We start from the raw sequence: 72,089 nt of genomic DNA, 5'->3' as shown, positions 1-72,089 counted from the left end.
GCCCGTGAGAGGTTTGTGGTCTTTCAGGGTGAGGTGCAGGCTGTTAATGACGAGGCTGCGAGCGCCCTGCGAGCTCCCTGCAGAGCCTGTGCTCTGAGTCAGGTCACCTGCCATGCTGCCCTGCTTGGGTCTGGCTTCCTATACAATGAACTGAGAGAGGTAAATGCCTCCTCTAGACTCTCTAACCTTAAAAATCATGCCCTTTTTCTTCATTGCTTGACTTTGAAAGTTCAGCTCATTCATATTTTAAGGTACAACAGTAGGTGCTTTAATAAACTGGAGTTGCCACCATCCTTGCTGCTCCTAAATCAAGCCATCTGTTGTTCTCCAAAATATCTTCTAGAACAAGCACAATTTAGCGGCTTAGCTAGGGGCTGATGAAATTCTGCAGGCCATGCTGTCCTGCAGACCAAGGTGGGGAACTCTAAGCATCCCTGTCCCAAACCTATGTGCTCAGCAGTACAGCTCCGTGCTGCACAGGCACCTCTGAACTACTGAAGGGAAAGCAAAGAAAGAGTGCAGTGTGTGACCTGAGGAACGGTACATAGCACCGTTCCTCAGATGATGGAAAATATACCTCATGGTCTATTTTACAGATTGTTTGCTAGGAAGATAAATCACATCCAGTAAATCTTCTCTTTACTCTTTCAGATAGATGATCCAGAAAATGACCTTCAGGAGATGGTGCATGAAGCTGATGTTGCTGGCTCTGTGGCTAACCTTGGTGCAAATCAAGCCCTGACCTCGGACTATGTGGCCTCTGGTTATGAGAGAGGGCAGCTGAATCCCAGCTTGCTAAATGAGAAAGATTTCCAGATGGCCACTTACACACTCACAAATGCTGTCCCTCTGAGCCCATCTCTCAGCAAAAGCTGGAACAGAGACGTCAGGAGGGTAGTGGAGCAGGCTCTGGTCCCTCATTGCTCCAAGAAGGATCATCTCTATCTCCTTGCAGGTGCAATTCCTTCCAACGTCCTAGTTAATGGCAAGGTGTCAGTGCCAGAGACCCTCTGGCTGGCAGCGTGTTGTGATGCTCCAGAAGGATGGTCTTTAGCACTGGTGAAGAAAGTGAAAGATGAAAACAGTTTGGCAGACCTAGCAGTGGGAGAGCTGGAGCAGCAGCTTCCAGCAGGAGTTCAGTTGTTTAAGGGCAACTGCGGGGAAGATAACCAAAAGCAGGACAAAATGGAAGCAATACTGCAAGCAGTTGCCCTGATCTGCTCTAGAGAGCAAGAAGGAACAAGTGACAACCAGGACAATGGCTTTGTGAGAAAAGTGGCTGGCATCATTGCCACCCCTTTCATCAAACTCCTGGAACTCCTCATCTACGTGTTCGTGGAGCTGGTGAAATTTGTGTTTCGCTGTCTGTGGTTTGTGGTCAAGTGGGTTGTCAGTACTCTTCTGAATGGAGCCTACAACCTGTGGAATGGGGTGGTTTTCTACCTCAAGGAGATCAGCATGGTGCTCATCAGCATCCCCTGTGATGTGGGGAAGGTCATCATCAACATCCTGCAGGGTTTGCTGGAAATCATTCAAGACATTGCATTTTTCACATACAAGATCCTGAGCATCCCGTGGGATTTGTCCTTCACCTTGCTGCTTTCCCCTATTACACCATCTGTGCCATCCCCTCCCTCCTCAAAGACATAGCCACTGGGATTGGCGGCACCTTCTCACTGGTTATTGATGCCGTGGGCACCCTTGTGCATGGCTTTTGCTACCTTGTTGCTCACATAGTCAAAAGATTTGTCCCTAAGTGCTCCTCTGATGACTGATAAAGATAAAAATCAAAGATGCAAAGACAAAAAGTGGAAGAGGAGTGGGTGATGCTTTAAGATACATGGCCAAATGCTGTCAATTCTGTTCTGATATTTATTGTAGTGACATTAATAATAATGAACAAATTGGGGAGTAACAGGGAGGGCCGAGGTAACTTCACTAGGGATGCCACCATTGTAATTTAAGTTCTGCCTACTGTAAAGTGTTTGAGCTTTATGAGTGTGGGTCACAGAGCTTCTGTGATTTGCAAATGTCAAGTTGCTTCCTCTGGGAGATACCCTCTTAATGTGGTACAAAGTTATTTCTTTCCAACTAAGGTTACACTGGGACCTATGCACTGGCATGAACTCTACAGAACCACATTCCTGTTGGGGAGGAGGTGGTAGTAAGGGGAAGGTTTTAGTTGCAAAGGTTATTTTAATCATGGAGAAAGGAAAAGGATGTTAAGGGTGAAAGAACTAGAGGGCTGGTAAATGATGGGGAATGGTAGGCAGCAGGGAGGGGACATAGGGCTAAATTCTGCTTTGTTGCGCTGCTCATTTCATTTGGGTTCCACTGGTGGAGCCCAAGGAAGAGTTAGGCCAGGGATATTTGATCTGATAGTTCTCAAGCCTTGGCCTTTCAAGGCAGCTGAAGTCACATGGATCTTGTTTTGAGGAAATACCAGCTGCCAATTCTTTCATGTAGTGGGAAAATATGTTCTCTTAGCCATACTAAGCTCACTTTCTCCAAACCATTCCTTGTTCTTTGGTGACCACTAAAGGTCTGAATCCCGAAGCCCTTGTTCTATTGGCCTGCTCCAAAGTCCGGAGAAGAGATGTGAGTCATGCTTTTGGCTTTAATTCAAGGGCCCATGTTTCATTTACTGACCTGTCTTGCCTCCTTTTAGAGCTGACACTTCAAATACACAACAGTGTTTCTGTGCCTGAGGTCTCTGCAAGATGATACCCAGGCTGGAAAGCAGCAGCATCACAGTCATCCGTCTTAGGCATGCCCTGAAAGTGCTCCCATGGGGAAAATGATCCTGCATTTTCCTCCAGGACAGAGGAAAAGTGGCTCTGCCTTTCTCACTTGTCTGGATTGGCAGCACTACTAGAAGACCTTGTGAACAGGGACACAAGGAACATGGGAGAGGAGACGTGTGGGGAATTCTGCTGCTTTCACATTCAGGGCTGACATGTTTTCCTAAACCCCACCAGGAAAGCAGGCAGCCTGCACCACGAGGCAGGACTCCATGCTAGGAAGAGCAGGTGGTTCCCATTAGAGCTGTGCTACTTCCCAGCAAACTGAGTTATCTAAAGACTCAGACCAGTGTCATGCCCAGAACTTTGAGGAAGTTAATCCTGGCATCGGGAGGGAAACGGCAAAAGGAATAGGAGGCTTATGGCAAGTTAATTACCCTTCGAAGTCCTGTGGCACTAATGTGGCAGGCAGAGGTCTTCTGCCATCCAAGACAAGGAGAAAGGTCCGCATGGCCCTCACAGTACCCAGCTCAACCAGCATCCTAGCAGCCCAGCCGCTCGTAGATCTGGGCATCTTCGTTATTTGTTTTCTGGAAATGGAGAAAGGAAAAAGTGATCGTGCTGCCCCTTTCTCATGTGAGGATCATTGCCTGTGAAGAGAAAGGAGAGGTGAGAGGGACATGTAGAGGACAGCACTTCTTCGCATACCAACCTCCTTAGTTAGCCCATAGCTCTTTCCACAAGCACTTATTCGTGCCAGGAGGGGACACAACCCTGCTTCTTCACTGCTTCACCAGAAGTAGCAGTCCTCTCCGATGGCAGCCGGGCCTCCTGGGCACTCCCCACATCTGGGACACCAGAGCTGGGGTGTGTGTGGGGACTCTGCAGGGAACAGCCCCCCCCATTACCTAGCGCCAGCCCCACAGTCACACACAGCTGATGGGAGGAGAAACTGTCGGCGGGAGAGCAGGGCACAGCGGCACTGCCATTCCCCAGGGCTTCACGCAGCTCTGCTCCCTCTTTCCTGTGCTGCGGACACCACTGCACTGTGTTGCTCGTGACAAACCCCAAGGTACAGAAACCCATTCCTCAACAAGGCAACTTGGCTTCTCTCCCTCATATTGAATAAAGAAGGGGCACAGCAGAGGAGACCAGGTTCAGGGGGCAGGGAAGAGCTGGCTGGTTCTTATCTGCCCTTTCCTCGAGGGCAAGGCTGTTTGCTCGCCTCAGGGGAGCGCGCGTGCGCGTCGCAGGCTGGCGCGGCGCGACGAGGCGTCCACACCAGCCGACAGCCCTCGGCAGCGCCGCCGGGAGCAGCTCTGCAGCGGGGAGGCGCTGGGATGGCGGGGGAGAGGGCAGCTCATTGTCTCAGCCCAAGGTCAGGGGCAGGGCTGTGACAGGTAAGTCGTGGAGAAGAGGTCTCGGCAGCAGTGTTGGGCTCGTTTGAAAGGAAGGGCAACTTTTGTGTGTCAGGAGGGGTCTAATCAGCCACGTTCAACAGTGTTTTACACATTAGTCCTTTGCCCTGAGGGTCCCAATTGGTACATGGATTTTGGATGCAAGAGGCAAGTTCCAAGTCGCTGCTCCCAGCAGGCAGAAAACAGCCCCCAGCTGCCTAGGAAAACTCTTCCAACCCAAATGTTGCATCACTGCATACTTGAATGTGCCTTCCCTGCCACAGAGCCAGCTGTGGAGTCTGCTCTTGACAGACCTGGATTTCCACTCCTTTTTGGGAGAGAGGGGGCATCAGCAGAGGAGTGAGATCCTGCAGGCTGGGCTCTGTTCTCAGGGTGCATGACAGCAGTCCCAGCAAGGAGAGCAACAAGCCCAGGCGCGAGGAGCCATGACCCGAGCAGTGGCCCAGGAGAGCCACGGTCTTCACAGGAGGGCACACGCGTTGTCGCCGCAATGCTCGAGCAGGAGTCAGGGAGGAGGCATCTGCTGTGCACGTTGCTGCCTGCTCCGTGCCTTATGCGTGGCCTGTCCACAACCCCCCTGGCTGCTTATCCCAGCACGACCCAGCATGTGCAGCACACGGTGGTCATGGCACCACGGGAGGCAGCAAGGACGAGATGCACCTGGAGGTGACCACATCTCCACCCCCACTGCTGCCCATCCAGGGTGCTCAGGCCAGCCCGTGAGCATCTCTCCATGCTGCAGCCGCGTCTCCTGCTTGCAGGCTGGGCAGTCCTTTGAATCTAAGGGGCTGCGCTTCTGTAGGATCTGGGCAGATGTGGAGCAACATAATTGAAATTGTTTTAACATGCTCAGATTTCAAACACTAAATACAGCACAGGTCATTTTTTTCTCTTGTGCTGCGTGTCTGAGCAGGCAATAGGAAATCTGCCTAAAACACTGAGTAATTATTACAGAACAAGCAACATCCTGCTACAGACTAACTATTGCTTGAGATTATCCTTATGTGGGCATGACTTATGGCTTGTGAGCTTTATTCTATCCTTGGAAATGTATGGCTTTAACAAAATAAAAGTTACTTTTCCAAAGAAGGACTCATATCACATTTCTGTCACACTTTCCAGGCAAGATAATGCAACCTATAGGTCTCTGACTAATCAAGAAAGTAGCAGAAGAACAGTTGTTCTTTGTTATAACTTGACATCTGATATTAATGGCTCTGTTATACCTTTAAAACGTTTCCTCTCTCAAAGCATTTTAAAAGAGTTAATACAATAAGCTACAGAATATGTAGGTGAAGGCTGGGTGTTTACAGGCAACAAGTTCAGCTCTGTATATGCTGAAAGAGGAAATTTCATTTTTGAGATATGCAGCGACTAGTACAGAAAAAAAAAAAAAGCACATCATGGCAGGATGCAAAGTGCTGTCAGTATCTCAGATAGCATGGGGAGGCTGGACCGTGCCTAAACTGTGCGGAACTGGGACACCCGTCCACCCCTCACCTCTTGCAAACAAGTTCTGCATGTCTCTGGCCACCAGGTGGTTGAGGACCTCTGCTCCCGGCTGGAGCCGCACAGGGCTCCTTACCTCCCCACCAGGGCCTCCGCTAACCCTGCAGCATGAGGAGCCATGCGGTAGATCAGGAGCGTTGCCCTCCTAGACTGCCGCCTACCCAGCAAGGGGCTGGGCTGAGGTGCGAAGGATTAGAGCAGAAAGGGAAGAGAAGTCCTCAGATGAATGGAGAGCCTGGGCCCTGAGGACCCGCCACCCCACACTGAGTGCTCGCTTTTGCCTTTGGAAAGCTCCCAAGGTTGGCTGGAGTTTGTGGCTGAAGGGAAGGGCAGGACTGATCCCCAGTGCCTGCATCTGGCAAGTCACCTTGGCTTCCTTTACAGCTGAGAGGGAGAAACTCACTCTTCTGGCATGCCATTCGCATGTCTTCTTATTTACAAGAAAAATCACTCTCTGAAAGGGACCCTTTCTCTTCAGAGGCCGTCTAGAAAGTCTGGGGTGACTAGCCCAGATGGAGGCATCTGCATTTGCAGATACCTCTGTTCAAGCAGATAAACCTCCTCCAGAGGAGTCTGTTTTCCTTTTAGAACTGCAGAAGCTTCACTGGTGACAGGAGCCCTAAACCGTGCCTGGACAAAGAGGAGGAAGGCTAAGCAGTGCTTAGTTGGTGAAAATTGGCCTAGATTCACTCACAGCATAGGGAAGACTGTGAATTAAACTGATCTCAGCCAGATTGTCCAGTGCTATGGCACAGGAGTGTCTGTGCCCTTGAAGGTGACTTTGATCTATGTTACGTTCATCTGATTTGGGACCAGAGAGTCCAGCCACCCACATACCCACCAACACCACCTGTATATGTCACAGGTCTTGGTTCAGGTCCTCCGGGTCACCCTTCTGCTGCCATCGCCCATTTCGGAGCTACTCATCTCTGCATGCAGCTCCCATCATGTGCTTGGTATCTCTCTCTGGACAAGGAGCTGCTCCAGTTCAGAAAAGAACCAAACCCTGCTTGTTCACAGGTTATCTCTTTAGATTCATCAGTGCCAGAAAATGAAAAGGGTATTGGAAAATAAATATGAGTGTAACTTGTTTGGCCAGAAAAGATTGCCTGAGAGCATAAAGTGCAAGGTGTGTCTGCAGCATGCATGTTAGTGAGATTGTGATACTGTGAGTTTGGCATGGAATGATTTCTCATTGCTGTACAGACTTCCAGGCAGTTGGATTTATTTCAGTTTATGAATGTATCTCACACTGGGTAACATCTGCCATTGATTTCCACAAAACTGGTGTTTTCAGCCAAGCAGAAAGGCCTACAGACTTTCCAACAGTGTTAATATTACAGCTGGTTGGAAATTCTCCAAATAAATCCATTCTGTCAGAAAGGGATGATTTATCAAGCAGGAAGTTTTATGGCAATTAGCCATTTTTAGTGGAAAAGTTTTTTTGGGTCCAGGTTGAAACAAGAACCAGAGTCACTCAACAACAGTGAATCGTCTGGATTACAGAGCTTGGGACATTCAATACTCTCTTCTGTCTAAAACCAAGCCTGGCACTTGACCATAGCTATCTCCATCTCAGAGCAAGGCTCTTATGGCCATTGCCTATCCTAGCTTATATTTCATTTTCTCTCCCTGGAAATGTTAAAGAAGCCTGATTTATTCCATTATGGAAAAAGTACTGAACCTGTAACAATTTTCATGAGAGTAGGAAGCCATTTTCCACCCTTCTCCACTGAACAATCCTGAGCCAGCAGCAGGATCACTTGCAATCAGTTGGATGGCTACAGCAATGGCTTCAAATTCCAGCAGCAGTTTTCTCTTTATTAAAAACTAATTCACACTAGGCAGAAAATGGATATTTAGAGCAGACTGTGTGTTTACTACTGTGATGGTAACTGTGATGTATTGTTCTAGACCTCTTAGGGTCCACTTGGTAAAAACGGTTTGAGGCTATGGCAGGTTGGCAAGAAGACATCAGAGAACAAGGCAGGACCTGGAGGAGCCTTCCACTGGTTGCAGAAATGCAGCAGCTACATGTTTCAAATGAAATGGTGAAGACCTAAATAATAAACAGTAACCACTTCTCAGTGGTATCTGCTTGATTTTGGTGCCATTGAGAGGAGTAGAGCATCCACAAATGAATGTTGTGGAAGACTGAAGAAGACATTGCCATTTGGATTTAAGTCACCTAATTTGGGGGATTTAAAATTTCTTCTCTGCAGGGACCAGACTCCCTATGCTAAGTATAAAAATACCACCAGGCTTTAATCTAGACATCTGAGCTAAATGCCTAAAGCTCAGGTGAATCAATCTGGGTTTACACCTCATAGATGATGGGACTTCTCCCATCATTGACACCTTTGAGGTGTCCATTGACAAAAGACTCCCAAGAAATGACACAGCCTGATGGTCTTTCTCACAGCCCCATGGGAGATTCTCGTGTCACTTGGTCCTTGCACGTGGGTAGGACTAATTCATGGAGATGCTGTACACTGAGTGCTTCCTGAAGGAAGCACTGAAGCTGACAGCTAGGTTTGGCCACCTTTATGGATTTGTGTGTGGTCTTGACGAAACAGATGTGATTAACAAGAAGGGTGTTTGAAACTCCACAGGTTGGCCTGACTTATGTGGGGCACTCACATATCTTAGAGAACTTGGCCCTCATTTTTTTGAGTTCATAGAAAACATGCATATTTGTGGGGCAGCTAAGCACATCCTTTACCGCTGAGGCACAGCAGGGTGTGGCCTCTGGTGTAAATGGACACCTTGGCACTGTGTAGGTAATGGCCTGCACTTGGAAAAACACTGCTGTCTGCAAAACTGAGATGAGTTATTTTGTGTTGAGAAAATGGGCTGCCTTCTCATGGATCTGTGAGACCACAGATCTTGCTGACTGCAAAGGAAACTTGAACTATACCAATTTGTGACCTAACATCGGAGGCGTAAATGGTCTTGAAGGCTCAGCAGCCCAGCAATGAGGACTAGGGAACAGGCACCAGAACTCCAGAGAAGGAGGATAATTTTGTTCACCCCCAAATCCTGCAATGCTACAAATCATACCAGGTTCTAGTAATTAGAGCTTATGAGGATTTCTTCATGTAAACATCTTCTGTTCTACAGAAAAGACCATTTCTGCAAAATTCAAGGGCTTTTTATTTGCTTTTTCTTTTTCAGCAGGGAAAGTGAAAGAAAAATTGAATTTAGTTTCAATTTAATAAAACTGCTTTCAACTGATCTCTTGAATGTTAGTGTAGTTATTGCAGTTGTAAGTTGCAGTTTAATCTTCTGCAAACTGAATGCTGCAACCCAGCTGTTTGGGCCATGATGTGAAGGGTGGGAGAAGACACAAATCCCTCAAAAGATGATTCAGTGCAGAACTCTCCTTCTGCTGGAATCTCTCTGTCTCTCCAGAAGATTATCTGGGTAACCTGGCAAGACAAGCTAGAGGTCTGCATACGGGTGGTGTGATCTCCCCAGGTCTCTCTCTTCTGCTAGAGCTCTTGGTGCAATGCAAGAAGCAAGTAGCAGAAGGCCAGGAAGATCCAGGCCATCCCAGCATGGGATGTGGTCTGAGCAGGCAGAATCAAGCAAAAAAAAACCCTCTTCTGTGCCTTTTTTTTTTTTTTTTCTGCAACAGAAAACTGCTGGTGAGCTCATGCAGAGCAGCGCATTAAAGACAAGTCAAAAGTGAATGTTGCAGGTCATAAGTGCTAAAATATTTCAGTGTGAGCTGAAATTACCCATTTTGTTGTATTTTCTATATCCTACTTTGGCTACTTTCTATGCATTGGAAATGTTGATAAACGTCAGCCGCACTTGGGTAGAAAAGGAGTTCTTCAGTTCTGGAAAAGCCATTTCCTGCAGGTCAGGAGTTTTCAAATTTTGCTCAGAAGAGATGCTTTCTACCTGGAGATGGGAAGAGCTTCCCTGTTGTTTCCAAGGGTTTGCTCCAGAAAGCCACTGACTTGAGGGCCAGTGAGGACAGGTTCTGCCTGGGCAGTAATACCAGGCTCAGATACACAGGGATCAAAAGGGCTCTAGGAAGGTTGGAGCACAAAGAGCACAGATGGAGGTGACAGAGGGTGGTGTTTTTTTTTTTTAATCAAGCAGGAAATACAAATCCAGTGATTATCTTCCTTATTCATGGAAATGCTCACATAAAGTCAATGGTATTTAGATGAGCTGGTTTGTGTGATAAATTATGTAATTTATAATAATTATAGTAATATCTTGCATTTGAATAACCTCTGCTCTGCTGCTGATGTATCTCAGCAGGTTACTTAGTCACCATTAAAGTAAGTGGGTGGATAGCAACTCATCTGTGCTAGCTCACACTCGGCCTGTAATTTAGGTTAATCTAGTTTGCAGAATTGAAATCAAGTCATTTGCTGGTGGGTACAAGGCCACACTTTATCAGTAGCTATTAATATAGATGCTTGGTAGAGAGGATCCATACTGGTCCCGTAAAAGTCATAGACTAGTTCTCATTTTTCCCAGTGTCACAGCAAGAAACTAGGGGTAGGGCTGGGAAGTGGAATTTTCTCCCACCTTCCCTTCCATGTTGGCCACCAAGGAGTCCTCATTAACAGCTGAAACCAAGGTTGTCCAGTCTTACGGATGAGCACTTGTTAGGTCAATAAGTGGTCATGTGTTTTCTGCTTAGGGTGGCATGAGCAAAGACACAAGCATGGGTACCAAGGAAAAGGGCCGAGTTCAGAGGTGAAGCAAGGCTTGATGCTGCTGCAGAAACAGGTAGGAAAAAGCCCATGGAAGCTGTGACTGAACCGGGCGAGCCACAGCGCAGTCCTGACACACAAGTGCCCACAGCGCTGCTTGTGTTTCAGCCACGCTGGAGTCGCTCCCAGGACTCTTCTTTGCGTGGCCTCAATGGGATGTCGCTTCTCTCTCCCTTTCCCCAGTTCCCTTGCAGCGGGGGGACATGAGCCGTGTCTCGGACCTTCCTGGGGCTGTGGGGACAGGGAGGAGCAGGAAGCCACAGCCTCGGGGGGCTTCAGGAGCTCCCCTGCGTGTCCCAGTGCAGGCACCCAAGGTGCCTGGGCTGGAAGGCCCCACGGCGGCTCTTGGCCAGTGCCGCTGCCGCACACCAGGCCCGGCAGCAGCAGCTGCGGCCTGTGCACGGCTAGATGGCAGCAGAGCCACGGTGGCGCTGCCACCTGCGTCCGAGCGGCCTGTGTGAGCCCCACTCCTGCCCCATCCTCAGCGCGTGGTGTCCCTGGCACCACACCGGCCGCTGGGGATGTCTGCCAACCGCGGCTGTCCCCGGCCTGCGTTCCTGGATGACTTTTACCCTAAGTGTCCCATCACGGCAGAGATTGGCGCATTCATCTCCCACGCAGTCATCCATGAGATGCTGGCCCAGGCGCTGGCCAGGCCAGGCTCCCATCTCTCCCTCCAGGGTTTTTCAAAACCCAGGGGAAAATCAGTTTTTAAACTTTTACTTTTCTTAGAGGGATGAGCAGGGGCCACAACAGGAGATGCAGAGAAAACACCTGTCCTTGTCCAAAGAACATAGCTCCAAAGAAGTGGCCCGAAGAAGGGCTCAGGTAGCCACATCCACAAATAAGCCCCAGCAAACCACACAACTTTCTGCCCAGGCCAGACCCTGTCAGGTGGGCTCATTTTGGCTGTTGGGACTTCCAGCACACCTGGAGGAGCAGAAGCTGCTCCTGAATGATATCCTGGATCCAGCTGGACTGCTGGCCCCATTCCTGCCCTTCTCCAGAGTCATGATGTGAGTTTTCACATGTTGCCGCCCCTCTACAGCGCCCGGCACCCCTGACCCAGCGCCCGCGGCTGCACATCCAAAGCGAGAGCTGCTCTGTGGGACCTAGATGGGTTGGAGAGTTGGGCAGAGAGGAGCCTCATGAGGTTCAGCAAGGACAAGTGCAGGGCCCAGCACCTGGGGAGGAATAACCCCAGGCACCAGGACAGATGAGGGGTTGACCTGTTGGAAAATAGCTCTGCAGAGAGGGATTTGGGAGTCCTGGTTGACAACAGGTTAACCATGAGGCAGCAATGTGCCCTCGTGGCCAAGAAGGCCAATGGGATCCTGGCCTGCATCAGGAGGAGCGTTGCCAGCAGGTCAAGGGAGGGGATCCTGCCCCTCTCCTCAGCTCTGGTGAGGCCGCACCTGGAGTATTGGCTGCAGTTCTGGGCTCCCCAGGACAAGAAGAACATTGAGCTTCTAGAGAGGGTCCAGCGGAGAGCGACAAAGATGATTAAGGGACTGGATCATCTATTTTATGAGGAAAGACTAAGTGATCTGGGCCTGTTTAGCCTGGAGAAGACTGAGAGGGGATCTGATCAACATGTACAAGTACCTGAGGGGAGAATGTGGGGAGGATGGGGCCAAACTCTTCTCAGTGGTGGCCAGTGACAGGACAAGGGGTAATGGGTGTAAGTTGAAATACAGGAAGTTCTGCCTCCATGTGAGGAAGAACTTCCTTCCTGTGAAGGTGACAGAGCCCTGGAACAGGCTGCCCAGAGAGGCTGTGGAGTCTCCTTCTCTGGGGATCTTCCAAACCCACCTGTGCCCCGTGCTCTAGGTGTCCCCGCTGGAGCAGGGGAGTTGGACTAATGATCTCTAGAGGTAGAGGTCCCTTCCAACCTCAACCATTCTGTGATTCTGTGATTCCTGCATGCTCGGGCTGCAGTGGCTGTTTGGTTGCAGCTGCAGAGGCCGAGGAAGCTGTGACAGAGACCAGCACCAAGCGAGCAGGACTGGGGGCTCTGCCTGGACACCCAGGGCTACCTATGAGGAGTGCAAAATTCAGTATTTTTTAAGCTCCCGACGAAAGCAAATTCAAGAGCACTTCATATATTTATAGGTCCATTCTTTCTGTTGTGATAACTGCATTTTTTTCAGGACAGAACAAAACGGGAGAAGATACGAGTAGCTAAGCTACATGCTAGCAAAACACAGACATGCCATCATCTTCCTCAGGGCACACATAACCCCCCTGACTTGGCAGAATTATTTTAGTTTTTAGGGTAATTTTTCGCAGTTTAGTGATGTAGAAATTGAAATGAAGAAGCTTTCTAGGCATGGTGAGGTGATGAGAAACCAGACCAACTGAATTTCAGCAGCTGGAACCTAAGATATACCAAAAATACCCTTAGACACACAGCTTGTACTATTTTTCTGTCTTTGGAGGGGAGAAACGTGACTCACGCTGCAGAAAGCCCCTTGGTGATACTTTCACAATGAGTAGCTCCTCCCCATAGTCCGTATGTATGGGATAAACAGCAGGACTTTGCGGGGTGGGGGGCGGGAAAAGACGTTGTGTGAGCAATTCAGCTGCTGGAGCAGCTTTTCACTGCCAGGAGCCAGCACATTTGTCACATGTTGTTTTTCTTCTTTGCATTTCTTTCATTGTTTTATGGTTCTTGCATATGGCCAAGGCTGGAGGTGCTTTGCAGGCACTGCTGAAATGAGGCTTGCTCAAAGTGCGCTGGAAGAGGGAGTTGCTCCCTGGTGCACTCCATCGTCTATGGCTTTTAGCTCCAGGAAAAAAAAATATTTAAAAAAAGGTTGAAATTAAAGATTATCTACCAATCAATACTAGAAAATAGCAATTGAAACATAAGGACTGCCCCCCAAATCTACCTAACATACTCCATGGTAATGCTGGCTCTACTCCTAGAGAAGGAGGTTCGGTGCCTGGAGCACTGCAGGTCTGAAACATTCACAACAGGCCCAGCGTGGACCTTCCTTTTTGGCCAGTGTCACTGCAAGAGCAAAACTCTGCTAGAGGTGCAGTGCTTCGTAGCAAAGGTTGCTCGGCTGGGCAAACTGAACTGGGCAAACCAGCTGCCTGCACAGAAGCCAGGATCTTACTGCGCCTCTATCACATCCTCCTGGCACTCTTGTTTTTGTCTAACCCTTAAACCCCCCATCTCCAGAAGGGGGTGGCTGGCAGTGGGAGAGGGTAGGGACTGCAACACTCAGCCTTCCTGCATAGCAGTTCTCACTTGCTCCCTGCACTGGAAAGTCAGTGGATTTTGACAGGAACAAGCTTTTGAAGAGACAGTCTAAATGTGTGTTGGTGTAGTGGTAAAATCCCCATTCCCAGGAGAATTACTGCCCTCATGTGTGATTTGTTCTATGGACAGGTGCTCGTAATAGGACTTGTAATGCAGAACCCAGGAACTTGAATGGAAAAGTCTGCCTCACCTCATTGTTTTCGCTGAAGAGTGTTCATCTCAAATCTTATCAGTGCATTTAAATCAAATAATGCACAGTAGTCCCTTGGCAGGAAAGATCCTACCTCAAAAATGCCTGTTTTGGTCAAAGGCTAGTTTTTACCTCTTTATTTTTTGTGCATGCAAACTTCTTGTCCAATCAAACATGATCTCCACTCCTCTCTCTATGGACTATCAGATCTGAAGAAGGACGACATTCCTCTAGCAAGAGCAAAGACCATGATGTCCATTCCCATCCCCAACAATTGCGTATTTAAGAGATCCCATCTTCAGCAGGTGTTGTATACTTTTCAGGACCTGTATTCAAAGGTCCATAGAATTAGAATTGGATTAAAGACTAGGACAACTGAGCAGAGGAGCAGGACACTTGCAGGACTGGGACTCTTTCCAAAACAGAATATGGCTTGTCACAAAGAAACATTCCTGAGCACAGGTCCAGTAAAGGATCAAACAAGAGACAAGTTTTATCATTTTTATTTAACCAATGAAATTCCTACTGATAACAATGAAAGTAATTTCAGCAAGTATAAATGCGATACAGTTTTAAACAAACCCCATTGTTCCGTACCTATAAATAGAATTTTCAAAACCTCATAAAAAGTGCAGATTTATGAATTGCTGTTAAAATGTTAATACACGATTCCTTTGTTTAAAAATGCATTTTTGTCTCTTAACTCACGCACACACAAAAAAAGTTCCTTCTGCATCTGTTCAGATAAATTCAAGTCGGGTAACTTAAAACTATAAAAAAAAAAAAAGTCACACAACAAAAAATGGATCCCACTAGGTCAGTCTGTTCTCTGGAAAAAAAAAAAAGGCAAAGGAAAAAAAATAAAGTGAAAACAAGAGAAAAACCTGATGGAAGCTGCAGGGCAGGCCCACAGCTCACTGCTGGCGCTGGCTCACCTCAGCGCAGGACCCTGGAAGGGCCCCGGGAGCTCTGGGGACGGCGCCTGGTGGCGACAGGAACAAAGCGGCCCTGGCTCCCCGTGGCGGCTCCCGTGTGCAGGCAGCACTGGGAAGGCAGCGTGAGGCCCGTGGGGCTTTGCTGCTCCCCTTGGCACTGTGGTGGTAGTGCTGGGGTGAGCAGCAGGGCCGGGGCGTTGGGGCTCATCCTCCATCCCCAGAGGCCGGGCGGCTGCCAGGCAGGTGCCTGGGATGACTGCTCCCCTCTCCAGAGGACGAGGGCGAGAGTCATGGTGGGAAACAAAGCAACTTCCCTCCTGGGATGATCAACAACCACTGCCCTTTGCTCCAGAAAGATCCTTACGGCACTGCCCTACCTCAGGTTACCAAGGCTTAGACCCCAACCGTCTTTGGAGAAGTCACCTCAGTGGGGAGCAAACACTGCTTTTTATCCCTCACAAGCTTTTTAGGCGTCGAATCAGATGCTGCTTTTTGTATGTGAGAGGCTTGGAATCTGCCAGCTGCAGAGGCGCCGAGCCCACGTGCTCCGCACGCAGGCCGGGCCAGGCCCTGGGCCTGCGACCATCTTCCTGCCCCTCTTCCCAAGGCCTACACAAACCCAGGCTTCCATGTGGAAACCCACATCCCCTGGCCCTGTCACGGTACTGCAGAGGGCAACAAATGGCTCGCTCGTACGTGAGAAGGGCTAGAACGTACTTTAAGCCATGGCCGTCCCAGCATTGTGGCCCAAATGTGACCAAACGCACTGCAGTTTTGCTGCGTGGACCTTGCACATCTTACCGTACGTTTCTGAGATAGGGACTCAGCACATCCACAGTCTACAGAGGTCACCCCACATTGCCAGTAATCCTCCCCATATATACAGTGGTATTTTATGTACAGCAGGGTCTGTTTACCAAGAGCAGTTTAAAGTGGCTATGTTTATCAAGTTTGCTACTTTATGAATAAAAAAAAAAACACAACCCAACAACTATAAATACAAAGACTCTCACATATCAGACGTTTGCAGCCTGTGTGAATCATAAACTGCATCAATATTCTGTTAAAAAGCTTATTCTACTTAAAACTATACATAGTACAAGAGATTGAAAAGTGGCAGTCATGTAAGGTCACGTTGCCTGCCTCACATTGGCCCACAGTCACCTGCTTCATATAAATCAAAGTGTTTACAGTAACAAAGCACAGGACTGCAAAGCCTATCACAGCTTCTGATTACACTGGATACAAAGTACCAAAGAAAACACGAAAAGGAACTGGTGTTAATACTGATGAATTAAAGAGTAACTACAAGGATCAAAACAGACGTTCACAGCATGCTACATATATTGCTCACAAATTAAAAAAAAAGAAAAAGGCTAATACAAAAAGAGAAGTTGGCAGTCTGAGTTTCAGTTATGTCAGATAAAAAGATAAAGCATATACATTCATTATGTAGCTTTCCAGCAAAAGGAGGAAGGATAAAACTGAGAGATTTCAAGTTTACAAAATTCCTATTTTTTAAGCTACGGCTTATATCCAGTTCCAGTCACAAGCATGAAATATTTGTGACTACATTTCCCCACAGAGTCCAAAGACTGTAGCCCCATTTCTTTCTTTACTGAAGGAAAAATTCCTTGCCTTTGGCACCTGAGTGGCCGCATCTGCTGTCACTCCAGCAGCCCGTCTGCACAGCCAGGCGCTCGCCACGCAGCACGAGGACAGGGAGGGAAGCAGGAGGGAAGGCTGGGGTGGAATCCGGGGGCACAGCATGAGCATGAAGTGGCAAATGAGAAACAGGGGATAAAGGTTTAGACTTTGGGATCAGCTGCTCTCATCGTCTGCCAGAGCGGGAGCTGGAGACGCACTGATAATTCACCTACTTTGTTTTAAAATTCCAAGAGGGGATGGAGGTGAGAAAATGCAATTCAACAGCAGTATGTTTTACTCAACCGAGAATGAAATGTCAAAACTTGCCCTTCTACATCCACAAAATAATAAAAGGGAATGGATTTCCACAGCAACTCAGGAGTCTCATTTACTATACAGAAATTCACTGGCAATTTTGGAAGAAGGTATTTTTCTACTGTCTCTCCTACACACAGAAAGAACCTTTGGGACACATCAGTGAAACTATTCTAACTGGCAAGCATGTTGATTTCGCCTTATGCTGCTTGTGCCCCCACTTATTTTCATTTTCAGACGCTGACAGGGTGAGTTGCTGCCTGCTCAAGCCCACATTTAATCTGATTGTTGGCATTTTAAATACTGATTCTAACTATTGTCAGGAACAAGGGCAGAGTTCAGATTCTGTTTTCACTATAATCCACAAGTTTTACGGTGTTCAGTATGAATAAGAACACCGAAACGTGCCGTTTCTCAAGCAATCGCCATAAATCTTGCATTTGGCTCTACTCATAAACACAAAACCCGAATCAGTTTGTTCTAAAGGCCCTTTGCAGTCTGTCCCACTGTGAGGACTCTAGGAACAGTCCAGAAGACCAACCCCATTAACACCCACTTAACTCCCATCCACGCTGCAGAAGAGTGTCTCAAAATTCCCCGCGAGAATTCCTTAGAAGAAACTCTCATGGCTAAAATGCTCTCAAGCAAGGGGAATTTTGCCAAAGAAAGCATTTTCTTTGTGGATTCATTGGATTTTTATTGTAATTCCAGAAATGGAACATGATATGCTGCTAGCAAGTACTGCTTAAATATTCTAAATACGCACTAAGTACCACACTTTCAAATGAGATTTAGAATTTTCCTGCCCAGAAATAACTTAATACTGGAATTAAATGTTTCTGAACATAGGAAATATCCTATGGACTCAATAAAGAATGGTAACATGGGAATTTTACATTATTGTACAAGGTTACGGCTAGGAGGTTGCATCTCAAATAATATTAGGGTTTGAGAGTTGGAAAACCAGGAAGTACTTGACGCAGAGAGTGGAGGTGGGGGCAGTGTAAAATCACAATTCATTCCCCTAAAAAGAAGTAGGGGACTAAACATCTGCTAGAGACCTGGTGTGAGCTGGGGGAGCAGCGGCACGACCACGTTCAAGCAAACTTGCTCTAGGAGATAAATTAATACCGCTCAAGATGGTCCTAACTCTTCCTCATCCTACTGTGCTCTTTCCATTTCCCACACCTGTGATCTATGCCGTAGGTATGGAATCCCAAATTTATTTTCAGTTGCAGATTAAAAGTTTCACTTGCACTTTCCAAATGTGAAGAAGCTGGTGGATGCATCTCTTCAGACACACCTACATGCTGGGGCACATTAGGGAGGATAAATCTGAAGTTTGGATTGTGAAAAGTGACATTTTTGTCTAGCTCTTGGATTGACTGCTAAAGGCAAGACAATTCAAACAGTTGTATATTCAAATCAAAGACAGGAATATTAAAAAAAAAAAACAAAAAACCCTCACTCTCCACCTTCTGTAACTTTACTCCTCACTTATGAGAAAAGAATCCGAGCCTCTAAGGAAAGTAACCGAAAGCACATCACTTGAAATCAAGAAGATTTGGAATAGATCCTTCTGGCCAAAATTTTTAAGACCTGGCTCAAACTGTACACTTGCTGATGCCAACAGATCTTTTCTCCACGCAGAGCTTAAATAACCCAGCTCTTCTAGAGGAGAGTCCAAACTCTGGAGCATGTGCCCGAAGCGCCCGTCTTCCTGAGAACACACAGGCGCGAGAAACGCTGGGAACGTGGCCTGCCAGAGCAGCAGCTTACGGTTTAACTCCGCTTGGAAAGACTTTTCTAATTATATATTAATGCTTCCAAACAGCCTGTTTCATTTATAATTGCTGCAAATCACATGGATCTAAAACATATTATTCCTTTAAGCTCTGTGGAAACTGATTTTATTCTGTGGAATTTAGATAATTAAGTATCTTCAAAAATATGACTCAAAATGCAAGTGGGCACCTGGCAGGATTTTGCTAAGTGGCTAGGTGCTTAAATTCCCTTTGACATTTAAGCAACGAGCTGCTTTTTCCAAATCCCATTAAACCATCTATCAGCATTGCTATGAACAAAAATACCTTGAAGAATCTGGTGCTTTGACCTTCTGTGAAGTAACAGAAGCAGAATGTTTTCCTTTTTGTCCAGTTTTAATCTATCATAAATTTATAGAGACCCACATTTATAACTATTTATAATGATTGATTTCCTCTGCTCCTAAAGTTTTTTTTTTTTCTCCTAAAACATAAAAAGGGCTTAGAGTGGCAAATCTTTCTTTTTTAAAGTACATTCTTCCCATTTTAAAACGGCCGTTAGGACAAATGATGAACTGTTAAAAAGAAATCCATCTACAGTTCACCGCAAGGCTAAATCTTAATAACTATTTGCACAAACTGTACCATAGTATAAGATGGTTTCTAATCTTGTATGATGACACTCTTGTGATGTTCAGCTGCAGGCAGCGTATTCTGGAAAACGCAAATGCATTCACCAATTTGTACTTTTGTCACTTCTCCATTACCAAAAAAATGCAGCAATTTCCAAGAGAACATACTCTATCAGCAGACACATTCTGATGGGATTCTGCAAGCTTTTTCTTTGAGAGTGAGTTTACTGGTACCCAACAAGCTTTCTCTTCTGCAGCCAGGAAGTTGTGCACTTTGTTTTACACTGGTCACGGCTGGGATTTCGTGAACTAACAAGAATACCGATAAATATAAATCCCAACAAAGCAACACAGAGGGGGAGTATCCAATGACTATGGTATTCTTAAGAATGGTATTATCGAATGAAGTGTGAGGATTCACATTCACGAGTGCTTTAAACCTCCCTCCCGTCCAAAATCCAAGAACATTTGCACATTCAAATTTGGCACAAACTGAGTCTGAAGTGTGAGTAAAACATATGGTATAGATGCATGACTTTAACACCTGCTCTGAACAAATATCTATTAAAATCATGATTTTGAATAGAAAAACTAGACTATAAATTGTTACACCATAAATGCGATACTTTGAAGGGGAAAAAAAAAGCCACCTGGAAAGCATTTTCAGAAGTTTCAAGTTTACATTGTAGATTAAAAAAAAAAAAAAGATATAGCAAACTACTTGTAACATGACATTTCCTATGATGGAATGTCTTGCAGGTCATACTTGACTCAGTATGGCATATTAAAAGAAATTACTGATTTACTACAAGTTTTCTGAAGCAATCCATTTACGGTTTCATTATTTCAGACCTATTCATGTACTTTGCTCAGAAGGCATTTGAGCTGGCAAGTATATTTCATAAGGAAAGAAGTAAAGGCACTCATGTTTCCAAACATAAAAGTCAATCTACTCTAAGAGTCTTTGCATTTCTGAAGGGAAACTAAGTGGTCATATTAGTTACCTAAATCTAGTTTCAACTCCTTTCCAAAGATCAGCTGTGCTTCTTGAGAACTGTGTGACTTTGAAGAATAGAAGAATTTAAAGTAGCACTGTACAGTTCACCTCACGTAAATAAAAGCAAAACTACTGCATGTAAAGTTCTTGCAGTAGAACCACTTTATGCACAGAAATGATTAGATGTGGCCACTACAGTCACTACAGGGAGGGAACAAAGGACTGGAAGAACCTAGAAAGCTAATCGAAGTTCATGCATATCAGCATCTCAATGCTTCAGAGAAATCTTATACAGCTATCTGCAAAGATACAGAAATCTGATGTTTTATGCTAAGCTCTCTCCAGAAGAGATTCTGATGCTGTCTACTGGGTAGTTTTCTAAATAGCTAATGTTAAATTTTGTACAAAGTTACTGACTTCGTCCTCAAACGCTTTTCATGCACAGAGTCTGCAGTCTGAAAGTGCAGAAAAAGTGTACAATCATTTAGTTTCCCAATCTGTAACAGACAGATAAAGTGAAAAAAAAACAACATGCAAAGTCACAGCAAGGTATCAGGAAAAGTAAAGAAGAGAGAAAAATAATTTTAGTAGCATACTGGTCCATGATTTTGTCAATGAAGAGTGTCAAAATATGGTTGATAATATCATTTTTTTAAAAAAACTATTCTGCAATTGTCAATGGAAAAAAACAAAAACAACCTGTATCACCTTCTATAATTCAATAAAACATTAAAAATAAATCTATTGTGCTAGTTTTGAATGTATGTGACAGAAAGAACGGTCACCCTTCTCGAAGTAAAACGAAAAGCCCAAACCAACAGACAAAAGTTTAAGCAGTGACAACTTGCATTCTCTATTGGGTAAGTTTAAGCATCTCTTTAGGCACTTCACTGGTTCATTAAATGCAATACAAAATAAAGCTATAAATATCAACATTTTGTGCTCTTACGAATTTGTCAGAAGCAACAGAAAACAGCACAAAACTGTGACATTTTTGGCAGCTTATTTCTTCCCTTCCCCAATATTATCAGCTGTTCAAGAATGATTTATTTTGGGGATGCTTTGGCATCTCAGTATCAGGTTGTCTTAAGCCACAAAAGATAAAACCAAAACTGCTAGGCCTTAGACAATAAAGAAATTTGGTTTCAAAATTTCTTTATGGCTATATAAGAAGGACACTTTAGCAGTGACATGACAGGGAAAAAAAGCTTGCTTCTTTTTAAATATTGCACTTTTCATTTGTTCACTCACACTAATGCATAGAAACTTTTTATACTTTGAATATTAAATTTCATGCTATGAAAAAGTTATGGGAAATAGATTTCTATACATCCAATATGAAGGAACAGATATGCTAGCCTTCCTTTACTTTCCTTAGTTAAAACATTGAGAAAGAAGAGAGTGCAAAAAACCCACAACCCTATTTTTGGTCAGTCTGAGTATTATCTTGACAGGTGCCAACTAAACAAATTGCAACATGTGATGAGCATGGATGTTGTAAGGACAACTGAGGGTGACTGTCAGTAAAACAAGATTATGCATGATCAAAAAACAGTAGGTTTAGCTGAAATGACAAATTGTGGAGCCTCTTCTCTTGGGAAGAGACAAAACAGACGAGTTTTGTACTTCAGTAGCATGCCGTAGAATTTATCATGATTAATTTCACATTAAAGTGTGGTCAATGCTTGCATCCACATTTCACATCACCTTCAATTGCTGTAGTAAGACAGTGACTAGCACGCAGCCTCCAGGAGACACAGATGAATCCAGTGGGCAGTTCGATTTAACACAGCACATGCATCTCTGTCAGAGTTATGACTCAGTGGAAAGTTCTCAGAACATTCAAAACCAGATCTTCTGCTGGATTCCATTAACCTGAAAAATGATTGCTTGGAAAATAAGTCTCTAAGCACTTTATTCCAGTGCTTAAAGGACAAAGCGCTAGAATTGAGTAAAATAAAAACAGTTTTAGGATTCTGACCATTGTGCAGAAATCCAACCGGAAACAATGCAGAGTAGTGCTCCTCAGTGTAATTTTTGTTATCATTAGTAATGTTAAGCATCAAGAAAATAAAACACGTCATTGCACATTACAGCCGTCGGGAAGCACGGCTAAACTTTGACACTAGAGAATTGAATAACCTGATGCTACATCACAAACAACTTCTGGCGTGTATCTATTTCAAAAGGTCTTTACATACTCAGTAAAAATTCCTTTACTCCCTCCCAGCGGGTGCTTCAGGTTAAGTGACGAGTTATGGCACGGAGGGCGTACAGGAGTTCTGCCTGCATACGAGCTTCCATTAGAAGGAGATTTACGTGAACCTGTGGAAAAATTGTATCAGTCATTTAGTTCACCTTCAAATTTATCATCATTTATTCATTTTTGCTCTTTTTTTAAACTTTATTAAATTACCACTGCAAGAAATAAGGTCTTTTCTCTGGTATACTCTGCTACAAGATTCCAAGTGCTTTTAGAAGAGCTATCTAGTATTAGACAATATTTTAGAACTCCAAGTAATTTCCTTTAACTGCCACTTCAAAACAATTTTCATGTGAAAAGCTCTAATAAAGCAACTTTATATCCTAATAGTACAAATTCGTCATGAATGGTATTTTTGTTTCGTTTGCTACCACCTACTACCACCCTACTGTACAGTAAAAGGAACAGTTCATCTGGCAGATATGCTAGAAAGCAAACAAGCACTGGACTTGTCAGCAAGCGTGAGAAGATATTTGTAGATACACTGACGTTGTTTATTGATGAAGAAACACCAGGAGGACTATGGATATGGAATAAGGACTACATATATGAAATAAGCTCTTTTTTGTCCCCAAATCAGAAGTATTGGCATGCTGACCATTTCTGCATTCCCAAGTTTCAACACTTTTCTATTACAGATGCCAGTTCAATATTATGAAGAAGCCATTCAAAATAAAGAGAAGGACCAATAACATTTCCAGTCTACTAGGAAGTGTTTTTGTAAAACGGACATTTAACACTCACTGAATTCACCTCATTTATTCTTCTGGTTAAAACAATCAGTTTCACAGACACAAACACTTTCAGAAGCATCTTTTTCATTGTTTAAATGCATAAGCACCCACCTTCTCCGAGTGCTTGAACTGACGCCAGTAACTATCGTACATGCGCTTGGTGGTTCTCTCTGGGTAGCAGGTCACTGTCTTTATGTAAACCTTCAGGCTGCGTTCAAGTAACTGATTAACTTCTCCATAGTCATAGTCATCATACCTAAATAAGAGAGGCAATCACTCTGCTGGATATAGGTCTCCAAAAGCAAGACTTTGGCAGCATATTAAGCTCTGGCATTGAAGCATTTAGTATATATGCTAGAATAGAACTTGCTAACGGATGTTACAGGCTGACTTCTGAAAAGACATTTCCATACCAACTTCCATCCTGATTCCTAATGATTTTCCTCACTTAAATCAAAAGTTGTATGAATAATATACCAGCAAAACCACTCTAACCTGTGGGCTGAGATACCACCTCCACTTTAACACCTGGATTCCAAGGTAATGCTTTTCACGTGGTTTTCTGTCTGTGTTTACACACTTCAAAACACACTCCTTAGCCAGCGCATTTCGTTCTGTACCTGATTCCGTACATACAGTGGACATAGTTAAATAAAGCTCTTCTTAGCATAGTTGTATCAACATCTTCATGTGTTGCCATAGTGTTATACGTGAGGTTATAGACCATCCGAAACTTCTCATCCAGGAGATGCCCAATGTCAGAATAAAGCCTGTTTACAAGGGAAAAGCCATGATTTTCCCAAGTATAGTCCTGCAGAACCAGAAAGAAAGAGATAAATGTACAGGTGAAGTGAAGTCTCTATTCGGTCCTATCCACAGCTTAATTGTTTCTGCTATCTGTTAGATTTTTATTATCTTCAAAAATTTGTATTTTGAATCTTCCATTTGTATCACATGCTCCATTATGCCAAGCTTCCTGGCAATACATGTTGCTGTTGAACCTTACTTTCAGGTTGGATGCCCTTAGCCTACAAAATACACAAGGAGAAAAAAATCACCCTTGTTCTTGAGGTGTTAACTTGCTACTGCCTGCTGTGCTGACCAGTGTCTCACTGGAATGGACCTGTAAGTTTAAAAAATCCTGGAATGGGATGTGAAAATCCAGGCTGCTTTGGGCTTAGACAAGCGCCTGGACTGCACTGGCAGCCCCACGTCGGGGATGAGAATTCTTTAAGAGCAGTGGCACAGCATGAAGGGCAGAGGGGAGCTCCCTGGTGGGAGCAGCACGGAGCCCCTCTCTGCGCTGCGGGTGCCGAGAGCTCGGGAGTTTGCCCGTGTCCTCGGCACGGGTTCAGTCCGACACTGTCCTCTTTGCAGATGAGGGCATCGTCTCCCCTTCCTGCTGTGTCTGGCTCTTTTCAAAAGTGCTGCCAGGCCAGGGCCCTTGCAGAGCCACTCAGAGCACATCTATTCAGTGAACCCCTAATGGGGAGAAAGGAGAGGGGACGCAGGACCCTGTTCAGCTGCCTAAACCAAAGCATTCAGTGACATCCGAAATGCCCCGTATTTGGACTCCATTTGCCAGTCCAAAAGGCCCTAGGACCCGCGAAACTTCTCCCAAAGTTACTGCCCTGTTCAGATGCCTGGGACCACGGAGGGTTTCGCAGACGGCCCTGGACACCAACGTTCAGCCAGATCAATCGAGCTGCTTGTGCTGAAGCCTAGAGGGATTTCTAACATGTGGATTTTATTATGCAACCTGCCCAGCCCAGACATGACCAAGCTCAGGGCAAAAAGACAATTTCACATCCCCAGAACATAAATAGCAAAGTTGCCAGGAGCCACGCTGCAGTGCCAAGCGCATGGCAGGTTCTTAAAGACCATATCTCCTTTTTTTTAATTTAGCACCTTCATACGAAACATCCCTCCACAGCTCTGCATCATGGTTCTCCAGTGCTGCTGGACAGGAATGGATAGGAGGTTTTTTTGTTTGTTTCAAGTAGAAAAAATACTATGTAGGACTTTTTTGGGTATCAGACTCTGAAAACAAGAAGTCCCAGAAGGGAGGCAGTACTGTTTACTAAAAGCAGTTGATCCATACTAGCCACAGAAAAGAAAAAAAAAATGCTATTTGTTGAACACATTTTTCTATTACTGAATTTAAAGACACAGAGATAAAGATGTTTCATCCAAACCAAGGACTGGATTTATTAGAGGGTCTGGGGATGCTACTGCAATTTGAATAGCATTAATAGAGCATTTGGGAGGCTGCAGGTATATACATCTAACTACTTGTGAGAAGGACATACTAATAAAGTTAAATATTCAGGGCCACTCCCTTATAAGTAGGCCAGAAGCTGTCCTATGCATTTAAGAGCAGAGACATTTTAGTCACGGTTTCAACTTCAGCAGAGCTTTTTTTTTCCACAGGAGCCTGTTGTTCCTAAGTAGTTAAGCAGTATGTTTGATTTATAGGCTCTGACTTTGCCTTATTCTTTTGGCAATACCCACCCGCTTTAGGCTCATATAAAGACCACACAGTAAATCATCCAGATCAGCAAAGTCTGCTTTACAGCTAAATACATTTCCTGAAAGTGATCATGAGTTCTTTATTTTTCAGGCTTAGATAAATCTTCTGACTATGGAGTTTTCTTGTACCTACCTCTTTTCTTTCTTCCTGGTTCAAGGTTTCTTCCACTGCCTGCAATTTGTTCCTACACTGCTGATTAATCTGTTCTACGCCTAGGAATACGACCACCTAGAACCTGCCTGTTACTATTCATATTATGAAGAGTCTGACCATGGTTTACTTTATTTTGAACAATATACAGATGAAAGGGCAGGTCTTTCAATACACTAAATATATAAATACAAATACACATACACACATATATATTTTCACATGTAGCCAAACAGCAATCTTATTTGAAAAGTCATTTTCTTTTCAGACATTCACAGCTCAGTGATTTGGTGCACACAGGAAAACAACACTCACCAAATGATTCTCAAAAACATATATATATATGTTTATTGATAACCACTGCGCAGAGAATACTTTAAACATGTCAGAAATTAAGTGTTGTTCTAGTTGATTTTTTCTATATTTGGAGAAAGGAAAAGAAACTATTCCTTCCTTAGCTTTCACTTGTATTCCACATCTACTGATACACTTTACATCAGTTTTACCATCAATCCCTTTGATATTTGAAGACTGAAAACTAAATATATCCTTGTATGTCTATAGCAACAAAGACTCACCTGTCATAAACTTGTAGAAGCCCGCAAATTATTTAGTGAACCATGGCAAGAAAATGTGCATGTGACAAACATGTTTCACTACAATTACTTTGCACAATTTGTCCAGTAAGAAAATGTGTATTAATCTGAGTGAACGTATTTTAAAGAAATGCTACCTGAGCTCTGAATGTTGGCAGATGCTCTTCTCCTCGCCTTGCAAAGTCTTTGTACCCAAACCCAGGATCTTCAATGTAGCGGGAGACATCTGTAGAAACTATCTCATCATCAAATGCTGTGAAAAAACAGCAGAGTGGATGTCAGCACTAGTACTGCCCTCTACTGAAGGACTAGAGAGTGATTTAAAGATTTTTGCAAGGAAAAGAAAGGAGTGAAAGGAGGAAAAATTTCACCTCATCTCTGTTCCACTTAACCCAGCTGCTTGTATAGGATTCATCACCACTGTGTCACTGAAATGTCAGCCTAAAGCAGACATTCGGAACAGCGAGACACGGGCTGAGCTACTGCCTGGAGATAAACCTTCCTCTCTGCTGACTTCAGAGGGGAGCTAGATATCTTCAGCTGGGCAAGATGTGTGCCATTAGTAGGCCATTGTGCCAGTAAGAGAAACAGGACAACAGGATTGCTATGTTGAGCCCGTTGGGGGTCAGGAAAACGCAACAGCTCTACTCTGTAACCCACAACACAAGCAGCGAGACAGCAGCACGACACTCCACTCGCAAGTATCAACTGGAGAGTACATGAGAGCAACGCGCTGAGGGGGCACGAGGCTGCCGCGCCAGTAACTAAGCATCCTCCAAGAGCTCCGAAGCGCGTCACTAGGCAAGTGCAGGTTCTCCATCAGGAATCAATCTTGCCCTCCTGAATAAACAGGCTGCTTGTTTGTGCAGCCACCTCTGCAGGAGTTGCCTAGGGCAGAGCTGACTGCAGCTGACCCTCCTGTTAATATCCTGGCTCGCTTCCACGCGCGCTCACAGAACAGTTGCCATATGTCCACTCTAACACCTTAAAAAGTCAGTTAACTAAGAATTGCAGAAGTGCTTTATCTCCTCTTTGCCTCATTAAACAATCAAAACATAACTGTGTAGGAAGAAGCTTGCACAGCATCTGCTACAGCTAATCCTCAGTGAAGAATAAAAACCTACAGGCACATAGGGAGGAAACAAGGGAGCTAAACAAATGTACCTGCAGCCTCCTCAAGAAATCTTTCTGTCCCAAGCAACACCCCATCCTAATAAGCTCCAAGTCACAGAAGTCCTAGTTTAAAAATGAGGTTGTAGACTCAAACTGACAACTGTAGAGGCTGTCAGTTTGTCTGTGCTATTGGAAGACTGTCTGACCAAAGAAAAATTGAATGAGAATGGATGACGCCCACTTTTAAAAGTCTATCAATCAGTGATGATTTTGGATATATTTCACACAGAGTCACAGAGTGGTTGAGTTTGGAAAGGACTTCTGGAGATCATCTAGTCCAATTCTATTTCCTTTCAGAGATTTTGAGTATTCTTAGAGCACCAGAAAATCTTTCTGATGATTCACAGTACACTCTTCCCCTCTTTTGGGTTCAGTGCACAGAAACTTAAACCACCTTCAATTCACAAAGTGGTAGTCTGGGAAAACATGGGACATTTTATGGGTCACTTTATCAAAAGATATGAGCTACATTTTCAGGTAGCCTCTACTATGTGGAGCTGGTTGGACATCCTCACTGTCCTAATCACATTGTTTCTTCTAAGACATTCTTTGCAAGGAAAGAAAAACCCAAAATCTGTTTCTTTATATGAAACAGATTTCATTGCACGGTTTGTTAGAGATGAAGGCTTTTAGAAGAAATGAAAAATAAAGAAAAAGAGGCTATCAGCTCTTAATTTTAAACAATACTTAAGAATGAAATGAATGCTAAGAAATCTCTATGATATTGCAGTAATAGAAACAGCATAGCTGACTGATCACTGGAACACAGGTGGACTGAGACGTCCTTTCCAGAGAGAGGAAGTAATTAAAACAGTAAAAAGTTGGGTCTTGTTGCATTAGTGTAGAGATAGTGAAGGCTACCAATGAGTGATATATAAAACTTCTAGGTATTGTAGAATCTAAAATTGTGGAATATCAGTTGTGAAGTGAGTATTCACACATAGGAAACAATTTGAAGAGCACACAAAGAAACAGACATCTAACTCAACTTCAAGAAGCCTAAGGCTTCTTTTTTTTTCCCAAATAGAAAAAGCTAAATTTCAAGTAGCACCAAGGGTGACAACAGTTGCTAATCAATAAATCTTAGGCAGATGAACCAAGTCATGGGACCTTACTAAAGTAAAAGTCAGAATACAGAAACTGGCAGAGAGAGTCATAGTCATTGAACTGAACTCAAGCGTTCAGGGCTCACAAAGAACAAACAGACTGGAACTGGAAAAGCATAAATACCTCCACTAATTACTAGCAGACTCTCCTTCTTTTCATTTTCAAAGCGAGTTGCCATTTCTTCTTGAGAGGCTTCTTCATCCTCTTTATCTTCTTGTAGCCTCTTCATCCTTTCCATTAAGGCCTCCAGCTCACTTAAAGAATCTGCAATCTGCAAAGACACCATAACATTCTGGAAAATTAGAAGATAGACAACATGTGTCATCTTCAGATTTCATGCTCTACAGAAAATGCTCTCAGAAAAGGTATCAGCAGCAAACATGAAAATCCAAGCCAGAATGCTTTATTCACAGGTGAGACAGACAAGGAGCTTTCAGAAAGTCGGAAGAAGGGAGCGGGTAAGTGTTGCTCTGAATTTATCATTCTACTGCAGTAAGATTAATAGTAAAAGTGGTGATGTTTGAACATGGAAACCACAGCCTCTTATAATATACATCCTACCACAGAGATTGCTCAGGAAAAGCACTCTGTGCGGTCTGTGTGCACCAAAAAAACCCAGCTTTTAACATGAAGGTCACTTTACTCAGGCAAATGGTAATGCAAAATATCTTACTGAAATGATGAAGCACAACCCTGCAACGCACAACCTGACAGAGCAAATCAATGTTCTTTTTATTATGTTTTTCTAGAAATTCAAAACAACTTTCACATAGGTCTTTTTCTTCCTTTTGTACTTCTTTATTAGAATATATCAAAATATATCAAAGATTGGCATTCTGTGATCTGCCTTGATAATTCAGATTTTTGATAAGATAAATTGCTTGGTGTTTCTTTTCCTTCTTCTTTTTTTTAATTCTGATCATCTGCCCACAACTAAAAATGTTTTATATCATGTTACTCATTGCTTAACAAGCAGTACAGAGCTAGAAGCAGCCCTTAGCTCACTACAAATGCCAAATGCACAATAAGAAATACCGGTGATTTTAGCTAGCATGCCTTACATCCCAGAAACCAGAGATGCAATAACCGACTGATCGCACGCTCACCTTGTAAACTCAGTGCTAATTTGTAAAATCTATCCAGTGACTTGGTTTATAATCCCTGTCTTCCATCAAAGGAGATAAGGCTAATTCAGCAATCAGTCAAGGACTCTTTTTTTTAAGCATTATAAAACCACTTTCAGAAAAATATCTCTTTTTAAATTAAGAAACTAGCCATGAAATTTCTCTTTCGATTGATTCAAGATCAGAAACTAGTGCGAAGAATAAAACCTTTTTACTTTAGTCATTTTCCTCTCATCTGCAAGGAAGTGCTTCAAGATTAACTTGTTTTAAGATCATAGGCCTTATCAAAGTCAAAAGGTGTATTATGACCTTTGTTTTTTTCCCTTCCCCTTTTTCATTCCACATGTTATGAAAACTTTAATAAAATGCTGCAGCCAGTGATATACTATCTGAACAAATTCCAAATTTTGGCTTTCAACTGGAAGCAAAGTTTTAGTCTTGCTCAATGGTTTATAAGATTAACTATTAAAATCACATTATTCTGACTATATTTCTCTGTTTCAATGTGGTTTGGAAACAGATTACACTGCAAACTGCTAGAGCTAACGCAAGAGTTATCAGACCCAGACATTCCAGTAAAGTAGACAAAAAAAAATAAAGAGCTTTAAAGCTACGCTGAAATTTAAACAGGAAAGAATGGAAGAAAGCTTTCTAATGCAAAACAGAGGCAAGCAAACGAATCTTCTTGCAACACTAACCCCAAAGTTGCTACTTGTGAGGGATGCATTTTCTATGTTGTTGTCATTGGCAAGATCACAGACACAGAAGTTGTTGACGGCTATAAGTCTGACTCCATTAGACGTATCCGGATCTCTCTCTGGATTAATGCCACTACCAAATACAAAACTTGCCAGGGCATGATAATGTGCCAACAGGACAACAGCGTGCACCAATTCAGGAAGAGACCAATTATTTTCCCCAGTCTTGACAAGTTTCTGAAATGAGAATAAAAGAAGTTTGTATAAGACTATACATATTTTAGAAAGGCATCAATTCTTTTCTTCCACTACCTTCATATTTCTCTTGAACACAAATTCTCAAAAAGAGAAACCTAATATATTACTTCTTTTCTATTGGGGTTATTCTAGTCAATGCTATTCCTAAAAAATAAACCTTGTTGGCTTTGTCATATTGATGACTTTCTTGGGTTATTCAGTACTTCAATACTTCCTTGAATTCTTAAACTGAAGATAATGAAGCCTAGCTGCATACTTGTGTAGTTACCTGCAGTTCTTATTTTAAGACATTCACTGCAGTCACATTTAACAGGTACCTGAATGTGCTCTTTTGTGATTAGCCAGGGTCGGTGTGCAAGGAGTTTGTTTATCTCATTTAGATTTTTCAGTCTTTGTGGAATGTATTCTAAACCGTTCAGCCATTCTGCAATTCCTCCAGTCTTCAAAAACTCATCAACGTGCATATTTATTAGGTAGGAACACTGATGTCTGGCAGCAGCCTGAAATAATTAAACACAAAAGCGAAAGTGCAGCATATTAGCGTATAATCTGATTTCACTGCAGGTAAAAAACAGGATACATCCACAGTATGAAAATATAATTTAGTTGCAAGGAAATGTATTTGGGTTTTTTTGTGAAGCATTTTCTGTGAAGCCAGTAAAGAGGATACACAAAAAAAAAAAAAAAAAAAAAAGTTTGGCTACTTTACTTTGAATCACCAAATCTAATTTAGGTTGCAAGGGATCTCTGCAGCTCATCTGCTCCAACCCACAGCAGGGCAATCTTCAACCAGATTGCTTAGAGCTTTGCCTAGACAATATCTTCATCCTTGGAGACCCCTCAATCTCTGTTGGGCCCAGTTCCAACATTTCACCATCCTCACGGTGAACACAGTTTTCCTCATGTCTACCTGAAGCTTACAACTTGCATGAGTCTGTTGCCTCTCATCCTATTGCTGTGGTCTGGTGGTTACAATCCCAGAAGTGAGGAGCCACAGCTCTAAGTGCTGTCTGTGAAACCTCACTCCCACGGGCATGTCAGAAGGGTCTCACTGTGGGATACCAATAAAAAAAGAGCCTATTTTGCCAAATCTCCCTTCTCAATGAAAGCCTTTTGACTAGATATGCTTTATTCAAATGAAAATCAACTTCAAAAAATATTCGTGCATGTACACCCATTACCTAAAATGTCACACCAGTCCTTCCCTTCTGAATTTCTCCATTTTTCCCTTATATATATATATATATATATGTATATATATATACACACATATATATATAAAAGAAAGCCCAGATGACAAAAAAAGAGTGTGTAGGTTGTTGGTACACACCATTATAGCAATGTAGTGCCTATAGGGCAGTGGAAGGGGCCCATCCATGCGCAACATATAGAACTGGCTGCGGAGGAAAGACTCCAGGTACTGAGTGTGAATACTCATGACTTGAGTGATGTTGTCCAGGCGACCAGATGTAGAGTATTCTTCCACAAGTAGATTCGTACGTTCATCCAAACCATTTGCTTGCATAACCTTAAAAATAAGACAGAAAAGTTTAACTGAGAGAGGTTTCCTCCAGCTTTAGTGGGATGGCAGCATGCTGCAGTATGAAAGATTTGCTTTTGCACAAACTTGCAAAATTCTGTAGATATGTGTGCACATATAAAAATGTATGTGCATGCATGTGTGCAAATATTCACATATAAATGTGTCTTGTACACTGAGAACTGATAAACACTATGCACCAGTAATTTTAATAAGGTGCCACGAAAACCTATAGGGTAAACTCTCAGCCACTTGAAGTCAGATCTGTATGGAAGGAAGCAGAAGTTAAAAAGAAAGTCACATCTTTATGGAGGTCAGTCTGTATAGACACACATAGCACCTGAGCATTCAGCCCTACCACAGACTTCAAAATTAATGGAGAAGCACTGGGTTATGTAACCAAATTATAGAAACAGTCTGGCAATCTACCACTTTTGTGTTTGTATAATTGAAGAGAAGATCAAATGCTAATTTGTCCATAACATTCAAGTGTTATTTAGAACAGGAATTTAATACTTTCTTTAAACAAGAGCTGTTCTTTAATTATTCCAGCCAACCTGGACCTTGGGCGCAAGATGAAATGCAACAGTAAAAGAGGAGCTCTTGCCCTGCAAGTCTTGACATAATATTAATGCTATTACTCAGTGTTTATCAGCAAGAACAGCCATTAGAAACACATTCATCATTAAAGTTACAAGCAAAAGACTAGAATACACAGTAGTTATTCTTAAACTATACAGTATTAGACCAGCTAGGTTATTATTGAAAGCACTAAGGAATGGGAACACACTTCAGCCAGTTTAGTGCACATGAGGATAGAAAGTGCTTGAAACTACCAAGACACCATTCTCTTGTTGAATTTGCTTCTGTATAAAGCAAGTTGTCCTTCTTCATGATGGGCTGATGAACAGACTGTCTCAAATATTTTTCAATTAAGTTTTGTAGAGGAGTTTATATTATATATAATGTGAACAAGTTACTGTATTTTCGTTTCTCACTACTGTATTTCCCTGTTTTACTTGTGGGTCCAGAAAAAAAGGGAAGAAGCAGAACTATCCAGCTAAGGAGCCCCATGATTTTTATATGTATTCCCTACAACAGCTTTTCTGCATTTTAGACCAAAAAGAGGCCTCCTCACTTATCATTAAGAATACTTTTACCATCAGAAGTTTATCTATCCATTAGAGTCAAAAGCTATGTATATATATAATGGTGTATCACTCACTCCACTGTAAGTAATATCCCTTATTCTGCAGCAAGTGAATCTTCCAGGTATTTCTTATGGAAACTACATTTCAGTTCTGCTACAGTTCTGCTGAGATTTCTGATCTCCAGTTTGTCAGGAGCTTTCCCTTTAACTCAGTACAAGTGATGGAAAAGAAATTATGCTGAGAAAGCTGAAATATAATCCAGCATTGTTGCTATGTTGGGCACAGAAATATGCAGCACTATTTCTTCTGAAATTTCTCCACCTATATGGCTGTTCTCTTCAGGCTCCTCCTGATTTATTACCATCCATGGATTCACAAACACGCTGTCTCAATTCTCCTGGTAAAGACTTATGACACCTTAATAACAACCTAATTGTAAAGGTTCCCATTACTCTGTCCATATCAAAATCTTTTCATTACCAAAATAGAGTAGGCTTTGATAAGAGCAATGTTCTGTAATTAACTTATTGAGATTTGGAAGACATTAAATGTGTTACTAATTTACAATTACATCTATCAACTGTATTATTTAACAGCCAGGGAACAGGGGGAAAAGACCAGCCACCTGCATAACAAACAGTCTTCAACACTTGCTCTTGATATTAACTTTTTCTCGACGAACCTCAGCCGCAGGTGGAGGTTCTGTTTTTCTCCAGGGTTACTACTGGCTCAAGGCTACCCAGTGCTTTCCTTCCATACTGTCAGCTGTCCCCAGTTATCAAGCACATCATTTGTGCAGTAAATTCATTAACAATAAACAAACACTTTATATGCAATCTTTCTCATTACCTTTATTTTTCCCCTCTTCACACAATTCTTGTCTTAATAAGAAAAAAAAGAAGTCATTAGGAAGTTTGGCATCTCAGGTCCCTATTTCATTTTGGGAAAACCCCCTTCACAAGTTGGACTGGCTGGAACTCATTCTCTGCCCCCTGCTCCCCAAATCTAAGAAACTCATTTTAAACTGTATCCTTTTTCGCTTATATTTTCCTGTTTGCAGGCTTTGTATTTGCTCTGTTTTTAGGCGCAAACCTCCTCTGTGTAGGCAAAGAGAGATTCAGAGAAGTCGGCCCTGTTGTTTTAACACGGGAACTGCCCGGCTTTAGCAACTACTCAAAATTAGAACAGAAAAGGGACCTGGTTTTATACTTTGCCACCCCAAATCATTCATCAATAAATGATGCTCCGTGGAGATTAATATCATGGGAAAAGAACGACACTACAGGAAAGTTGTAGAAAGCTGCAAATTAACATTTAAAGTGAATATTAAATCATACGCAAAGATCTTGAGTTTGAAGTCACACTGCACCTTTCAACCATAAATTTGCTTAAGAGCCACAGCTGTGATCTATGAAGTTAGCCAGATTTTTAGGTTCTCTCAAACTGAAGGTCAGACACTGCTCTGAGAGTTACATCATCATTAAGAGGATAGGCCTCCCCCCAGTTCTGACATTAAAGTAACAACCCCTCAAAAGCGGCACACGCAGCATTTACGTCTATCCTAGGGAGGAGGGACAAGGGAGAGTGAGTCAAACAGTCCCACGCGTAGGGAAGGGGAGGCCGGATCCCAGCCCCTGCTCCTGATAAACCCTCCCTTCGGCTCACACGGAGCCGCCAGCACCTCCTCGCTAAGAGCCCCCGGGCCGCGCACTTACTTCGTTCTCTGGTATAAAGGCACTTGGTCCTCGTGTTAAAGGTGGAGAGACTTGCACTCTCTTCTCCTGCAAGAGAGGCAGGCAATTCTATCAGCACCAAGAATAAGACATTAACTTGCTTTATCTTCCTGCATTAGATCCTAAAGGCCTTGGCTCAGTTCTCTCCCCAAGGCCACCCAGAGGGTGCACCCAGAGCAGGGAGGCTACCACAGCACATTTGAGAGAGCCGCCTCGCACGCCCCCTCCTTCGCTCCATGGAACCGCTTTGATTTGAGCGAGATAAAAAACAAAAGTAAAGAATCTAACCACCACTGCTTTACAGACCAGGTCGAAGAAGGGCAATCCACAATTTGGCGCAACGTTAAAATCAGCAATTTGGTGGATTGAATGGAAGCACTGAAAGCAAAGCGTAAAAAAGGAAAAGAAAAAAAATCTATCACTGTATGTGCACAGGTGGCACTTGGGAAATGAAATTAAGCAGCAGTTTTCTTCAGTATCAGGATCTAATTAGATTCTCAGTGTTTGGAAGTTTAGAAGCACTTTCTGTGCCAAATATTTGCATGAAAAGCACACTCGCCCCCCAGCTCCCCCAAAACAGTAGGAACCAACTGAAGAACCTACTTGGAAAAACAACAGAAAGACTAAGTTGTGTAGCTGCTGAATCCAGAAGGGAACAGAACAGGCGACAGCCTTTGGGCACCAGTGTGAGCTAAAGAAGATAGGGCTTAAAAGGGTGGAGAAAATCAACTTCCCTTTGATGATGATACATTTAGTATACAATAAGCAGAGAGCAGTAACCAAGACTTTCAGATTTATTAGCAAAGCAAAGAGATTGAGCTGAGAGTCTGGAGGTCTTAATACAGTCGCCACTGATGGGCAGAGGGTGGAAGGGTTCCTGAGAGGTTGTCTCAAGGGCAAGATCGGCACTTTCTGCTGCATTGGCCACCCACGTCCGCTCTGACAGACCTTCGAGGGCAGGTCACTTGGTTCAGGGCCTGACTCCTTTCGTCATTAGGAAGTTTTCCCTAATGTCTGACTGAGGTTTCCCCTGGTACAGTTTGTCTCTATTCTTTTCCTCTTCATGGTTATACTCCACATTCCTAGAAACCCTGGCTGCACATTTTCTGAAGTCACTAATTACACTGCAGTGTTAATGACTTTTAATACGTTATCCATCAGCAACTGTATCACATTTGCATACTAAATATTTCATGCCCTTAACATAAAATGTAAGCTTTTCCATACCAATGACCCCTGAATATCTCAATAATTCTACCAGAGAGGCTTAAATTTAATGGTCACGTATATAAACAACAGCACTGGTCTGCCACAGATTTCCACACAGGAAAATAAGACACTAGAAACCTAACAACTGTCCTACTTGGCTAAAAAAATATCCCATCCTTTCAAAATTAGTGTATGAGAAAACATGCAAAAGTCAGCATAGATTGTTCAGGAAAGATACTCCAAAACAAACTCTCCCTTGACAATTAAATTTGTTGTTTTGGAATAATTAGCTGCTAGAAGATGAAGAATGCACTCACGCATGTTCTCCTCTCTTTCTGAAATAATGTGAACCATTGTGTGAAATCAAGTAGTCAGGGGATGACTTACTGTAACAACTGCCTACTGTCACAGGCCTACAATACATCAAATTCTTCTCATGAATCAACTGTTTGCAACCTAAAGTAATTAAAAAAGATGTATGCAGACTGGGTTTATACATATGCAACCTCTTTTTCATATAGCTACACAAGGCACAGGAAGATATCTCTTGTTTTAAACACCTTTTTTTTTGTTAGCAGTAAGCCATTTTAGTCAACACTTAAGAAGCTTTTCCAAGATTTCTATTAATGATGTATGCTATGTGCTTTTTGAAGGTTACCCTAATATTAGATTTTAAAAGCCTTCATTCCACATTGAATAATCTGGAGGAAACAGCTTGTGCGAGAGAGACACTTGGACAGCTGAACATCTTTAGCCTTTGGCTCCAGCTCAGGTCTAAAATAGAGCTGAAACACTGATTTCTCCATTCTGCTGTCTGACCTGTATCCTGCTTTTTCAGGCTCTGTAAAGCTGGTCATCTAGGCCAGCCCTGGGCCCAAACCTGCAAACACTCCATGCAGCAGGGCCTTCGTTGCCTATTCTCCCCATTCAACAGGACTGTTCTCCTTTGGAACTTGGACAGGCTACTGCTGCGGAGGAACGGTGTTCAAAGAGTGCTCAAGGACCCAGGAAGGAAGGATCTCCAACTAATCTATGTGAACCTAACAAAGTAAAGGAGACAGCCCAACATGAAAAATTAGTTTAATATAGTTTAACTTAGTTTAATATATATTCACAAAGGACAAAACCCAGCTCCTTCTGGGTTATAAGAAAAAAGTTTGGAAAAAAAGGAAAGAAATTCAAGCTAATGAGTCTAATTACAGTATGCTTTTAAGAAGCTTTTTTTTAAAAAATATGAAAAATGTGTTTGTATACAGACACAAATATATACATATTTATATATGTATACACACACACAAGAATTGTATATATGTCCTTCCACCAGCACAGAAGCTTATTGTCTCTTCAAGTCAAAGCACATATTTTAGTAAAACTGTTTAAAACAAGCCTGTGACAAGAAGAGGAACAACCTCGTTATACAAGTTCTCAGGCTACTATTAATAAAAACATGGGAAGTTTACAAGCATTAAGCAATGTTGGCTTTCTTAGACTTTAGATAACAGCCACTGTTTCTGGGCACCCATTATCAGAGTGGGTAGTGATTTAGATCACTAGCACTTAGCGGTGATTTAAGATCTATCCAGGAACTTAGATATGAAAAAATACATATGGGAGTTGGAGAGAAAGCCAACATTTGAGCTACACGGTCCTTCGTCACACAAATTCTTCTTGCAAAGCTTATTGTTTCCCGGGGAAGCTGATTCAATTTCCTGTTCGACTCGTCTTTACAGGTTAGGCTCGCTACTGCATACTAAGTTAACCAGGGTCCCCAAATATCTTATTTGAAATTGGATTCTTATGCTAAGCGACTGAGCCACGAAAAAGGTTGCTGAGCAACCAAAACGCCACACGCACATATATGAGCCATTTTCTGCTGCGTGTTCCTCCATAAACACATTGTCATCCTATGAATAAGTTATCTTAAAAGGTTGGCAACCAGTTCCATTTACATGAAAATTGGAGTCTTTTGGGGGGGGGTGCTTCTTCGAAGGGAGACGGACAAAGAGGAGCTTCAAAGAGGAGCAGAGAAAATGGAGTCAGGGCTGCCCGGAGAGGGGCCCAGTTGGAGCCAGCCCCGTGTCCTGCAGCTAATCTCCCAGAGGCATCGCGAGCACCACAGTGCGAATTTAGTCGTTACAAACCAGAAGATCCTTGGCCCTTGGAGCGTGCTGCACATCTCCATTCCTGCCGAGCCCTGCTAAAGGCCCCCGAGTTTTATTTTCAGTTATGGCAGTGACCTGCACATCAAGCGGTGGGAGGACAGCGCCAACCAAGGCAGCAAAGGCAGCAGGCCCGGGCTGGGGACGTCTCCTGCGCCTCGCGGGGGTCTCGTAGCCTCCTCTCCGAAGCCCTGGGCGCAGGGAAATAGAGCTGCCTTCCTCCCCTCCGGCATGTGAGTCACTTCGCTCCAGGGCTTAAAAGAAACAGTTATTTTTAGCCAGCACAGTAAAAAGGAGGCTAATTTTGCGTGAGGCAGCATGGAAGGGAGCTGCGATCTGACGGAGTGGATGGAGCGGCTGGTCTGGTGAGGGCCCTCGCCCGCGGAGGCGCGAAGTCGCCGTGTGGGTAACGCAGCCCAGGAGCGGCGCTGCGGCCGCAGAGAAGGGACTGGTCTAACAAACAGCACCCCAAAATCGGCCTCTCCTGAGGAGCAGCAGGTGCCTTTTGACGTTTCTATTTAACAAGAAAGAAGTTTTTAGGGAAAAGATATCAATGCGTATCTTATTTATTACATACACTTACTATCACTCCCCCCAACCTCTCCCCACACACAAACTACAGTAACGTGGCCCTCACAGGTTTTATTTTTACCTCTAAGCCATACTTGTGGTGGGGATATATTTCTCCATCTGACTCTTAGGGTCTCCTCTGGCATTCGGGTAACCATTATTTATTAAAAACCGAATCATTAAAAGCTCCAATTTCCAAGAGCTAGCCTGCTGTTCCATGGCCAGACTGCCTGATCCCCTTCCAGACGCAGCTTTCAGAGGATACTCTGGTTTATGACTCTGTTTTTCTGCTGCTTTACGATACTTCTTCCTCAGACAGTTCTACCTTTGCCAAGGCCATTCTGGGCTCACACTCATTGCAAGAGCAAAGTCTTTATAGTATTCTAGCGTGCAGAAGGACAAAGATTAAATTACATCTCTATTAGTTCAGCAGACTCCATCTAGTCCCTCATATCCACCATCTTTCAAGCATTTTATTACATTTATTGACTTTGCTTCCATTTCTGTTTTCTTATTTTTTGCATTTTACTGGCACTTTGTGTACGTCATTTCTGTATACCTGCAAGTTCCCAGCATAGGGCCTTACAGAAGTGCCTGGTTTAGGCTTATTTACCTATTCATGTTTTATTGTCTTCCCACCAGAAAAGCACTAAAAGCATGTGTATTTTAATTCAATTTACTAAATTGCCTCTTAAGTCACTCTACACTTCATAAAAGTGTGCATATACACACAAATCTTTGTGATTTAGCATACAGACAAACATATTCATGAGATATTAAACATCTACCCTTTAAAAATTTCTCTAAAGTACTTGATGCCGTGAACGCTCAGGCACAATGTGTACTGCAGTCAGTGTTGCTCAGTTATGCTCTTCTACCTCATATCCCACATTAGCTTCTGATTGCTACTTAGCAACTCAACTAAAATAAAAAATATATATAAAAAGAAAATTGAAGTAGTGAAGTGACATTTTTTGTAACCAAAGAATAAGGCTTTGCTCCTAATTTTGACAATTGACATTGTCCAGTCTTGTTTTTCCCTCTGAGTAGACCTTTAAAGACAGACTAATATCCCTCTATTTTACTCAGTCCTAATACAGACTATATTTAGTCTAGATGACAATTTCCAAGTAATGCTACAATTGCATCTTCCAAATACCAAATCATGCTGCCTAAAAAGAAATCGTTTACAGCATTAATAAAACACTTCAACTTTTGTCCAGGACCTGATTAAGTTCAGCAAGGTCAAATTTTGAAAAATTACGGTTTTCTAGAAGATTTCCATGTTCAAATTTTTATTACTTACTACTCTCAGAAGCCTGTAATGTCCTCTTGCAATAATGTTATGCAGTCACAAACTTAATCCTTCTCCCTTTCTTGACAGAAGGATCTTTTTATCTTTTCTTACATTACAATCTACTAGCAATTTTGCCATCATCTAGCATTTCTAAAGATCTTAGTTATTTAAATTCAACGATCTGTGACACTATAATGCACATTAGTATCTTAGGAAAAATTGGATGACCTCAACCTAGTTGAAGACACCTAAATGTCCATGTCTACATTTAAGCCAGGTGCCTACAGCCTTTCACAGCAGAGAGTGAGCACAAGGATCAGCAGCACAAATACATGGACCTAGTGTCCTCCAAGTCACCCAAGAGCACCCAGGGGGACACCAGCTGTTGCTCCAGGAGGGAAGGAGCTTCCCACAGCTCTGCAGAGCATCTGCTGCTCCCCGGGATGTCTCATGGCACTTTGTACATCCCAAATGATACCCAAAGGCCATGCTGGGCTCTCAGCTCTTAGAGCTTTTCAGAGATCCAACATGCCCATTGTATCACATGGACTCACTGCTTTAGACCACTCCATTTGGTTTCAAGCTGGACACACATAAACGCTTTGTCTTTTAGTTCACGTGGCACCAGTAGGACTATCTGCTGCTTCTGGATGAATCCTGCCTCCCAAATGGATTCTACTACCCCTACTCAGTAAGAAAGAAAGACATACCAACCCCATCCAACTTGTCTTCACAGCTGAGTACTACTAGGAGGAGCTAATGGAGAAAAAGAAATGCACATACAAAGCTGTGCAATTCTGAAGCTTATTAGGAAATATTTGTTGATTTGTCAAGAGAAGTGTTTACAGCATCTTATGAGGAAAAAAAAGAGATTTCAGGATACACAGCCACAATTCACCTCACATTAAGGTTTGTGCTGAAATTTCAAAAAATTTAACTACACATTAAAGGCATAAACATCAGTGTGTTTCAAAACACATTCAAATAAGAAAAAGGAAGTATTAAAGCACAACATTTTATTTTTTGACAGTGTACGAACTTCTCTTTGAGACAAACCCATTCCTATAAATAAACCTAGGAGGTATCTCCAGAAGCAATAAAAGACATGTTCAGAGCAAACAACGTCAAAATGTTAGAGTTCACAGATAGAAGACCTGGCATACAGTCATTTGTTAATGGTATTTCATGTGATTTTGCAATGTTTTCTTCCTCTTAACAGACTCCAAAAATGCAAACTAAGCGATAAGATGAAAATTATCGGAGGAAGTCAAGCTGTAGGACTGTTTTTATGGAATAGCATTTCAAAACAGTTCAAACAGCCACTTTCAACATTAAGAAACTGGCATCTTTGTGCTTGACATCTGATGAAGTGGTGCAGGGAGCCGGGAAGGGAGCCAGGGAAGCACAATCAGGGTGGAAGGTTTGTTTTGGTAACAGGTTCCCGGGTTTTTGCATTTCACACAATAAAAGGAAGCCTATCCCACGTTCCCATCCCTCTCCCCGCTATGAAAAACACAGTCCACACTAGCTACAAACCAAAGCGCAGCAAATTCTACCTAGCCCATGATGGTTGGCCAGGCAGCACAGTCCAACAGGAGTTTGTCAGTCTTTGAAAGATATCTGATACATTCAACCTGAAGGAGAAAAGTTCAGAAGTGAACACGCTGTTGCTAGCAGATTAGCCTATCTTCTTTTTACATAAATAAAACCTATCTCTACATCCACTTTCAGTCATGCTTGGGTTGCACCACTCTTTCTGTCCTGGAGGTAATTTCCAAGTTATTTACAGCTATTAGCAAACATTCAGCTGCAAATGGAAGCAGGCAGGCAAAGACTGCAAGTCAAACATCAGAGTAATGGGTTTACTGCAAACACCTCCTTATTTAAGAAGCCAACTATATTCTACCCTATTTTTTTTGTCAGAAAAAAACCTGAACAAGTCAAGTAGAAGAGAGGGCTACAACTTCAACTTCATGTAACTGAAGTAGAGAATACACCTAACTGAGAAAGTAAGGCTCAGATGTCTCAGCAGACAGATAGAAAAATCATGTCAAGATGTACTCAACTAAAACATGCTAACAGTCAAGCCAAAACACCAAGGCTTAACATATGGAAAGGATGAGACACAACCACAGCCACTTCTTCTATTTACTTGTTGCTAGAGATTCGCTTCCATGTACTTTGAGCCAAATCTCAAAACATCAGTTCTTATCCATGCCTCACTTGTTACCAGATATCAAGCGTTTTTAAAATTCACTTGATCAGATGCAGACATCTACAAGGCACATACCCAAATACAAGTCAGTCGCTGCACCCTGTGCACAGCTTGGAAGGAAAGCTGAAGTCTAACTGAGGATGAGATCAACTGTGCTCCAGAAAGGCTTGTTCTTCCTGCGCGGACTCGGGAGGAAGCTGGGGGAATCAGGCCAGGAGCAGTGAGCTAAAGCTGGGCAAGATGTGATCCACTTGGTAGGCTGCTGAGAAACACCCTCCGGACAGATGACCTAGTGTTTGTGAAGATGGCTTAAAATCCTAAAATCAGAGCAGAAGAACATTTCCTACGTTTCAACAGCATCAGATATCAAGGGCAAATATACAAAGGGAAACTTCAGTGGTTCAAACTGGGACTTGTTCTTTCTGTACATTGGCCTGTTCCCATCTTGAGATTTAGCCCAAGTTTGATGTACAGAGACAGAGCAACGTTTCCAGTTTGGAGAACACAGCTTGAAGCCACTACCTTGACCCAACTGTTCACCCGCCTCATCAGCAAGGCCACATCCCTCAACCCATCAGCCCATCTAATGAAGCCTTATTTCACTGCGCCCAGCTTTGGAGCTGCGTTTGCAACACGGACAAGGGCAGCACCACGGCCACGTACGCGGCCTCAGCCCTCCTGCAAGGAGAGGACGTGCAGATTTGCTCATCCCACCGCTGCAGCAAGTCAGCACCAGCAGGGAGAGCAAACCCTGACAAACACACAGATAAAACAGAAGTGCTCTGACAGGCCTCAGTTAACACTTAGGTACCCACTGATAGCCACGTCCCTCTACCACGCAGTGACTTAACGGTTAAATAGTTCAGCTTATTCACACATTTAATAGGAATACTGCCAATCCGAGAGGCATAACTGGTGGATATATATATATACACACACACACACACATATGTATCTGAAAGAAACGCCCCTAGGGTTATGCAAATCCATTATGCATCTCTGGCAGAACTGCTTCCTAAGAACGATCAGCTGAATTTTTAATAGAAGTACTGCTTGGAAGTACATGCCTTGTAAGCAAGCACATTTGAATGGTATCATCCATATCGTAAATACATAATGGCATCATAATACTGTGAAGAAAGGTGCTGATATTTCTTTTTATTATTATTCTTGTATTTCAAATATAAATGTTCAAAATGTAATATTAATATACAAGTAGTAAACATTAAGATGCTCCAACGAGTTATTTTAAAGAAAATCTTTAACAGACTTCATTGCAATTCACATGGGACCACCTTCAAGTGCTACGCTACTCCAGCAGAAATCATTATATTCCAGGATTTCCAGCTAGGAAAATAATAACTTAGCTGTAAGTTACTATAAAAGCTTAGCTGTAAGTTACTATAAAAGTAGAGACAGAGTGCTTAAACGTAGACGGGCATCAAGGCTGCATTCTCTCACCTCTCCTCTTTGGCACTGCCATCACATTCATTAAAATGGAGCACAGCAAGACATAAGTCAGGCACAGCGTGACTTTAAACATTTAGACCTTACCAAAGATAAAACTCTCAAGGTTTAGTCTGCGCTGCAGGCACTAGTACAGCTGCAGCTCTTCCAGATATTATTTAAAAATAGCTTTAAGTAAGTCCCTGGCCAGCAGCAGTAAGTCCAGTGGGTCATGGACCTCACCTGCACAACCTGCTTGATTGAGAAGCTAGATGGGTGTTAAATCAGTCGCTGCTGAGTTTTCACTGGACATGATGAAGCAAGACACCTTAGACATAACAATATAATAAAGAGATCTGTTCAGAACAAGCATGCAAGGTCATATCTTGGCAATTTAATAAAAAAAAAAAAAACAGTCTCCTCCTCTGATTAACATCTCAATCCCGGTGCAGTTGCAGGGGAGGAAGCTGGGCTCTGACCTCTCTACCACCTCCCAAAAACTCTCTCTTACGCAAGCAGTTCAAACTAGGCAGGAAACCATGGGAAGCAACAGGGCTGCCCCGGTGTCCTGGCTACACCAGGCGTTTTACTGGCTGAAATCAAGCCATGCTCATGACTACTGTCCAACACTGCATAATGTCTGCTAACTATCACGTACAGAAAAAGCTCACTTAGTAAAGCATGGGAATGCACAGCAAAATTTAGCACAAGGTGGGACGACAGGCAAACTGTTTGAACTGTAGCTGTGAGATGCCACACCATGTTGCCCTCCCTTCCAGTCATCTCTAACTACTTTTCACCAAATATTTCACTGTACAAATGTATCACCATAGTCACTGTCAAGTTACAGCTCTTGCTTCTTCTTGCTTCTGTTCTCTCCAATGCAGAAAGCAATGGACACAGCTGTTTCCTGCATTCAGCCAACTCATGAAAAACATCAAATCATGATATTTAAGCAGAAGGTTTAATTTCAGCTAGAACAATTTGCTGCGTATAAAAGGGAGCAAATATCATTTCAAAACAAGGAAAAAGGTAAAATTCCTAGAGTCCAACACTCAGGAAGTAAATTCATCCTATGCCCCAGGCTATCTTCCCTCTTGGAGAGTCTAGCATTTTCAACTTTATAAAAACTGCTACAAACAAATACTGCCCCAGGACACAGTGCTGCAGGAAAAGAAGGAAAAAAAGGAGAAGAAGAAGAAAAAGAAGAAGCAGAGAAAAAAAGCTTCCAAGCATCTTCCATTTACTAGGTACTATATAAAACAGAGTTCTATTCTAAGAAATAGGAAAATCTTGCAGATGGCAGAATCATGCTTTTTCCACAGATTTTATGTACTAAACGATCATACCAGTTATTTTAGATCCATGTGCAAGAACTATCTTACGTGTCACAAACGGAACTTGCCAAAATTCAGAAAAACAAACCCTCTCATCCAGATCATCACAAAAGGAAGGCGGTGTGTTCAGGGCCACACTGGAGTCCCCAGCAGCTCCCCGATGCACTTGCACAGAGGGGAAAATCACCTCGTGCCTCTGACAGCAGCTCCGAACTGCTGAGCTCGCAGTCACAAACCTGTCAGGACACTGGATTGATTCCTGCTGGCTGTCACAGGCCACGCACGCGGGGCTGTTACCACTTCCAAAGAACGGATTAGGACTGACTAGCAGGTGGCAAGCTCCAATACAGGTTGTAAATCTTTGCTGCAACATGCAACTAAGCCTCAGAAATCCTCGCTGTTAAGAGGCCGTGGGTGCCTCAAATTCGTGTGTGTTCAAAGGACTTTATTCCCCCTGATGGAGGAGAAATGCATGAACAGTTATTAAACATGGAGAAAACACCTCCAATGTAGGAAGCCCTCAAGCTGCAAGCGTCTGGAGACTCAAAGGTGGCTCCGAAGAAGCATCATGAGAACCTCACCTCGTTTCTTACGCCCTTCTCTGAACACCTTCTCCTGGCCACTGTCAGACACAGGGCACTGGGCTTAACTCTCACCCGCCACGGCTGCTCTGATGCTCCTGCATTAGCTACATGAATAATTCAAATTTGATTCACATGTATTACGTACTGTACAAGGGCTATTAAACAAATGAAATTTATTGCCCTCTGTGAGGATGATGGAGCCCTGGAACAGGCTGCCCAGGGAGGTTGTGGAGTCTCCTTCTCTGGAGATCTCCCAAACCCGCCTGGATGCCACCCTGTGCTCTGTGCTCTGGGTATCCCTGCTGGAGCAGGGGGGTTGGACTAGATGATCTCTAGAGGTCCCTTCCACCCTCAACCATCCTGTGCTTTTCTAATACAGATATGAATTGACATCACCCCAAACAGAGAGATGTTTTAGTTAAATGGGACTGTTGTAAAAGCAATCATTGCATGACTCCAGTCTAAAAGATGCAGCCCACATTAGCCACAGCTCCTTAGCTATCTGCACAAGCGCTTTATTGCACTGTCTACTCAACACAGATGCTAGCAGCTCATTTACTTCATCATCTTCGGTGCTGTTGTACCCACATTACACTTCAGTTGTTTACTAATGCTGCTCCTATGAAGTAAATGCTGTTTTCTCGTCTTTTCTGAATGTTGCTTGTCAGAATTTAGATCAGAAATAAAGGAAGGGAAAACAAAAAAGAAAAAGAAACCCCTGCACAGTTAAGACGTATGGACAACATACATAGGTACTTGTCCCCAAGACCTGAGGCATGGATGCTGTTTATTTAGATTGGTATCTTAGAAGAACATATGCTATGCTATCTCATAATGAAGGTCTTTAGCTAAGCTACTCACATCAAAACTCAGTCTGAGGCCTGAAACTCCACTGAGTTCCGTAAAACCCCCATTTAGTCAATGTTAACCTGACCCACAGAATTTTAAGTTAATCAATTGAAAAGCTTTTCTAGAAAATGAGAAGCCCTTTTTAGCATAGGTTCCCAAAACCACCTCCCTGCTGTGTTTACCTTAATGATAGGGACAGTTGGCAGTTTCTTCCTATTTCTTTTTTTTTTTTTTTTAAAAAAAGCATGTTTTCATCTTAACCTAGATCTTACCTATGAGAGTCATTAGCAAGATATAATCTGCTAAATAACCTGACTTCATTTGGCTGAGATGGCAAAAGTAAAGACCTCAGGTAAAAAAAAAAAAAAAAAAAAAAAAAAAACTCACTCTTTTTCCTGCCAAAACTCAAAAGAAATGCTGATTTTCCAAAAATGAGAATTCACAACTGTTACACAAACTTATTGTATGTAAATACATAGACACGTCCAGGGACGGAGCAGCTGTTTCTGCAGGAAGTGTTATTTGCAGCCAGATGCAGTTATTCTTGTCAGAACTTTACCTCCAACTTCAGATTTCACTGACTCTACTGTCTAACTCAGACTTCTGCCTACTCTTCTTGTAAACTTCACATTTTAGTCACATTTTAGATTGAGAGTTACTCAACCCACCCCTAAAAAAAACACCCCAAACTGCCATGCTCCAGAAATAATAATAATAATAATAATAAAACCCCCACATCCTGCTTGGATAACCTGTTCTGAAGCAATACTCGACCTTTTTCTGTATGAAGTAACCAGGTCAAAGCTATGCATCAGCGCAGGCCCAGCTCCCCAGAGACACATGGACGGCCTTTTGCTTTTGCCCAGCTCGACTCTGCCCCAAGAGGAGTTGGACCACTCGGTGCTGGGGGCCTGGGAAACACGGGCTGAAGCCAAGGGCCAGGCCTCTAAATTAGTCACGCAGCGTGGCCAGGTGCCAGCTATGGGCACTCGTGGGGCACAGCTCAACACAAAGAAAGGTCCTGTGCCCAACAGCAACAAACTGCAGCTTTCTGCTGGGTAAAGCTTTAGCTACTTGACCTATTTATCGCACACATTTCACACAGGTGACCTAATAGGGGGACGCAGAGGGAGACCTTCTTACCCCTCCACTCCCACTTTGATCTTTTAAGCTGTGTGTGAAAGCCAGCTCAAGCAAAGCCTCCCTACTCCTCCAAGGCTGCCCTGCAACTAGCACCTGGGCACAACTGCCCCCAGGAGCTGCACCCTGCACTGAAGGATCCTTCAGCCTTTAATTAACCACTGACCTTTTCAACCAACACACTTCTTCCAAAGGCTGGAGCAGCCCTGGCATTAAAGTGATAGGATGAATCTCCAGCTGCTGGAATAAAAGGCCCTTATCGCCGAGCAGGTTCTGCCTGCACAGCACCTTGCCTCGTGTCCCCTCTAAAAGCCTGTCACCCTGCGCTCTCCTGCTGCGATCATGTGGGCAAGACTCAAATACTCCTGTGATTGAACGTTCTGCTTGGGCTTTCTGGGAGGAAAGGGAGAGGGGAACATTTTCCGAAGTTTCCTGAAGCATTAAACTGGCATAAAGGAGTTGGTGCTCGTTTGGTTCAATACTCTCCTCCTTCAGTTCTATAAATACAGAGACTGCAAAGAGTAAAAATAGAGACCACAGCGGCAGAGGTAACAGAAGAAAAAGCTTCGAAGGCAGCAACAAAAGCTCTGCAAGATTCCAGATCAGATGTATTAGAGCTGATCTAATGTTCTACAGAGCAGGAAGCTAGTCAGCAAAAACGAACCATTGACTAATGAACATCATAAACCTGAAGTGCTGTTTTAAGTTTTCTGTTTGTTTTTTACAACTGGGGATGGACCATTTCCATTATGGGATCCTAATAATGATTCCCAAATCAGAGTATTCCACCACGGGCATCCTGGAACAGAAAGTGTATGTACCTGAGTTAAAGACGACTTAAAAATATGGGTGCTAGAGCAGCTCCCAGGACACCCAACACTTGCCTCCATCAGTCTGCGGAGGAAACTGGACAAGCCAGCTCAGAGGAGACAGATGTGGTAGTTCCAAAGCTTTAATTTTAGTCATTTTTATCAAGTTATTACTATATAAGAACAGTGGCATCTTGTGCTTCTACTTTATACATGTAACGTATGTGCAGAACATTTCTAAGATTTTATATAATTTACAGAGCTACAGAGTATGGGCATTCCTACATAAACAATTGCCTGAATTTTGTAATTCTAGTCTCATTATTGCAGGAAGGTAGTGAATGCTGAGCACAATCAAACCGCGCGCTGACTTCAGGGAGGGCCACGGTTCCCTCCTGCTGGCTGAGCAGCCCGTGGGGATTCGCGCGCAGGCAGAACCGTTGATTTCAAGACACAAAACATATCGTAGTAGAGCAACATTTCGAGCGCTCTTTCGCCTTGGATGAGATCCAACTGGTGTCAGGTAGAGTATTTAGACAGCGTGTAGGCGCTCCATTTCATTAGAGGTCTAATCAAGTTTCTAAATGCTAGAACAAATTACTATTTACACACCTCTAATCAGCAATGCGGGTGCTCTACAGAGAAGAATGTCAATCAACTCTTAGGGAATATTTTTTATTTTTTAAGTTAAAAGGGGTAATTATATTAAAACAGATTTAGAACCATATGGCCAACCCCCCTCCAGATATATTTAGCCAATAATATAACTATACTCCCTTCACCACATGCTGCTAAAGCAGGAGATATTAGACATATTTACAAGCACACACTATTAAATTAGGTTCAGTGCTGTTAAGATATTGTCTTAATAAGTAATTTTTAATTGCACAATTCATACAGAAGAGAGAATATATGATAGCTTTGAATTCTGTTTTGTCCATATCAGCCAGAACAAATCAAATGAGAGATAAAAGGCAGACAGATAAAAGATGGTTTTAAGTAAACAATTCTATACTGCTCTAAAAATGCTTTTGAGCAAGAGAGTTAGCACTTCCTCAGTGTTATCAGTTTAAGTTCTGCTTTACTCTGCCTGTGTGTTACTGCTCAGAAGCACAAAGTCTTCAATCCCAGGTTACCCAAGTCACCAAAACGTTCCTTCATGTGTAAAAACATATGAGAAATCATCTTTGTGAATCCTCCTCCTTTTTAAGGAATAATTTCATTTATCCTTTTTATCCTTTTAAGTATCAATTACCTGTAGAGGAATTCACAGTTCTCTTCAGTTTCACATCAAAAGTAAGTTCATATTTAAAACACTTAAGAACACATACAATTAGGCATTTTAATTGCAAAGTGCAGTAATCGAGCTATGTTGATTGTGTTTATGAAGTACTCATTCTGAACCTGTGAAAATGATAAGTTTGAAAGTTGTCTTTTACTTCTCCAGAGGTCTCCTGGACTTGAAGAGACAGAGCGCTATGGTTCCACAAGAAGGCAGTTTCTCCTGGCCTTTTCTTGCTTTTCGTCCATGTTAACCTGACAGTTGTGCACGCTGGAAGATTCAAGCCACACTGTAATATTGCTCCATTCTTCAACATCACCGTAAGGACCTTAACTTACAATCCAATGCACGTTTACCCACTCATGTCCAGAGTGCTCACAGCAAACTAAGCAGGAATACTTGGTGTTTCCCTCCATTATTATTTTCCTCAGGCAATAAGATGTGAAGGGATTGTAGGTATTCTCATACTGTGTTACCAAAATCAATGTCCTGGGTTCTGAATACAGAATGACATACAAACCTATTGTTGGTTATCAAAAGGCAACTCTTATCTTGTTAGAAATCTAAGGGAGTCAACAAGACAAAAATCTCCTGACTAAATATCCAGTTTATCTTATTTATCTTACTCTAATTCAGGTAATTGGGGAAGTTCAGAACTAAGACTTAAGACATCTTTATAGATGAAGAACATTGATTTCCATCTCTAAGTACTATCCTTTATGCCTCTTTCAGCTCCCCTCCCAATTTGCATCTGGTTAAGTCAACAATCATCAAAATCACTCCCCTCCCCACTAAATTCTGTACCTAAAAACATCATTTTCTCCCTTTCAATAAGAGAACAAAGATATTTGAATAAATCAATAGCTGATATAACTCTATTTAAAGAACAAAGTTTCTCAGCACCCTCAACATGCCATAGTTACTCTCCTGTGCACTGGTATTTTGCCTTTGGATACTTATCCAAAGTCTGATATCCAAGAAGTAGCCTACAATAAAAATTTGAAAGTAGTGGTTAATGGAGACATTTAAAATTAATATCCCTTGATCATGGCCTCCCTTATAATCACTATTTTTCCCAGGGTAGCATGCTCAGAACACCCTGGAATTCCTTGAAATATGCCTAGCACACACAATGCACTGACTGACAGACAGCAAAAATTGTTTGAGGAGAATATTCCCATTTCTTTGTCAACAAAAATCTTTCAGTTATCTGCATTAGGTTCCCTAAACTTCTACTTTAAGCACAGACTAAGGTAGGGTGGCAGAGAAAACAACAGAAATGACTTTTGCATACAAACAGGAATACCTGCAAAGAACAGAAAAATAAAGTAGGAAAGATTATTTCAACATGGGCTTTCATATAGCTGATGATGTACAATTTCTCATTAACTCTCCTGATGATTTTTTCTACTGAAAATGCTGACCCAACCTCCCCACCACCAATCTATCCCACTTAGACCAGAGCAAATATTCAGTCTAGCCAAGGAAGCTTGTGATCCAGTCTTACCAGCCCAGTCCTGGAAATGGGAATCTGATAATGAAGCTTCCAGACCAACCCCCTTCATTAAGCAAAGCCAGGGCAGAACTACATTATTATCTTTTCACAGAATCACATGGAATGGTTGAGGTTGGAAGGGACCTCTAGGGATCATCTAGTCCAACCCCCTGCTCCAGCAGGGACACCTGGAGCACGGGGCACACGGTGGCATCCCGGCGGGTTTGGAAGATCTCCAGAGAAGGAGACTCCACAGCCTCCCTGGGCAGCCTGTTCCAGGGCTCTGTCACCCTCACAGGAAAGAAGTTCTTCCTCACATGGAGATGGAACTTCCTGTGCTTCAACTTGTACCCATTATCCCTTGTCCTGTCACTGGCCACCACTGAGAAGAGTTTGGCCTCATCCTCTTTACATTCTCCCCTCAAGCATTTGTATATATATATTTTGTCTAGATTTCAAAACATCATCACTTAAAGAGAGATTTGAAGCACTAATTAAGTAATATATACAAGTTGAAAGTAAATAGTAAGCCCCAGTAAAGGACAACCTACACGCTTAACTAACCATCTCTGGGCGCTAAACATTAAGGTTTCTTTTGAAGAGATTTCCCTGAAGAGACTTTCCTCCTATCCCTCCCCACCTCCATCAATTCCCCGTAATTCAGGGAAGACCTAGAAAACGTGACTTTTCTAAATGAGTGCTGTTCCTACAAGGTTAACCGCTACAGCTTTCACTGCAAAACATTTTCCTTCACTAGAGATTCATTTCCCTCATGTCACTCTCATTATGGGTCTACTGAAAATTTAATAGTTCTGTGTTCTCCTCTTGAGCAGTTGAAACTCGGAAGGTACAAGGAATATCTTTTGCATTAATGCATGGTAAGTGGAAGGGCGCGGAGCACTCGCTATCAGCGCGCACCTGAAGAGCGATCGCTCCCCGCATTCCAGACAACAATTAACAAAAGGAGGTGGCAGAACTGTTGTTTAAAAAGCTCAGAGTCTAAAAGATACAGATTACTGAGACTTGTGGGGATGGGCAGGGACAGAACCAGAATCACTACCCGATTTGCACTGTAGTTATTCCCCAGGGAGGAATCTTATTCTGGACATGTATTTTACTTTTGTAACAAATATCTCCAGAAAGTACCAATGAATGTTGGTAGCATTAGAACTGATAAAAGCAGTTAGGTTTTCACATTCAAGTATGGAAATCATATACAGAAATCCTTCAGAAAGAGGCACACCAGAGATTTTAAGTGATGTAGGCAACCGTGAGTTAAGACCGCAGAGCAACAAGATTTTTCTATTTACAGAAATGACGAAAAGGACAGAAGACATTATTTCATCTTTACAAAATAACATTGTCTGTGGCAGTCGACTTTGATAGTGGGATTTCTAAAGCAAAATGCACTATGCGACTTGATAACACGGAGATGCTCCATCGTGAAAAGATGGGGAGTATTTTTTCAAGCAGACATAGCTGATTTAACTTGTGTATGTTCAGGCAGTTGAGACTTCCTTGAAGGGGACCTTGAATTCTGCAGAACTGGTATTGGCATCTCCGATCACCTTCACGCGTCATGATGACATATTTTACTTTAAACAGATTTAGGAGACCTGACACCAGACCTTTTTAGTTCACTTTTTGGGCTACTTTCTTGCTCACCCACACAGAACACAATAAAGAAAAAATATAATTTTTTTGGACATGACCTCACCAAGTCCAGGCTCGTGCTATTGTAGGCACTGCCTTATTTAACAACCCTCACACATTTTTCTATCTTAAAAGTAGGTCGGTTTTTGACAGCAGAAGACCCAACACAAAGTCTTCCACAACCTCACAACTCTAAATCTGCCAAATTAAAATAAAAAGGCAAAGTCTCTTAGTTTCCTTGTGCAAAATAAACACTCTATTTTTCTGAGCATCCAGCCAGCTCACCTCTATGCCTGTTTAGCTTGAATTCCTGAATTCCTTTCTTCTCCTTCCCCTGTTCTCTCCATGCTAAACTGCCTTGCAGGGCAACATGAAGCTGCTTCTCAATGGCCCTTTCCAAAGAGCTGGCTTCACCAGAAGCTGTGAGTAACAAATAGTCACACTGTAACTCTGCATTTCATGGCCCCAAATTTCACCCCGATTCCAACTAGCCTAGTGCTCAGTGTATCCCAGTTTTCTAAGAAATACTCTGCTCTTCCCTAGGATTGACCACATCCACCGTGTCTCCCGTGAACCTGTTCCCTTAATAGTCTTTCTCACCTCAACCCATTAAAGCGCTAAGTCGAATTAGTTTCAAAACTGATCCTTTAAAAAGCCACCGACCGTCTCCTTCGAGCATGATGACGTCCCCTTTGAGCAGGGCCTGCCGTCACCTCCACTTCAGGCAGCTCCTTTACTAATTAACGGTAGCCCAATGCGAGGCCGAACGTGCCAGACCACAGGTTCTCATCGCCCAGGAGCCCAACACTGACCCGGGCCCTAACACGGCCCAGAGCAGCGGCCCTTCCCAACAGGCACCATCACCTCCTTGCAGGGTCACGTTTCATTTCTCCTTCATGAATATGCCCAATTGCTTCAACCTTTTGTATCTGATACACTTTGCCTTAATAAATCCCAAAGTTTAATGCCGGTTGGCTTGTTAATGAAGCAACAAATTAAATATTTGTCATCATTATTTCAGATGCTTCATGAATGAAATCCAGATTTAGTCGTTCTAAAGCTTTTAGAAGAGGACGCTATAGGAGATGACCTAAGAGCAGAAGACCAGCTGAGATCAACAGAACCAACTAGACCAGCTGAGCACGACCTATTTTTGCTGGTATTATGTGATTTTCCCCTCATATGTATGTGTGCTCTTCCTTCAAAATTTTCTGCAATAGCCCGCGTACTATTGAGGTTTGTGTTAAAGATGACTGGCACGGGAAGGGCCAAGCATTAAAAGCTGCTTAGATCAGCCATATTCAGCACTGCTTCCTCCTCCTGGCATCACTGTGATTTGTCAGGTCTATCAATGAGCAGAACTAGATCCAGGATTTCCCACAGCTCCTTCCAGGAGTCCAGCCCGGACACAGCCGCAGACCAGGAGGAAGAGCCAGTTCAGGTGCAACTCCAACCTGTCAACAGCAAGAGACGCTCCTGAAGACTGTTTCTCCACTACCTCTTTGCTGTTGCCCTTATATTCCTCTCACTGAAATCAAAGACAAAGCAAATATTTACTCTGGGATCCGCTCCGGTACCAGTTGTTTCCATCCTGCTGTCACGGGATAGCGACCTGCATTTCCATGCAGAAGAACCTTTCACTTCACATGCTCCGCAACAGTTCAAATTCTACCCATGAATATCAAAAATTGGTCTAGTTTGGGTCACTCTTCCATTTATCTCACATGGAAGCAAGATATTACCTTTATAGTTGTCTTTTTCAAGATGCTCACAAAAATCTGAAGTAGCGTCATCTATTACTGGATGCCATTATTTAATTAAAAAATAATTCATCTCTCACACATATGAATATCTAAGCCCTTATGATTAGCAGCAATTGTTCTGCAAATGTATCCAGTTATTTAAAGTGCCCCATAACAATAAATACAACTGGAAACGTCTTATCTTTTTAATAAAAAAAGATATTCCTCTTAGGCAAATTTAATGAGGGGATGTTTAGTGAGTTCCTAACACAAAAGACCCACTGGGCTCTTCTGAAGTTCATTTTACATCACCGGGTATTCTTCTCTATAATACTTGACAACAGCACTACCTAAACAGCAAGCATGCTGGTGGTCTGAAATAAAGCCTTAAAACTGAGGAGGGCAGAAGAGATTCAAAATATGTTAAGGCCAATCAGTTTTCTAGCATATTATCACATGAGCATTAAAAAAAAATAATCATCAGAAGAACAGATGAGGCAGCACTTATCTGAAGATTATTACACTGAGACTCAGGTCAAATTTGCATCTCACTTCCACCAAACCTTTTTTTTTTCTCCCCGTTTTCTACTTGCACGCTTGCCAATGAAATGCAAGAGGTTAAAATTTAGAGTGATTTTATTATACCAACTTCTAAATGATTGCAGATGTAGCCAGAAGCTTTGTACTTCTACATTTATTCACCAGACTAAGAAAAGATGCAATCAAGTCATCCAACAACCAGTGCAACCTGCCAATACCTGTATGTTAAGAGGTTGCCTTGGCTTCACCAGCAGCTACTAGATTTTCCTTTCAGTTTTTAACAAAACTAACTGACCACAACCGACAAGCCGGGACAGCGCTGAGCCCTCTCCCCCAGCCCAGCCAAGCAGCCCCTAGGTATTAATACAGAACCATCATCCTCCCTATATTACTTGAAAAATATCTAATCCAACAAGTTTCCGGTTACCAGGAGAGCATATGGTGTGTATGTATGTGTATATATATATTTTTTTTTTTCCTGTCTCCCCTACTCTCTTGGTGGTATTAAGGAGGTTTACCCTTAAATAAATAAATAAATAAATAATAGACCAACCCAGCAGGACGAGACTACAGCTTCCAAAATTTAAATAATTTAAACTTAATTTTAGGCATAAAACTCCTGCCAAGAGCCTGTTTATTTGTCAACAAAACACTGCAATTATTTGGCAGAACAAAGTCAGCTCCCTCCCAGCTTTCTCCAGACATACTTGGCGCTGGTTAACTGCTCTGTCTTTAGACATATGTCAAGTCTGAAGCTGCTTCAGGCTTTAACCCCACAGAACTTCTCTCCAAGTGTCTGTTTTCCTTAAAGGAGCGAGGGCAGCAAGTTAACGTCAAGAAGGAGCCCGCGAGGAAACAGTTAAAAACCCGACTGTGCCGATGCGCGTTTCTCTGATCCATTACATTTCTTGCAAGCTGAGCTAAGAGCTGAGCACCAAGTATCAACTGTAACATGATCCAAGAGTTTATGGAAAAAATAACTGCACATACCAAGCGTGCACATTTAATAAGATTGTGTTTCCATTAAAATATTCTAGAAACACGATTTTTTAAAGATTTACTTCTCTCTCAGAGCGATCTTCAGTGTTTCTCCACCCCCCTCCCCTAAATACACACCTCCTTTCCAAAAACCAAACCCTTTTAAAAAAAAAAAAAAAAGAAGAAAAAAAAAAGAGAAGCAGTCCTACTGCAGGGAAGAGAGGCTTGAAAAACAACTTTGATTGGCACTTGGCCTGACCCACAGAGGAAGAAAAACAGTTTTTGGACAAAGAGCGCAAATATTTGAGCTCATTGACTTACAGGCTTTCTTAGTATGGGCAAGAAGAAACCTGGCGAAAAACGTATTGGGGGAGATGGAATTAAAAATAATAAAAAAGGGGCGCTGCATGCATCTCGGTCGCTCCGACTCGGTGCATTTGCCCAGCTCAGCAATTTTAATTCATTTGCGCTGGACAAACAAAAAGCACCTCCGCTAACGCTCCCAGCGAGGCAGATGTCGGGAGGAGGGGGCAGAACCGACTGCCCCGCTCCGGGGGGACGGGGGCTGTTCAGAGCCCCGCGGCCTCTTCACACACACACATATATGCGTTTATTATATTTATATTAACAATTTCGGACGCCGCTGACACACCGCCGGCCGCGGACGGCAGGGACGGCTCTGCGGGGCCCACGGGCGGACAAACTTTCCAACGGCCCCTCGCTGGGGCCGGGTCCTCCCTAGGGCACCACCGGGCACCCCACGCAGCCCCCCGCTGCCCCGCGCGGCCCCTAAGGGCCCCCAATGCCGCCCAGGACCCCGTGAGTGTCCCCACTGTCGCAGAGTGTCCCAATGCCCCCCCAGCCCCATTCCCTCCCCGTATTCCCAGCTCTTCTCCCCACAGATCCATCCCCCCCCCGCCCGCTCTCTCTCCCCGCGGTCCCGTCACGCCCCCTCCGCGCGCCCCAGAGCCGCCTCTCCGCGCCGGGCCGGGCCGGGCCGGGCCGCCGGTACCTGTCTCGGCACCTTCCGGCAATTGCCGCACACCCGGTACTGGCCGGCGGCGGAGGCGGCGCTGCCGCCGCCGAGGGGAGCGGCGCTCAGTCTGTTCATGGTGCCCGGAGCGCGGCGCTCGCACGGCCGGGCCGGGAGCAGCGCAGCAGCAGCAGCCGCGGCGGCACCGGCGGTGGTGACGGCAGCAGCAGAGGCAGCAGTGGCAGCAAGAGGAGGAGGAGGCTCCGCTCCGCTCCGCTCAGCAGCGCGCGCCGCCGGCCGCCCCCATCCCGCGGCCGCTGCCCCGGAGCCGCGCTCGGGGCCGCGTCCCCGCGCACACCCCCCCGCGCTCCGCCAATCGGCGCGCCGCACCACGCCCCCCGCCGCGCCGCCTGGCCAATGAGCGGCGCCGCGGCGCGCCCGCCAATCGCCGGCGCCCTCGGCGGCTCCCATCTCCGGGCAGCCTCGGAGCCGGGGCGGGCGCGGGGGGCGGTGCCGGCCGCGTCTCTGGGCAGCCTTGGAGCCGGGGGCGGGGCCGGCGCCTGGGGGCGTGTCTTCAACCAGCCAATGGAGCGCGCCTCATGTAAATGAGGCGCAGAGGCCACGCCCACGCGGCGGGCCGGCAGATGGGGGCGGGGGCCGCCCCGCGGAGCCACTAGTGCGATGAGGTGCGGCGGCCTCAGCCTGGGCGAGGCGAGCGCAGAGCCCCCAGCCCCGCGAGCCCGGGCACAGAGCCGCCCCCAGCCCCCTCCCCGGGCAGCATCGCTGCTCTTTCCAGGCCCTCCTGCGGGAGACCCCCTCCCCAACATCTGACCTCAATAAAAGTGTGTGCGTTAAGCGTGTCGGGAGCGTTATGTAACTGCTGTCTTGACAGATTATGGTATAGCGGGATTTGATTTTGTTATGGGAAGGGAATTTTACAGCCCTCTGAAATTTCTAAGAAGCTTTAGGGTGTTGTGCACATTGTTTCAGAGGTTTTTCCTGCCAAAATGGTTGTAAATTGGCTGCTTGAGAGCTTAGATACTTTTATCTCTGGGAATACTCTCTGTTTTTGCAAAACTTAAGTCTTGTGGACTCGTCAGTTTGTTGTGAAGCCGCATTTGTCAGCTTGCTGGCAAAAAGGGGCACAATGCAAAAGATAATTTACATCTCCTAAAGCGGGTTAAGTGACCACATATCTGCCTTCAGGAACTACTTAAGTTTCTCAAATCAGACTTTTGCACCGTAAATAAAACTGCATCTCTCGCAACACCCTTCTCCATCTTGCCCTCTTCCCTCCACCAAAGAGTCTCTAGCCCAAGCAGAGCTGCCCTCAGCAGTTGCACGCATGGACTTCCCTATTAATGTGCAATGCAGCCAAACGGCCAAGGCACAGGCAGCCCTACAGATTCCTTAGGGAAAAATACATGGATTTCCCCCCTGCCCCAAGCAGCACAATAGAAAAGGGATCCCAGCACGAGAAAACACGGGCTGCTTGAGCGCAGGCACCGGCTCTGCCGTGTTGCATCCGCTGGCTGCGGCTCTTGCAACAGCTTTGTTTCCATTCCCTCGTCGGGATGTTATGCTAAAGCATAAGGAAGTGGCACGAGTGCTGTACATGATTTTTTACTTACTATTGAGTTTGCTGATAATGTTATCTGGAAAGAGCAGCTTTAAAGCAAGCACTTTAAAGGATCTGAGTTCCTATAGCCACAAGCAATAGCGAGTTGGTGCTTAGCTCAAGCAAAATTATGAGTCACCGGCTGTCAAACTGCCTGGTCCAAAACTCACCCGTGTTGGCGAGGACAGTACCTGGCAAGTTTGGACACACAGGTAAGACAGTGATTTTGACTGAGTTGCTCTTAATATCTAGCATGGGACTACTGGCAAATGCTCAGATTTCAGTGACAGCATGCATTCACGTCTCTCATTTCCACAGAGGGAAGTACGTGTGGCTGGACAGAGTCACAAATGATTGGGTCCCGTTCCTCTAGACCGAAATTATCCCCATCTTGAGTGGCAGTTTCAGACTTTTAGGCAAGCCCACTAAAAAAGGGAAATTTTTCCGTTTGCCAAGTGGGAAAGGTAGCCTGCCTTGCAAGTCTTAAATTTTGAGAAACTTGATATCTAGTCTGTGTTCTGCCTTTGTGTAAAAGGGGGAGGGACACGCATGCCCAGATGCATTAAGTATTTAGTTGACTAACTCACACTTAAACCACTTAAGTGCCTTTGCAGCTTCCAATCTCGCCTTTCAGTACTTCAACATCTGAGAAATGTCAGAAGCAGCGTAAAGTGTGAGAGCGTTTCGCTGTTTTGGGAAACAATACAGCAAATAGAAGCTGACTAAGCTGCTTTCATGCCTCCAACAGAAATTACTTCCCTTGCCTCTTCTGAGGTTTATGTTTTTTCCCATGGATATTCTTTCTTTAAGAGGTTTTCATTCCTAATGGAAATCAGAAATGTGCCTAACAGAGCAGAGATGCAGGAATTATCCAGTATCCGCCGCAGGTAATTAGTGCATAGCCTCGACACAACACATTTCAGAATCCATGGCTAGATGTGGTGTATTGAAATGAACTATTCCTGCAACTATGATCCCTGTGGTACTGATCCCGTTAAACTCCATGTATGTGCTTTGCTTCTGCCATCTGCAGAGCCCTGCTGCCCGCAAAGGCAGCGCATGTGTGCTTGATTTTAAGCTCTTGGCTTGCTCCATTTCACGTTAAACATATGCATAAGTTCTGCAGAATAAAAGCCTCTCTTTGTACAAGCTGGCTTCTTGGTGAGCACATCCACATTCTTGAAAGCTCTCCTTGCAAACCTATTTCTCCAAAGAAGAATTACAAAACTATTCACCATTCCCTTCACAATTGTCTGGCAGCTTTTAGGATCCAACTGTGCTTCACTTCCCATCTCTGCTCTGGAGTCCCTTCAGTTTTAGCCCAGTCACAAAAATTCATGGAGGGAAGCAGAATCCTGAAATTAAAAGGTAATTCAGTTTTAAGCAACCTGGCAGCGGCTGTTTGAATCCTCGAAATTTAGGATGGTTGATCCTACAAACACAGCCAGTCCTATCCACTGAGATCACCTAGAAAGGCAGCTCGTTACTCCTACATATGTTTAAAGTGGGGATATTTTTTTCTTGATTATATGGACTGTATTGGTATGAGACCACCACATAATTCTCAGGCACATTACTGAGCCTCTGCGGTAGTGCAGGTGGTTGCTGGTTAAAACAGGTTTGTATCATCCGTGATCATAACTTTTGCCAAGCTTCAAAAACAAGCAGCAAACCAAAACAACGGGAAGAATAAATTTCCAAGGGAATAGGGACTTTTCTGCCCTCTGAAGTAATCAGATGCATTTTTGACAGATACATTACAGCCAAGCACAGATTGCTGCACTCACGATAGGAATAGCTGGATTAAAAGTAAATGGCATTTGCTAGAAGGTCAAAGCTCTAATGCCTTATTCACCCCTCAAGCAAACATCATTGAAGCATATTAGCAAAGAGGCATTGCTCATCCAAAGAACAAGCTGCTTTCTTTTCCCAGAAAGAGGATTTATATCTTGGTTTACAAGTGTGATGGAAGCTTTGAACCCACACTGTGGCCAGGACCGCGACATTCTGCCTCGTATTGCCTGGGTAGGAAGCTCGGAGCTGAGATCTCCACTCCCAGCTCTGGTGCCTTGGTGAGTTTCCCCATCTTCCTGCCACAATAAAATGTTACGAAGGTGCAAGACTAGATGACTGGCATATCACATGCCTTGCAGTTCAGTAAAACCATACCAAACACTGATACATAGGAAAATACGTATGATTTCTCCAGGCCAAACTGCATTTCCAGTAAGTCAAGTGATAGTCCTACTTTCATTCTTGTAATTTTTGCTGCACTGTGTTAATGATGTTTGTGCAGGATTTCTCTCACATGGTTGGAGGAAGACAGGGTAGGTAGGAAGCTTGTGCCCTGAGCAGTGTTACACATGCTTTGACACTTCAAAATGACTTCCCATCCTTATGATTGCACATCCTAATTTACAAAATGAGTGTTCAGATAATTACATGAGACAGTGAGATGCGGTAGTTTGTGGATTCCTTCTTCAAGGGTGGCAGTGCACACCTTTCCCTATGGAGCATTTAAACCCTGATTAGATAAAAGTACTCACAATTATGCTTATCTTAAGAACAACTATATCCAAGCCCAGGAGAGATGGTGAGGCCCAGGCTGACCAAACAGGCCTTTTTAATACCTCATTGCTCTGATAGTAACATAATTCTAAAAAAAAAAAAAAAAAAAAAAAAAATGAAAACACTACCCAACCAAGAAATCTTTTCTCCTCTTTTTATGTTTTTCTGTGGTTTGCATGATAATTCACTAAATACATTTTGACATGTTGTTTACTTCAGCTCAGCCTTCTGAGACCACATTGGCCAATGTTGTGAGCCTGCAAATAGGGATCATCTGGAAAAAATAGATTATGCTTCAAGCTAACTCTGGAAGTATTTTGGCCTGTACAACTTTGGGAAGTTATACAGTGGGGAAATGCATTATTTTGGGGGGGAACAAAAAGTTAAAAAAGCAAAAATGTACTGGTAGCTATACAAGCTATATAGTCTCATAGATTCTCCTATGCCATTAGAAAAGGATAGAGGGATAAGCAAAATTCCTGAGGAATTTGAACAGTCTTGATATTTAGTGTGTTTTCGGTTCATATCTCCATAGCGTGCAGGGACTAGTCATAAGCAGGAGAGGACAGGAACATTAAGCATCATTACACGCCAATGCCTCTGATTTATTTTTTATGCATTTTTAATTAACATATTTTTAAAATGCTAATTTGTTCTCTTTTTCTGGCCTGGGTGTTTATCTGAGCCAAACTGGAGGATTTCCTACTGAGCAGATTTAGCAAGTGCAGTGGGAGCAGAGCGGGCGGTGAAAAGGTCTATGTCTTCTCTCCTCATGGCGATGCCACATCAGGAGTCAAAGTGTTTATTGTAGAAAAGAGAGCTGCAAAGTCCCCAGCATGATTTGCTTCCAAGTCTGTAAACCCACCAACCACCAAACCTCCCCAACAGCAGCTGAAGGGCAAAGGGAAGAGGATCCTGGCTTCCCTGATGAGATCTTTCATGGATCCAGGCTTTTGTGGTCCCCCTGGTTTGCAGGGTGTCAGGGCCAGGCTCAGCATCCCTCAACCTGTGCTGGATTTCCCACCCTGAATGCAGTCTGCAGATAAGGGGCCTGGCTTCAGCTTGGCCATGGTCAAAACTTGAACAGTTTAGGCTGACATAGCATGTGTCAAATACTAGTGGTGGGTCTGCCCAAAGCCTCAATGTGCCTTCCTGCAAACCAGGCAGGAGCGGGTGCCGGAGGCCCTTACAGTGAAGTAAACACTGCAGCAGCCGAAGGCATTGCAGTGGGCATGGACAGGGCAGTGCGGCTCCATCGGGTCGCCAGGCCCTCTGTAAGAACAGTTTCTACAAAAGAAGTCAGGGAAACGGCAGTGCACACGGAGCTGTGGGGCCTGTGAGTTAGGGGCACAAGTCTAGAGGTGGACGCCACAGAATCATAGCATCATTATGGTTGGAAAAGACATTCGAGATCACCAAGTTCAACCATAAACCCCTCAATACCACAGCTGCTAAACCACGTCCCTGCGCACCTCATCTACACATTTCTTTAACACTGCCGGGGACAGTGTCTCCACCACTTCCCTGGGCAGCCTGTTCCAGTGCTTGACTACTCTTTCTGCATAGAATTTTTTCCTAATATCTAACCTGAGCCTCCCCTGGAGCAACTTGAGGCCATTTCCTCTTGCCCTATCCATAGTTATTCTGGAGAAGAGATTGATCTCTGCCTCACTTCAGCCTCCTTTCAGGTAGTTGTAGAGAGGAGGCTCTCACCTGAACCTCCTCTTCTCCTGATTAAACAACCCAGCTCCCTCAGCCGCTCCTCAGCTGTGAACTGAGGCCTGTGCTCCTGTCCCTAGAACATGCAGTATGTTGGGGCCTGGCACAGAGCATCGCTGTAGCATTGAGAAGGATGTGTCCAAAGGTTCATTCCTCTGAGATGCAGGTGCCTTTCTCCATTGGCTCCCATTTATATCTCACAACTCTGGAGAGTAACCTGACCTTGAGACTACAGGTTAGGCTGGGTAAAAGCATCTCCAACTCTCCTTCTGGAGCCAGGGTCCTCTGAAGCCAAGAGCTGAAGAGCCAAGGAGTCAAGAAGAGGGCAAGCAAGAGGGAGCTGGCTCAGCTACCTGCCATTTACAGAAGGGAACTGGAGTGAAGAATTTGCTGCCTGCAACCTCCAGCTGCCACAGCTTAGTTCAGTGCTTGGGCCAGTGGGAGGTGCAAAAATGTCTTTGTCTTGCTGAAAAAAAAGAAAGAAAAACAAAAACCCAAACATTTCTCATAGAGGAAAACTTGTGTGTTCCCATTTTGCAAATGAAACACATGGTACGGCATGATGCCACATTAAGGACAGAGATGATCAGTGAAATTAGCTTCCTGTATTCACTGGCAGTGTTGTGACTTTCATTATTTTCACAACAAATACAAAACTCAGCAGCTTTGGGGATATGGCACATAATTTAGGTCCATTTCCCAGTGAAGCCCCCAAGATATGAGCGTATGTTGGAAGACCATGCTGAATTATGACACAGTTTTATTCTTTGTTTCTAGACAATGAAGTGCCGAAGTGCTGAAAGATTTGCATCTGTTATGGGCTTGGCTTATTTTGATTAAAAAATGCTTTTACCCTGTTTCATTATTTTTCTGACAGTCGCACTCTGCGGCAGAGTGGGGTTTTCTCCGAAGGTGCCACAAGAAGGTAGTCAGGCAATGAGGTGCATGACAGGGCAGCCAGCACAGGGGATATTCCCCCCCAAAATGGGCTCAGCATTGAAGGTGTGTTCGCATGGCATGTTTTTTTTTTTTTTTTTCATCAGGATGCCAGGAATGTTCTTGGACAGGGAAGTCCCAAACTCTGCAGTTCAGCTTTAAGGATGCCCCTCCAAGGGAAGCGGCCGGCCTGCTCAGAAGCAGAACGTGTCGCACTGAGTGCTCTGTGCGGATCCGCAGATCCAGGCGCTTTCCATCTGCCCCATCCTGCAACGCCCGGCAGTACCAGTGCATATGCTGGGATATCCAAAAATAAAGTAACCGGAACAAGCACAGCCATCTGGCACCACAGAGCGAGGGAAAAGGAGCCGCAACCTCAATTCCTGCCGTGGGTTAACACCAGCCAGCGCCGTCTCCTGTCTCTCCAGCCTCCACATTTGCCTGCTGCACGATGGCCACATTTTCCTTTGAAGACTCTGACATATTTCAGCCCATTTTTTTTGCAGTAGACATGAACTCTCCCTCAGTGTAGGGAGAGAGGAAGATCAGCTGGGAAGGAGAAAAAGGGAGGCAAAAAACCCACCTTGCTCCATGGCTGATGCTCTCACAGCATGAGCTTTAACAGGGGAGCCTGGGATGTGCAAGCAGCGAGACCTCATTTCTGTCTAGGCAAATAAATGAGTAATAACAGGGGTCACTGCATCTCGTTTGCTGACTGCCAGGTAAATCACCCGAACCTCAGACCCATTTACTGCCGCTACAGCAACATTGATACTGGGTAAAGATTCCCAAGAATGCTGGGCAGGAGAAGCAACAAAATGTTTGTTTTAAATGCAAAGTGATGCCTTTGTACAATGCAGGAGCATGTCCTGAGATGGAAAATATGGAAGGACAGTATTTCCACAGCAAGGTCACATCTTAAGAATTTTATTTGTATTCATTTCTATTAAAATGTTCTTTTACATGGAGAAATAGCTTCTTTTATGCTATATTCCATTTGAAACTTAACCTTCCTCTTACTGGGATACATAAATCACTGGGAATCATGGATTCTCCTATAAAAAGACTATATATCAGCTTTTTTGTTGTTGTTTTTGTATTATTTGGCTCCATCATTTCAGAAACAGTATGGCCCAAACTCTGGCCTAACTCCATTCCTATTTTGAGCATCCTTCCTCAAAATAGGAGCAAATTCTTGCTCTCTCCTTTGCTGACCTGTGCTCAGAGCCCCTGCGCTGTAACCACTGGAGTCACAAACCATTAGCTAAGGTACTGCTGAACAGAATGTAGCCCTCTGCTTAAACATCCATTTGATCAAGTGAAATAAGAAAAATACTGCTCATTGCAGCCTTAAGCGTATTATTTTTGTTCAAAGACTATTCACTCTTGGTTTAACTTACTTTAAGCACGACAAGAAAAAAAATATCTGCGAGTGACATAGAGAGTCAATAAGACCCAATGTTTATTAGAGGATTAATAAATGTATATTTCTGCTGATGAATGCTCAACTGTAAGGTCTGTATATAAATACCAAAGTCTATTGAGTTTCTGGAAGAGATGGCTGGCAGTAATCATGCCTGATGTCGTTCTGCACCACGCAGTGGATGTTTACACAAGGCCCATTTGCAGGCAGGTTCCTGTGGGGAGGCAGAGAATTTGCTTCCTCTTGGTCCGTTTACATTCATACAAGGGAATTTCCCACCTTACTTCCCCGGCAGGATATTTAGACTCCCTTCAAGTAGAGCACAGCAATGTGATACCAGGTAATACAGCGGGGGAAAGCACCGGGCAGCGCTCGGGAAAGGCACAGGGAGCCCTCCTGCCTCGAGCTGCTTCTCCAGCGACTGCCCCAAGCCTCTTCCGTGCGGGCCAGGACCCTTCGACCTGAGCAGCGTCGCCTCCTCACGATGAAAGCGGGCAGGCGAGCGTGTCACCGGCGAGCGCAAGTCATTCTGCAACAGAAGGATGTGGTTTGTGAGCAGCATCTGCAACGTGACTAAACCACAGGGGCCGATGAAGAAAGTGGCTGGTTTGGCAGGGTGATGAATGGCTCGCGAGCGGGCCAGGTGATTTCGCTGGTCGTGTTTTCAGCCGCCACAGGCAGCTGTTGTTAAAGCCAAACCACTGTTTGGCTACAGGTAGGAGAGGGACACTAGTAAATGAATCACATGTTTGAGTGCAGACAGCCTCAGCTGTCTGCCTAGAGCAGAGGAGTTGATGTTTGATCTAAAAAATACGAGATAAAATAGTTGGTTTCTGCTAAAAAAAATCCCAGGAATGTCCATTCTCCAGCATGTTTTCCTCTGCCCACCAGGAGAGCAGGAGTAACATGTTATTCTGAAGGGAAAGGGCTGCTGGCCAGCTGCCACAAAGGCACCCATCTTAGGTGGGTATCTTGGCAGCAATTAGGCTTTCCAGCACCAGAAATATCATCACTTTCTAATCACCTTTGGCACCAGTCACAGCCTCTTCACTGAGTCCTTGTGCTGACGCTCAATCTTAAATAAAACAAAAAAGCTGCCAGGGATTTTGTTTCTGGGGCTGACACAAACTTCTTATCTTTTGCAAGAGATTTTTTTTCAGACACGATGCTCACTGGCATCCAACTTCATCATGAAATCTGGCCATGATGGACAATTCTATCAAATCAGAGTCTCCTTTCCCACACAGGGAATTATTTTGGGGGCCTTTATGTGCTTCATGTAGTAAAAAAAGCCAATACAAGGCACTGCAGTATTAGACCCCCCCCATCCTGCTTCCTAATACAGACTTTCAGACTTGTGCTATTTGAAGCCCTTGCAGATCCATTCAAAAAAGGTGCTTAATAGTAAAAATAGAAGTCTGGAAAAAGCAGCTGTCTTTGGAGTTATCAAAGAACAATGTCTACCACTTGATTAGTTGCAGAGAAAGTAAAACAGGAAAACTATGAAACTGAAGACAAAAACAATGTCACTGCTGAGCTCTTGATAAAAACATCAATAGGAAGAGCTCAACATACTACGTGCCCAGAATCTGAAGTCATCGGAGTTACTGATTCAAATATATTTCACTCTTGTGCCCAAGAAAGGCATTGGGATAGTTTTAGTGTCATCTCATATTCTGCTACCTACCCGTTCCTACAGTTCATGCTAAAGTCATTGGCCAAGTGAGGATTTCCTAGAAGTCAAAGGCCCAGTGGGACACTGGCCACCTCACTAGGATGCTACTGCAGGAAGTGCAGGGGAAAAGCCACCCTAGAGCTGTTGCCTCCCCCTTGGCACTGTGCAGATGGATCCATCACTGGTATCTGCCCCGGAAAGCCGGAGTGGAGCCACCTCCAGCCGTGGGCAGCCTGGACACTGGTGTCTTGGGTTCTTCCAGCTGCACTGGAGCGCATTTTGGACCTCCAATGCGGCCGTGCCGTGATGGGGGTTTCCAGGGCAGCGTCATGGCTCAGGTCAAAGATGGACCTGCTTGGATCACCAGCATGTCAGGCACAAGGCGGGCTTGCATTTATTCCCATTCAACATGCAGTGGAAGCACTAACACTCTGTGCTCTTCACCCAGCCAGGGGACGGCAGAAGCGCGTGCTGCATCTCCAGACACCACCCAAGGCATCAGCAGATGTGTGGGATCTGCTGAAGAGCTATGAGAAGCTGCTGGCTGGTTAGACACATGTTCACGGTACAATGGAAACCAAAGGCGACACGCATCATGGAATATCCCAACAGCACTAAGGGTCCTGCACAAGCTCCTACACAGCCCTGAAGAGCCGTATTTAGTACTTCCTTCGCACTTCTCTTGTGCCTCTTGTCTGTGAAGCTCCACTAGAGACTTGTAGCTCAGACCGACTAGAGCCTTTTCTTTCAGATTAAGAAGCAAATAAAGCAGAAAATAAGTAGAACGTCCGGAGGTGAGGCCAGGCGGTCTCCTCCATCGCAGGCAGTATTCAAATGACGCGGCAATCGAAACTGTACTTCACAGCAAGCAAGATCACAGCAGCGCATTTGAATGAAATTTTAGTAAGAGCCAGACATTTTAAACAAACTAAGTGTTGTCCATGGGTCTCACATGGCTTAGCAACACGGGCCCTGCTAGGAAGCTGCACTATGGCCAGGGGCTAAAGCGTTTGGGAACAAGTGTCCAGTGAGTAATTGCAGAGGTCAGGCAAGTGCAAGGGCTTTGGCTTCTGGCTGGTGAAAATGGGGCTTTAAAACCGCAGATAAGAAACGGCGACACTGAAACGTCATCGGAGACAATCGCTACCAGGAAGATGAAACCAGCAGTTTGGGTGTCAGTGAGAAATGAAGCAGTTAGTCGAAGAGGCACATAAGCTCCAGGCACCTATGAACAAAAGAGCATTTCATGAGGGGCATGCCATGGGAACAGCGCTGGGGCGGGAGGAGGGCAGAAATCAAAGAGAGGGCAAAAAATAAGGTGGTTGGATATCAGCGGACAGGGTGACTCCAAAGGCTGCCAGTCCTCCCAGCTGAGATGAATGGCTCCTTTCTACTTACGTAGATCTGTATTCAGAAAAACACTGTCAGCAGGATCTAAGCGGAGTCACAGACATGTTGGCGCCTGGGCCCGCTCCCTGCTCCCGCTCGGCCGGGCAGGGTCCGAGCGGGTGCCCTGTGGCGCCCGGCCACCCACGCGGACGGTGCCCACGCAGCCCCCCACGTCCTGCCCGCCGCTTCCCCCATCGCTGTGCGGGCTCCAGCGCAACCAGCTTTGGCCCTCAGCTCGAGCCAAGCACGTGCTGAGGAAATCAAGACACACAGGGCAACCCATAACCCGCCAAGAGGGCAGGGTGCGAGTGTGGGCACCCGCCTTGCTTCCACCACGGCTGCAGCGGGCGAGTAGCATCCAAGGCAGCAGGGAGCTCGTCCATCCTGGCTACAACTGGGGGGCCATGGCCTCTCCTCGCTCCCGGGCGAAACCCGGCCTAGGGGTGGCCTTCACTTCGGCCAACTCACTTTGCTCCCCATCCTTGCAGGGGGCCACGGGTTGGACCCACTTCTGCATCTCCACAGTGAGAGCCCGTTGTGGGGTCCTGGGGAGCCGCTGCGTGACGGGCCCTGCGCTTCCCAGCCAAGCCCCCGGCGCTGCCTGCAGTCCCCACGCTGGGGGGGGGGGGGGGGGGCACACAGCAGCTCCCTACACCCGGTCTGGGCAGGAACCCCAGCTCCCTACACCCGCTCCAGGGCAGGAACCCCGGCTCACTACACCCGCTCCAGGGCAGGAACCCCGACTCACTACACCCGCTCCAGGGCAGGAACCCCAGCTCCCTACACCAGCTCTGGGATAGGAACCCCAGCTCCCTACACCCACTCCAGGGCAGGAACCCTGCCTCCCTACACCTGCTCTGGGACAGGAACCCCAGCTCCCTACACCTGCTCTGGGACAGGAACCCCGGCTCCCTACACCCGCTCCAGGGCAGGAACCCCAGCTCCCTACACCTGCTCTGGGACAGGAACCCCGGCTCCCTACACCCGCTCCAGGGCAGGAACCCCGACTCACTACACCCGCTCCAGGGCAGGAACCCCAGCTCCCTACACCTGCTCTGGGACAGGAATCCCCTGCCGAGGGCAGAGCGCGGAGAGCGCAGGAAAGCCCAGAGCTTCCCCCCCGCGCGCTGCCCCGGCCCTTCCGCGGCTCGGGCAGGAGGACGAACGCGCTTCACGCGCAGCCCCGCAGCCCCCGCGCTCCGTAACGGGGCAGGCGGCGGCACAAGACCATTTACACCCCTTCCCCCCGCCATGGCGCCGCGCGGCTTTTCCACCCAGCAACAGCGTGACGTCACGGGGGCGGCCGGGGGCCAATGGCGGCCGAGGCGGGCGGGGGAGGGGGCGCCCGCGCTGCCCCCTGCGCATGCGCGCTGGGGCGGGCGCGCGCGCGGCGGGGGGACGGCGCCACTTTATTATTAATATTATTATTCTAATAAAGGCACAATAAGCAGGCGCGTTTCTGAGCTGTGAATACGCGGTTCATGGCGTGTTCGCTTGCGTGGTGCCGGGGCTCTGCGCCGCGCTGGCGGTCGCGCGTGTTCCGCGATGTCCCCTCCACGCGTCCGTCAGTAAAAGTAGTGATGCGAGTGTCCAAAATAGCGGCGCTTCACTAGCTCCCTGGGGAAGCGCGAGCGCCTGCTCGCTCCGAGCCGCTCTGGTCACTCGTGCGGCCGTTTCTGAGGCCAGAGGACAGCGAGGGACGGCCTGGGGTGCACAGCGTACCCAGGGGGGATGGCACGTGCCCTGCTCTGGTGGCTACGGTTGTCTGTTGCATGAGAACGAGACAGGGGAAAAAAAGCGCAACCCACTTCAAAAACGAACTGAAAAAGTATAAAAGGCTCAAGCTTTCTTTCAGAAAAAAAAAAAAGGCAAGCCATTTTTCCCTTTGCAGTGCTCACTGTCATTTTGCCACCCCTTCAAAATGCCGCTGCGTTGAGAACCTCTGCTCTGCGCACAGTTGTCCCTTTTCAGCTCACCTAAGCTATGCGTGGGACTCTGGGTCAGGACCATGGATGCCCCGACTCCGTTTGGGATGAACCCCACAGTGAGAGGATCTTCTCTATGGGTGATTCAGCCCATTTAATGTCTGAAGCACCACTGGAAACTCATAAAATTGTCCGCTGCCAACCCGGACAGGAAGGGTGCATAATTTAAGAGATGTAGTTTATATGAACCCAAGCTTTAGGATGTATCTATATTTCAGAGGTTACTTATGTCTGGGGCTGAGCCTTGGGTTCCCCAGCCAGGCTAGACATGGGTCTCCGGAGGACTTTGTGCAGATCAGTTCTTTAGTTCAGTAAATGAAGGTACTTGAGGCCACTCACTCTCTGTTTGCCATTCACCAGACACGGATTGGAGAATGCAGGACCCACATGGCGATGGAGAGTATTTTGGGAGTCACTTCATGCCTTGGTGGCCCTGCTTCAGCAACAATACGGGCTGGTAAAGCAGAGACGATCAGTGTATGTTTTAATAGATGAGACCCCCACTGTGCTGAGGAGGAAACTCTGACATGCATGACCACACATCCACACTCTGAATGATAGACACACATAACACACGAACCTGGGATGAGTAGCAATAAGTCCAAACCTTTTGTGTATGTAAAGGAGGCTCTAACTCAAACCCTCAATAAGCGGTTGAGGGTGGTCAGCCTACGCTCTGAGCCCAGCTCAGGAGGAAGTGGAGAGAAGCCAGGACCCGTGGGGGTTTTCCCACACTAAAAACCATTTCCAGGCACTGAAATGAAGCCCCACGCAGCTCATGTGGAAAGCACAAAGCCGTTTTCTTTCAGAGGGTCTCAAGTCTGTCCAGACATTTCCAGCTCTTCATGCTAGTTCTCATCCTTTTGGGATCCCATAACATCCCTTTGTCAGTGGTAATAATTATTTATACAGACAAATGATCTTAGGAAAGAGCTTGATATCTCTTAAATTGCATCTAGTGAAATTTTCCCACAAGGGACACATTGGAGAGAAAGCTCCAGGGACTCTTTGGGCTTTCAGTGCAGTGTTTTTCTGTCAGAGTCACTCCATAAACCATAACTCACGGTCTCCATAACTTCATGTAGAAAAGTCGCTGCATTTCTGGCACTCTCGAACCCTTTGTCCAACTTGCAGCACATTCACGACACGCTGAGGCTTCAGTTACTGCAGTTTGCAGTGACTGATGGCCACAACCAAAGCTGCAAGGCCAGGTGCAAAATAGTATCAGGTACAGGCAGAAAGGCAGTAGGGAACTTTCAGGTGGCCTTCATGTAGATGTGCTTGTGTTCT

The 72,089-nt window shown here is 44.6% G+C and overlaps 2 protein-coding genes across 2 annotated transcripts in view; one reads left to right on the top strand and one right to left on the bottom strand.

The window, feature by feature from the left end:
• Positions 1–2,065, top strand: part of ENDOD1 (endonuclease domain containing 1) — a 7,986-nt gene extending 5,921 nt beyond the window's left edge. Inside the window, 2 exon segments of the mRNA XM_010222089.2 lie at positions 652–1,567; positions 1,570–2,065. Coding sequence (XP_010220391.2) covers positions 652–1,567; positions 1,570–1,775 — 1,122 coding nt within the window. The 3' untranslated portion in view covers positions 1,776–2,065.
• A 17,637-nt stretch (positions 2,066–19,702) lies between these two features.
• SESN3 (sestrin 3) lies at positions 19,703–57,655 on the bottom strand. Its single transcript, XM_088522347.1, has 10 exons — positions 57,526–57,655; positions 35,191–35,256; positions 32,115–32,312; positions 31,102–31,284; positions 30,527–30,763; positions 28,828–28,975; positions 26,562–26,677; positions 23,769–23,959; positions 23,260–23,404; positions 19,703–22,476 (listed from the first exon to the last, which is right to left on the bottom strand). Exons 1-10 carry the CDS (start codon positions 57,622–57,624, stop codon positions 22,390–22,392), a joined length of 1,470 nt encoding a protein of 489 aa, XP_088378473.1. The 5' UTR covers positions 57,625–57,655; the 3' UTR covers positions 19,703–22,389.
• Positions 57,656–72,089: the final 14,434 nt, after the last annotated feature.

Source organism: Tinamus guttatus, unplaced genomic scaffold, assembly GCF_059628265.1.
Source record: "Tinamus guttatus ecotype Peru unplaced genomic scaffold, ASM5962826v1 Tinamus_guttatus_pri_ptg000150l, whole genome shotgun sequence".
NCBI classification, from domain to species: Eukaryota; Metazoa; Chordata; class Aves; order Tinamiformes; family Tinamidae; genus Tinamus; species Tinamus guttatus.
This window is presented reverse-complemented; position numbering and strand designations above follow the sequence as displayed.

What these genes read in the sequence shown, in the direction of transcription:
- SESN3 (XM_088522347.1), bottom strand. Translation starts at nt 57,624, where the DNA reads ATGAACAGACTGAGCGCCGCTCCCCTCGGCGGCGGCAGCGCCGCCTCC. An exon ending in TGCCAACATTCAGAGCTCAG is followed by an intron (nt 23,960 to 26,561) that starts GTAGCATTTCTT and finishes CTGGTTCTGCAG; the next exon opens with GACTATACTTGGGAAAATCA. An exon ending in AGTTCAAGCACTCGGAGAAG is followed by an intron (nt 22,477 to 23,259) that starts GTGGGTGCTTAT and finishes ATTTTTCCACAG; the next exon opens with GTTCACGTAAATCTCCTTCT.